Here is a 72089-nt window from a genome sequence, read left to right as displayed (position 1 = left end):
ATGAAAGTTTAAATGAGTGCATATTGTAATAGGGATAGGTTGGGGCAAAACAGCTTTTAGAACCAAATATAGTAGGGGAAAAAATGTTTTTTTAAAGCCAGTGTTTGTTGTACCTGCATGTATATGCATTTTGGTGCTTTAAACTTCTAATTAAATTTAACCTAACACTTTGTATGTATAAATTTAATTCATCTTTGTGTATATGTATATATCTGTCTTAGTGTCTGTGCATTCATGCATATATACACACATATAAAATCTATCTATCTATCTATCTATCTATCTATCTATCTATCTATCTATCTATCTATCTATCTATCTATCTATCTCCAGGAATACATGCACACAAGGAAGAAAGCAACTGACCATTGCTTTCCTAGTACAGAAAGCTTGAAGCAGGAGGTTTTTCCTCACGTGGTGTTTATCTTCATTAATCAGTGCTGTCTTATCATATCGCTACCAATGCCTTGTCTTACAATTTAGTTTCTTTGCCTAAAAAACAAGTGTTTGTAGGGCAGAAATGCAAGAATATTTACTTTAAATTAAAGTCAGTCTGCAGTTTTCACTACAATGGAAGGACAAACGTATTTATGTAGTATATGCACATTTCCCCACTTGTTGGCATTGCAAATGGATGAGTCAGAGGAATACTCACAATAATTTGTGATAGCTTTCCCTTGATTCTGTATTAATGGTATACTTCACTAAAAGTGAGCCCATCCACCCATTTTGTTTTAATGTTATGTATTGTGGTGTAGAATATTAGAATGCATGTATGCATGCATGCATGCATTCCATTTGTATTTTGCTGGATCTATCAAGGGCTCCTGGGGTACACAATTTGCAGCCTTTAGGCCACCTGAATCTTCTCCCTAAATCTTGAATGAAGCCCCCTACAAGCTGTTCCAATCATTGCCATTAACTTCCTGTGTTTAATGTAAGAGAAGGGGACATTTATTAATTATGTGGGAAGGAATCATATGAACTGTTTTTAGTTAACTGTAAATTCAACTAAATTTGGTTAGTTCAGTTCCATGATTGCAGTATTTGACAATTGTCTGGATGTGCTGTGGCCACACTAGCCAGTTTTAATATTCTATAAAATTGTTTTTTTCATGCGGTCTCATGTCCATGGAAGGTTTGTGTTTGCACATTGATAGGGTTAGATAAAAGTGCATATGTCTTGACTGGCCCAAACTTTCCACCATCTCAAATTTCTGATGAAAGAGAAACAGCATACTTTTCAGGTTAGCAGTGACAAAGAGCAGACCGGGAACCCAGCAGCCCAGTTCTAACATTTCTGTGAAGGTAGATGGGCAGAAGATGGAGCTGTAAGTCTTGCTTGTTCTACCCCTTGCTTTCTCCAATCTTCTTTCCCTGACTAAAGGAAAGCTATACTTCTTTACCTGAATGTAAGCACAGGTCTCTGCACAATCTGAAACTAGCTTGGTTAGAGCCCTGGATTGTTCAGAGAGCTTTACCTACATTCAGGAGAACCTGAGTACAGCTTCCCTTCAAGCTATACATGAAGTGAACTCTGAGCAGGGTTATAGTAAAGTTCCTTGCTGCAAACAGTGCTTCTCTTAATTTATTCTTCTTATGTTTGGGTGATGAAAGACCACATTCTTCATTGTAAGTAACTATTTTCTTCCTGATTATTTACCTCCAATTATTTTTTTTGTAAGAAAGTTTAACAAATGTGACAGTTTCCTGTATGAACTGATCTGATACATACTGCATATGAATAGAACCCAGTTTTTGTCAGCTCCTGCAATTACTGAATAAGCCAAGACACTTCTCAATTCTATATATATACAGTCTCTCTCTGTGTATATGTGTGTATATATATATGAAACTGTGTCTGTATTTAAAAGGATAATTTCATACTGGTTTTTTTTAATCCATCACATTAATGCAGACATAGGGTACAAGTGAATTTATATGGAATTAATGTAGAATAAAAGTAGAAAGCTTCAGCCAATATTAAATTTTATAATATAATTTTTTATTCCAAATGATACAAGGTGGTTATTTATAGTTCTGGAAAAGATCATGCCCAAAAGTTGAAGAGATATTTTCCCAACAAGATCATGCCCAGAGAACAAGAGACATTTCCCCAAAATATTTGCCTATTTCTCTCCTTTTCCCAACTGATGCCAGTTGCTAAAAAAAAAAAAAAGAACATGTTTTTGCAGCTTTGCTGGGAATTCTGTGGTGAAGTTCTGACATGTCTGCTTGTCATGACTGGGGAAAGCAATCATAGTACACTTTGTTCTAGCTGAAACTTTGATTAAAGTGGAACACCAAGATACAGATTTCTCAAATACTGCAATCTTAACTCTAAATATACAAGCTTAAATGTGTTATGGACTATAGTTATATACACTATTGAATCATAATGTTACTTATTCAATTGTTATGAAATTCAGGTTTAGAGGAAGGAAAGGGATCGTAGGGTCTTCAAACTGGTTAAAAACAAAAAGAAAAACAGCTCTCAGTCTCTGCTGATATGAATGGTAAAATATGCAATAAAGTCTTTAGAATGGAAAAAAGACAGAGAAAGCTATACTCCCAGCAGGCAAAATATTGTTGACATTTTTAATAATAATGAAACACAAGACCTTACCAGGGCAAATCTAAAATACATATTGCATGTCAAAAATTGGTTGCATTTAATTTGATTAGGATATTTTGGTAGGTTTTCCTTTTCATACGGAATACATTGAGAGTTATTAAAACCAAATGATTGCAAAGAATTTGAAAGAAAAAGTTGGAGCAGAAGCAGTGAGATCTTGCTTTCTAAACTGGGAATTGAATTATATTATAATGTTGTACTTTATGGATGTTTAAACTTCACATTCAATTTAATATACCGAGAAATTTAATAGGCAATATTGCCAGGTTAAAAAATATCAAATTAACATATAATTCCAAAGTCGTTTAATTTTCCCAATTTCTTTTAGTAGCTAGTATGGGCATAGATTCATATCTATCTCTTTCACTTAATTTATTGTCTTCCTGTTTCCATTTATGTTTTAAATATACAGTATGTAAAATCTTACATAGTTTCTTTAGATGCTTGACATTTTCATTTGGTCTCTTGATACTGAAGTCAGCCATAGGCAAGTGTTCAAAAGTTTAAAAGGCGACAGCCTCTGAAATTAGAAAGATTTCAAAGAATCTTATTCAGGCAGGCAGCATTCTGGATGCAGAAGAGCTAAGAGGACAACTGGGAGAATGGAGAAAAGAGGAAAGGGAAGCTTTTGTTCATTTGACTTATGCAAATCAGAAGGCTAATATCCATAAACTTGATCCAGATTGGCTGCATTAAATTCAATAGAACAAAATTGCTGAAAGTGTTATGATAACAAATTTGGTTTCTAGGATAGCCAAGAGGGCTACCATCATGACAAAAGATAAGGCTTCATGTATCTCTTTTTCTTCAAGAAGCCATTTAACAAAACGTCATCCATCACACAACCTCAAGGCTTCAAACTTTTGGTGCATTTAAAGCACTTGTGAGAAGTAAGTGTTCTATCAGAAATCAAAGAAAGAAGCAAAGAGAATAAGTTGTTAACTTCCAGCTGTTGTGCATGTGAGGCCCCATCCTCCTTTCCTATATACAGCTCAAAGATGTAGGTTCACTCAGTAATCTGAACCTGACATGACCAGTGGTAACCAGAATTTATAACTTACAATAAACCGTTGTTTCAAATTCTGGTTTCTACAAATATATATACATAGTCTGTGTGTATGTGTGTGCATTCCAGCCTTTATTTGTACAACTCAAAGATGTTTACGTAATACTCCCTTCTCCTACCTTCCTTATAACAACAACCTTGTGAGTTTGGTTGGTCTGAGAGAGCCCACAGCCACCCAGCTGACTTCCATGCCTAAGGGAGGACTTATGGTCTTCCAGTTTCTAATCCAGCTCCTTAACCATTATACCAAAGTGTATTGGGGGGACTGGACAACAAATAGACCTAACACTTTAGTTAAAAAGGAGACTAGTCATTCTTGATGTATGAAATAAAGCTCTAATAGCAATTTAAGCATATAAAAACACACTCAGTTTTTCATATAAAGGATCTTATTACATATAGAGAAAGACAATGTGATAAAATGAATTCTGATACAGATGAAGTATGTGTTTTGATGTGGAAAAGCTAAGATACTTTTCTTTTAATTGACAATACTGAATGTTCACCTTTCCAACAACAACAGCAACATTGTGTACTTTATAGTGTACAGTTAAGACTTCCTTGAGTCAAGCTCACCTTGTATTCATGCAGCATTCTTGGTTACATTATAGAAATGGGCTGCCCTTGCCTTTTTCCACAATGTTTTTCAACTTCCCATCTAAACCCTGAGGTTCCCAGCTATTATCCATAGCTGTTCCTGCTTAGCTTCTGAGATTTGCCAGGTCAGATAGACACTGCCACTTACTGAGGTTTAGTGTTTGGCTTTTTAAAATCCTTTTGATTTAACTTAGCTTTACACAGCATGAAGATAATATGTACTTTCTAGCTGATTCCATTCAGTATTGTCAACTTCTGCATTCAGAGACAGATAAATACATATGTCAGTAGATCACAAAATCTGAACTATTCATTCATTTCAAAGAGCATGAAATTATCAGGTTACCTTAACTTAAAATTTGGCATCTTTAAAATATCTTATTTTGAGCTTTGTGCTGATTTGTTTCCAACATTATAAAGCTATAAATTTGGATTTTGCTACTTTGTGAACAATATGTTATTAAATATATTATGGTATATGATATAAGCTGTGTTGATTTTAATGTATTATTGTATCTCTGTGCCATGGGTTCTTTTTTAAATTGTACCCAATTAGATTGACCCAGCCGCAAGAGACACACAAAAGCACTGGACCTTGGACAGGTCTATATGGGTTGGGGAGATGTTTTATTTTGTAAAAACAAACAGATAAAAGTGATATGTGCTTCCTATATTCTATTCTATTGCTATCTCTATAGTATTACTGTGATAATTAGTATTACTATGACAATTACTATACTATTACCTATTACTCTATTACAATTACCTATATAATATGCTTTATACTATTACTAGTATGTATCAACATTTCTTAAGCCTGTTGTCTTAAGCCCCCTCTCTCTCTGAGATTTCTTTTTCTGTTAACAGCCAGCCTGTAGAGCTCTTGCACCTTTTTTACATTGTGCTTTGTCTTGCTGGGCTGCAATACTTCTTTTCCTCTCTTTTGGACCTTCCGCTCCTTCTGAGGGAAAACAGTTTCTTTCATTTGGCTGCTGTACAGTATTCTGTTTGCTGGTGGCTGCAGAGCTCCAAAACACCCACCTCCTCTGACACCTGTGTCAGCGTTGCAGCTTTATTGGCAACTCTGCTGTGCTGATGCTGGGAGAAAGGCTCAAATGGAAGGGAAAGAAGGCAGCCCAGGTGCCTGCAGTTTTGTTCAAGTAGCCTGCTCTTCCACACTGTGAAATGCATATTCTTCTCCTAGCTGAAATAGGAGGCAAGGTATTAATTTTCTTCTTCACCCACCCAGCATACTAGAACTGATTTGATTCGGTGAAATATGTCCAGGAGGTTGCATGGAGGGGGGCAGGGAAAGGATACTTGATGCTAGCAGGCTTCAGTAACAGCATATGGTAAAATAAAGGCCCAAGCCTACTAACTGAATTTGAATACAATTATTTCCAAAATAAAAGTGGGCAATCCAGAGCAACTCTGAGCTAATTTCATGTGGCTGTCAGCCTTATTTCATAATTTTTATGCAAGGGATCAGTTCAAACCTCTGGTGAGAGCTATCTGTCCTATCCTGCAGCCAGATGCTTGAGTGAAAGAGGCAAAGGCTAATGGGTGTCCCCATTCAGTTTTTGTTCTGGTACCAACCACGGCATATTTTAGCCCTAGCACTTTGCAGCCCTCAACAGGTTACTCTTGAAACAATGCAGCCTTCAGCAGAAAATGACTGTCTACCAATCCTAACACATTGTATTGTCTGTTCTAAGTCTGTAAAGACTGATCATCTGATTATTGACAAAACCTGCTTTTAGGCCAAGGAAAAGGTTAAAAAAAGAGTTTATTTTGCTCCTGGAACTTTTGCATTTGATTTCAAGGATCATATGTTGTGTGCAGGCTTAGTCTACTAAACCAATATGGTTTCTGGCCATAGCCATTTTGATAGAAATAATCTCATTCAATTCAATTTTATTACAGCCCTAAGACCAGATACATTAAAAATATCTAATAATAGAAATATTATATCTCTATCTCTATCTATCTATCTATCTATCTATCTATCTATCTATCTATCTATCTATATCAGAAAAACAATAAGTATAATAGGAACTAAAAATAAGAAGAAAGATACTAAAATTAACAATGCTATGGACATATATTTCTTTCCTCTTGTAGAACTAGAAGAGGACTGGGAAACATCCGTGCATAAAGCGATCCAGACAATGACTCTTTTCTTACTGGGCACAGAATAAGTCCTTTCATTAAAAAGGAGGGAGGGGGAGAATTTCATTGAGGGTAAAGGGTCCATTGCTTTCTGTGTCGGAACTCAGATATGACTTTACAATAACCTGCTAGCTTTGCCTTCTGTGCTTGTAGCATTATATGCATTAGCAGTCAGCCAAATCACCGCTGACAAAACCTAGTTATATGAGTGGCTCTTGATCTGCTGCAGGCAACTGGTAGCAGTCAGTTTTAAGTTCTTGGTGCAGCTACCTGTCATGCAAATGGCAGGTTGTTTGTTTTGTATCTGAAGAATAGGTTGCTTGAAGCAAAGGGGAAGCTAATGCTTATGTGAAGAACCATACAAATGTCTCTGGAGATTAAAGTGTTTCTGCTTTATGAACTAGTTTCGTATTACGCCTTTTTTCTGAGGCCTTATCTAATTCTTCAGAGAGAGCAGAGTGATGGTACTATTCATTTTCTTACAGTATATGAGTGGGAGCAAACAAAAGCTTTACACAAAAACCTGAAGGCAATGGTTCACAGTCAACTTGCAATAAAAGCAAATGGTTTTAAAAGTAATCACTGTCATTGCCAATCTACCAACAACTGTGTTTTGTGAGGTGAACATATACCATGATGAGCTGGTCATTGCCTCACCTGGCAATCAGATTCGAGAAGCATAGTTGAAGTTTGCCAGGTGGCAGCATCTGACCACAGTGCTTTGCAGTTCCTCCTTTCCTCACACATTAGACTATCCTTCTAAGACTGCAGAATTTGGGTTCTAGTGCTTTATGTAATGTATACATTTAAGATTCCTATAAGCCCCATTTTATTTATAAATAAATAATACAATAATACAAAATTAAAATAGTGAGAATTAAAATAGAAATAAATAACCAAACCTCCAAAGACAATAATCTTCCTAGTCATTGACACATGGAAAAAAACAGTACCAAGAGTAACAATCTTTTATGGCAAGGAAGGGATCCGCTATACTATCTATCTCCACAGGCTTCTGGAATGGACAGGTCTTGGGAGTTTTACTGTATGTCAGCAAGGTTGATGCTGACTTCAGATGGATTACTATGACAAAGGAAAGGATACCTATAGAAAAGGTACAACCTTGGGGTCCCTAATGATAGCAATTGCTCAAGAATGTGGCTTGAAAAATGCCTTCTTTACTAGATCGTATTAGGCAGCAGAAACCACTGGAAGAAGACAGTTTCACATATATCCTGGTACAGAGCCAAGTAGGACTTTAAAAGTAACAACCAACACTTGGAATTGCTTCTGGTAGCCAACTGGCAAACCATGCAGATCTTGCAATGATAGCATTACTTGGGCAAACCAGAAGGTACTGAGGTTGCTGCCTTCTAGACCAAATTGTTCTACATGGGGCTGCCCATAAAGACTAGCTTGTAGTTGCAAGCTAGTCTTTAGGGGCAGTCCCATGTAGAACAATTTGCAGTAGTCCTTTTAAGAGATGACCAAGGCATGAGTAATCACATGAAGGGTCTCCTGCTCCAGGCATGTCATAAGTGGCACATGAAATGTATTTATTTAGGAGGCAGTCTGATTCCAAATTACTCTGGATATTTACCCTTTAAGAGCAAGACCAATAAAGGTAAGAAACAAGTCATAGATGTCTAGAAGAGAAAGAAAGCAGCCAACCAACCAACCAAACAAAAAACCAGACCAATCCCCCCTCCCTTGGAAAAAGGCCTTGGAGGAAAATCAGTAATTTTCTTTAAAAAGTTCATACTTGGTTTCAAATCTCAACATCTGGGTTATAAGACAAAAGTTTTTCTGATTGTACTTTTGCAACAGGTAGGTTCAAGGGGAAGTCTAAAAGATACTAGAGATAATGTTAAGCAGTGGCTCAGGTAAAAAGGTGGTCCTTTCTCTCCAAAGCAGCCAATGAACTGCTGAAGTTAGGTCACAGCAAGATGAAACACTTTAGCCCAAATAGACAGGAGCACTTGAGCTGATATAGGCAAAAAAGTGTATTTTGGAACCAGAGGCAGCATTAGGCTGTTTTCAGCATGAGTGGAAGACTGATAGAGAGTAACATCATCTGATTTTTTTATTTTTTAATTTTTTTATTTATCATATTTTTATTACCGCCCATTTCCCCCACTCAGGGGAGATGGGCGGTAATAAATAATTTTGCCCTCCAGAAATTGTTGCCAGCCAGTTCTGATGATGGAAGAAGAGATACTGTAAATTCAGATCAGCTTATTTCCACAGAGATTCAATTTGACTATATGCTTCTCATAAAAATGTGTTTTTATCTGTGCATATTCTTTGAGTGGCTTATTTATTTTTCCTCCATGCTATGACCCCTTATATCACCCCAGACTTCTGAAAGAATTTTGAAAACGCTTTGATTGATGCAGGGACCGTCAACAGGGACTGGTATACAAGGACTCTCTTTTAACTAAAGAATATTTAAAAACTACAGATGAATATGGACCTCAAAAATGCTAACTGCATACACCTCAGATTTTATTGAGAAACGATACAACAGAAGTATCTACCTGAGAAATGGCAGTGAAGGAGGAAGTAGCAGTTGCTGGGGAAATAGAATTTGGTAATAGAATTTAACACTTCTGAAGGAATAGGAACAAATGGGACTAGTGAGGAGCAGCATGAAAAAGGGGCAAAGGTCAGGCTTTATGAAGGTTATGTCAAGTGGGAAAGAGGAAGGACAAGAAATAAAAAGCAAAGGAACAGTGGGTTGAAAAGCCAGCGTATGTGTAAAGAAATATTAATAGAGTGGGAGTGGGAAGAGGAAGGAAGACTGGTGTATCTTTCCATCTCACTTCCTGGTTCTCAAGGACTGGCAGTAGGAGACCCCCCCAAAGTTCTTGGAAGAATAGGAAAGAAGGAAGGGATTTTGTGCTGGCTCAATTTAGCCAATTCCTTGAATTCCTAAAGCCATAATTATGAGATTATGAAAAGTCAGGTTCTGAAAATGAGGACTGATATACTATTAGTCTATCTGATCTGAATCTAAACAATTAGCTGAAGCTGGCCAGCTCTTCCAGATAGCTGTGAAATCAAACTCAGCAGGGGCTGCTCTTGGTACTCAGGAAGGTTGTTCTTCTGAGGGCTAAGGAAGTAACATGTTGGAAGGTCTAAGATCAGTTCCTGGAAAGCCAAACAGTCTCCACAGCACTGAACCTCAAGTCCAACTCAGTGGAGGACCTTCATAGGGCTTTGCCCACTTTGTGGTTACACCACTTCAATTTCAAGCCCAAACTGTTAAGGAGATTTGTCTCAGATGACTGAAAGAAGTTGTGTGGGATAAGCACAGGCTTTCACAGCTTTGCAGATTCCCCTTGGGTACCACCAGCTGGAAATGGCAGTAAGAGCAAAAAAATGAGATATTTTTTGTTGTTGTTCTCTTTCTAGCTAGTCACAAATAAGTTTGTTTTTTTCTTTTCAGCACAAGAAGCATTTTATAGACAAGAAACAATAAGTAAACATAAATGGTTATTGGGTTGTACTAGAATGTTCTCAAGGGGAGTAGAAAATAAAGAGAAAAGTTGATAACAGAAGGATGTACTTGGCAATGGTTTTCTTATGTACAATTGTCAGAAAGTTTTAAAGTAGATAAAAGATTTTATGTTTTGAACAATGTAAGACTGAATCTGAAATAAAACTATGTTCAAATGGTGAATCCCTTCCTCTTACATTCAAGATGATCAGCATCAGTGAGATTTGTAATCCAATCAATATTTAAGTATTTATGAACATTGCTATATGCTTCCTTCACCTTCCCACTATGGAAGATTTATCCTTGTAGGCACTATGGACGTTAAACATGAGCAAAAAGTCACATTTGCAAAGGGAAGGTGGAGAGAGGACTCCTCATAAACTTTGCCTTCTAATAACCCCATGTCCCCTCCAATACCTTTAGTGTTGCAAAGGCTCTTCTTGTTTTTTTAAAAAATTAATTAATTAATTTATCAAATTAGTTAGTCTAAAATGATGCATTATTGGGATTTCAAGGGTGAGAGTTTCTCTGAACAAGCTGAAAGGGAGATTTCAGACTGAACTGGGGGCTACCATTCAAGTTGTATTTTCCTGCCCCAACAGTTTTGTCACATGGTCCAAACAGCAGTAGGCAGCAGGGTTGCCTTCTTGTATTTTACTGTAACTTCTATGGTGTTGTTGTTTATTCGTTTAGTCGCTTCCGACTGTTCGTGACTTCATGGACCAGCCCACACCAGAGCTTCCTGTCGGTCATCAACACCCCCAGCTCCCCCAGGGACAAGTCTGTCACCTCTAGAATATCATCCATCCATCTTGCCCTTGGCCCCTCTTCCTTTTGCCCTCCACTCTCCCTAGCATCAGCATCTATGGTATCATTTTCTTTTCTTTTGGGGGAAGAGGTATGGATATCTAATCATAGATTTCTGGGTCTTTGGGCTGAAAGGCACAAGTAAACAAATAAAAGTATCAGTAGTAAAAACCTTGTTTGATATGCCACTGAAGCAGCTGCCAAATGAGAAAGAGTGAATAACAGTAACAATTCTTGGGATTTCAGCTTCCCATGCTATTTTCATATACTTAATTGCATGCAAATATTTGGAATGATGTTAGCTGCTTCTGCAATGTTTAGCAGCTACTATAAAAGACCTTATGGCCAATAGGACCAGCCAAGCTGTATATAATAAAATTAGCACCAACCTTTGCCAGTATCTCTATTTCATCGTAAGAGCTATAGAGTGGCTTAAAAAAAAAGTAAGCAATCTCATAAGCAACTTCATTCATAGGAAATAAATTCTGTTGACATGGATGGTTATTCCTTGTGCTTCTGGCTATTCCAGCTGGGAGACTGTACCTCTGTGACTTTAACTAAAGGCCTTGGGGATTTCATGAAACAGCTGAAATCAGAAGCCATAATCTTTAATAATCTTAGACAGATATGAACACTATTTAGGCATTCAAAAATAACTGATGCATGGGGGATAGACCTATTCAAATTGGTTTGCCCCAGGTATCTAATAGATGCATTTGGTTTCCAGAGGGCAATTTATGAAATCTGGATGGGCAATTCTGACGAGGGCTTAATCACTGCTGGAATATGGGGTGGCTGCAGCCTTAAACAAGATGAATCTCAGTGGCCTGTCTTTGTCTGTTGATCAAAGGGGCTAATTCTTTTACTGGAAGCTCCATGAGAAGAAGCAGTTGAGCATCACTGGTAAAAGATGAAAACCAAATCTGATCAGACAAGGGTAAAAAAATTAGGTTCATGTCTGCACTGTCTTGATATGAGCAGACAGCCCTTTCAGGAAAGTATAGGCAGAAGAACATTTGTTGCGCTGCTGAGAGGAGTTTGCTAGATATCATATTTTATCAACATATAACTCCTCAGATTCACTTGAACTTTGGCAAGTTGTGTTCAGGTGTCTGAGACTACATCTCACAGTCTTATCTGGGATGAGTTTGAACCTATTGATCCCATGGAAAGTAAAAGGGTTCTCCATGATGCTAGTTCAGCCATTTGTAGTCTGGATCCCTCCCCGTCCTGGCTGGTGAAGGCCTCCAGGGAGGTAACAGCTGAGTTATGCTAGTGATTACTGCATATTTGGGCAGGTTATTGAGAAGTTCATCTGCAATTATTAAAAAAAAAACTGGAGGAAATTAATTATCTCGACTCTTTTCAATCAGATTTCAGACCTATGCATATTATTTAAACCACATAGATCCCTGTTGTTGATTACTTGTGGTAAGACTGGGATAGTGGAAGTGAGATTCCCCTTGTCTTTCTGGTTCTCTCAGTGGCATTTGGTACCATAATTCTTGGAATGCCTCCCCTGAGGTTAGAAGTGGGGGACTGTCAACCTTCCCAGGTAGACCAGACAGGAAACACAACCAAATGAGCTGATTGTACTTTATTGTCAGGCTATATTAACAGAATCTTGCAAGTCTGAAAGTACACATCTCCTGCCATCTCTTTTACAGCCTGATAAGTTAGGGAGGTTCCTTTCTGAGTTTCTTTCTCTTTCTGTTATACATCTGTGGCCTATGCCCTCACTGTTTTGCGGTGGTTTACTTCCTGAAGAGGAACTTACAGTCAATAGTAGTACAATCTTGCTGCAGGGCCCTCTGGGATGGCATATAGCAGAGGTTAACACCCTCACTTCTCCTAATTAACATTTATATAAAGCCAACTGTGGACATAAGCCATCAGCCCAAGGTTAGGTATCATCAGTGTCCTCATACTCAGCTATACTCAGTTGTATATATTGTTCTTGGGCTGAGGAGAAGATATAATTAAAGTTCTGCCCCAGCATCTGGTGGCTGTTAGGGACTAGATGGAGAAGAGCACACTCAGGCTTAGGCCCAACAAAACAGAGTGGCTGTGGAACCAGAGATGTTTGGTTCTGAATGGGGTTTCATCACCCTGGGTGGTACTGGTTCATAATCTGGAACTCTTCATGGACTCTTGACTAGTGTTCAAGGAGCAGGGGCAGCTGTAGCTAGGAGGGGCTTTGTGCAATTACATCTTTTGATCCAGTTATGATCTTATCTGGATTGGAAAGTTCTACTTACATTTCCTCATGCTTTTAATCAACTCTCATTTGGACTTTACTTGGGGCTGCCCTTGGAGATCATCTGGAAACTTCAACTGGCCCAGAATGCAGTGGCCCCATTAATGATAGATACCACTAGGTATTGTCATGTAACACTTCTACTGGGGGAGCTGCATTGGCAACCAGTTAATTTTCTTTTCTTTTTAAATGATTTTTATTGAAGAAATTAATAAATTACTTAAAGTAAAAACCATAAAAGGAAGTAAACATAATAAAGAAAAATAGTAAATCGTGAAAAAAGAAAATAGAAAAAGAAATAGACAAAAAAGAAAAAAAGGAAACGAAAGATTATGAAGAAGCAGCTTCTGATCTTCTTTACAGCCATTATAAATACATTTATATTTTGTCCTCTCTCTCTCTCAAGTTACATCATAATTCCCTTCTTTCCAAAAGCTACCCTTTCTAATCTTCAAATCCATAAATCACAAGTTAATTTTTCTCTTTTTTCAGCAAAAAATCCGTAAGTGTTTTCCAGTCACTGATAAATGTAGTTATTGATCTTTTTCTAATCAAACAAGTTAATTTTGCCATCTCTGCTAGTTCTGTCATCATCACTAACCATTCCTCCATTGTGGGTAATAAACAAGTATTTCCATTTTTTGACATATAATAGTCTCACAACAGTAATCATATATAAACATAGTCTTCTGTGGCTGTTTTCTAATTGGCTGTCCATTAATCCTGGCAAAAAAAGTTATGGTTTTAATTGAATGTTGATCTTTCAAATTCTTTGTATCATTATATGTATTTGAACCCAGAAACCCTTCTTAGTCACAGCCCCCTCTACGTAGCTAATTTTTCAGAAAGCCTTTAAAGACTGGTTATTCCAAAAGGCCTTGAATGTGGAATCCTTGTTAATGTTGATATGCTCACTACAATATATATTTGACTGATTATTCCTCTGAATATTGAGTGAATGCAAATAATTATCCACTTATTTTCACTGTATTTTTGATGTACTATTTTGCATCTTCTAGCTGACATGTATTTGTAAACCACTCAGAGTATTTATGGATTGCAGCGGTATATAAACCTTAGTAAAGTCAGGACAAATCAAAACAAATCAGAATTGCTGGGATCATCCTCAAAAATTCATTTAGAGAACAACAACCAGAAAAAGACAAATGAATTCTTTTTCTCATTTCACTTTTTATGCAATGATTTCTGAATGAACTAATGAAAGATTCATTAATGTTACACAAGGCAGCTTGCCCTCCTACTAATAAAGAGATTTGTACTTTTAGAGACCATGCTGTTTAGTTGATAAGAAGAAAATGAGATGGTAATACAAAAGGGATTTTAACCTAATTACAATGGCGGCTAAATAATAATTTAAAGGTCTTAGATAATAGTAATAATAAAAAAATTAATTAACCATTAAACCAGGCAGCCATTACCTTCTTGCCCTATAGATGGTATACTGTATATTTAATTAAATTGTCTTCATGAAGGCTTGGAATGAGAACTGCCACTCCCTACTGTGGGCCAAGCCCCACTGTTTTGCTGTGAATAAAAGTCATTGGTATAAACATAGGAATTAACTGCTTCACATATCTATGTATTGCTCTTTGTATATGTTTGTAAAAATCAAAACTGCTACAATAATAGAAGAAATCTTTAAGATGTTGAACCACCTCCTCCCTCCCTCCCTTCCCAGCTCATGAAGACAAAAAACACAATGTACAGTAGAAAATAAAAAGTACCAAGGAAGTATGCATCAGAAACAGAATGAAAAAATAACAAAGATGAACAAAGATTTGAGTATCAGCTGGTTAAAATATTATGTTTAGGTAGAAACTTTTTAGGTATATTTGGAATGAGTGTCCAAGCAGAAGTCTTTCTGAAAACCTGTTCTATAGGGCAAGGAGATTTTACTATAGCATATGATTTATAATTTCTAAATTAGGTTCTGATGTTTGCATATTTTTCACAGGGGCAATTCATCTTCAGCTGTGCAACCAATTTTTCTTGGGAAAAAAATGTGAGGATTTCTAGAAATGTCATAAGAATTTTTCTTTCTGATGATTTAAATGTCATTGTTGAACTTTCACACTTGCTTAGAAAGATTTATCTTGCTAGCTGTTTCAATTGTTGTTTTAAGTGTTATCGCTGTTCCAAGCCCTTAGGATGGGGTTGCTGAAAAATCTAAAATTCCAAATGGATATTGGGTAAATGCAAATAATGTATACTTTAAAAAAATTAAAACAGCAGCTGCATAGGTCACCAAGAAGTAGTAAGATCTAGCAGAAGGGTTAATTAGCAATGGCAAGGGCTCCACATATAAAAAGTGGAGGTTTAATTTCTCTGTAAAATATGCTAAGGGTTACTCTGAATGCGGATCTAATTAGACCTCTGCCCAATATTTCATGAGAGCCAATTTGGTCTAGTTGTTTTAAGATGCTGGACTAGGAATGGGGGACCCTGAGCTCTAGTCCTGTCTTAGGCACAGAAGCTGGCTGGTGTTCGGGCCAGTCACTTTCTCTCAGTCCTAGGAAGAAGGAATGGCAAATCCCTTCTGAAAAATGTTGCCAAAAAGCCTGCATGGATTTGCCCATGGTAGTTGCCAAGACTCAAGACTGACTCAAAGGCACAGATATATAAACACACATGGAAATATCTTTTGTAACAAGGAGTTTGTTGATCTTCTTGGGCATTTAGTCTTTGTATATAAGGTATGTTTCCCTCAAGTCTGCTTTATTTCTAAACAAAGCTCTTAACTGACTGGATTCAATTTGGTCATTCAGAACTGTTCCACCAAAGTTGCTATTCCTAAACTATGTAGTCCCTGCATTGGAAAGGCAATGGCTTTTGGCAAGGCTGGAAACTTTGTTCCGTATCTGTAAAACAGCTTCAAGGGATGGTGTTTGACAAAGCTTTGCCAGGAGGTAATGGGTTGAGGTGAGGCCATGATGCCCTCCCACCTGTGGGGCCATGATGCCCAGGCTCCCTCATGCTAGAAGATTATTGGTTCTAAACAAACAAATCTCTGATTCTTGTTTTGAGGCCTGTTGTTTTCAGGTTTAAATTGGGCAGAGGAGTATGATAGCATTCATAGTGGCCTATACCCTATGTTTTTGTTTTCTGTCAAACTTTGGGATCGTTACAAGATTCTTCAGCCTCTGGAAATTCTAATGAACATGGCATAGGTGCTGTAAATACAAAAAGATTGTCTGTATTCTAATCCCAGTGTTAAAAGGGCATATTATGGATTATATTTAAAAACATTGCCATTCTGCTTAAAAATCAGCAGTTTGGAAAAGGCTTTTTCCTGCAAATTGCAAATATTCAATTAAGCTCCAGAACTGATGTGCTATTCTAATGTCACCACTAAGAATCTCAAGATTTTAGCTATTGATGTCTTGGCTTCATTCCATTTTGAAAGTTATATTTTTTTAGCTCTGTTTCTGGGGTTTTAAATTTAAATTAGTATACAATACTAATCTTAGTTTTCTGCCCAAAATTTGCACAATTATGAATTTATTATGAATTACTTCATCTATATGGATGCAAAGTAGATACTCGGTGTGCATTAGATTCTTGGCACTATTAAACATTCAATATTCTGTTAAGTTTCTTTCACTCTGGAGGAATAATTCATGACCAACTGTATCTCTCTCTCTCTCTCTCTCACACACACACATACCCTTTATATCTTAATGAGTACATTAAGTGAGGGGATTGTAGTGTAGTATAGTAGTTAAGATATTGGAATTAGTTCTGGAAGACCAAACTGCAATCCTCCTGACCACAGATCTCAATTGGTGACTTCCGACCAGTCACTCTCAGTTCAATGCACCTCACAGGTTTGCTGTTGGGGGATAAAATTAAGGGGGCACACCTATGTACAGTATGCTACCTCGGGCTTCCAAAGGGTAACAGAAGACAACTAAATGCAATAAATAAGAGAATATACATCATGTTTAATATGAACTGTTTCCATATTTTTAATGAGTAATATTTGAAACCACATTCACCAATCTAGCCTTTTGCTGCCTTTTGAACTGTTGAATTGTTCCAAAGTTTCTGCTCATTTTTGAAATATCCCACTCTGCCTAGAAAGACATACACTTTTTCTACAATTGTGCAATTTAATTCAGGATTTGATGGATTCAAAGCACATGCCTATTTAAATAACCAAACAGGTATACTGTGTTGGCAGATTGCTAGGAAAGCCTTTGGCCCAGGAGAGATCAGAAAAGTGACACACCAGGTATTTCTATAAAAATAATTTTATTTGCAGAAAGCAAAACATATTTAAAAGCTTCTGCATTCTTACAGACTCTCAGTGAGAGCTGCTTAACTCTCTACATGCCTATACAGAAGGGAAAACTGAAACTAAAACAAGTCCAGGCAAGTTCTTCCCCCCAGGTGCAAAAATTAACAACTGAAAAGGGTTAAATTCAACCTCTTCACCCGGCCAAAATGATTAGTTACCATAGTAACCTTAATCTGTAGTAGAAAACATTAACATACTATTCTTGTGAAGATGATTCTGTTTATAACAATTTGAAACAAATACCAAGCAACAGCCAAAACTTGATAGTAAGAAGATAGATCCAGCCTCTTCACTGTTATCAGACTGAAAATAAAATGAAAGCAAAATGGAGAATTAAGTGAGACAGCAAACTAAGTGAGGCAGTAGTCCCCTGCAGTAATGTTGATTGACCAAAGACTGAAATTAAATGGTGTTTATGGAGATTCAAAAGTTCAGCTCAGATTTTTGCAGTATTGGAAGGTTTTTTGGGTGGCCTTCATAACCAACTGTGCGGCTGTGTATTTTCCAATTTACATCATTCCTTATTGAAATCAGAAGTTATCTGTGGAAGTGGGAATTTAGAACAGATGGGACAGTCATAAAATCAAAGGAACAGAAATTGCTCATCCATATGCTGTTTTTCCTCTTGCCTTTTGAAACTACAGTCTCTGCAAATCCAATTACTCAGTGATAAATCCCATTAATTCTGAAATATTTAGAATGTGAAAGATGGTAAAAATGTGACAGAGAGTAAAAGAGAAAAACAATGTATATCAGATATGCAGTTAACCTTTAGAGGGTAGACAACAATTGTTCTCCTAAGAATATCGGTTTTGCTACTAGATTCTGGTTGTATGGTGAGTGGATTCTGAGCATATCATTCCTTCTGGTCCTCCAAAAACACATGGAGGCTGGGCATGCTATGTACAGTCCTGTTTCCCAGTTCCACTGCATCTTTACATTAAGGGCTGTAGCTTTTTTTCTCTTTAACTCTACAGATTATTAATGATCTTTAAAGCTCTAAAAAGCTTAGTTTATTTCATATAAGACTAAACTGGGATCTGATGCATTTCTAAAGAGAAAGTGTCTTCTCTGTCTTTTTAAAAATAATTTTATTAAAAAATTTAAAAAGGAAGATAAAAACTAATACAAATTAATATAAAGTAAGGAAGAAAAAAGAAAAACAAAGAAGTCAAAGAGAAAGCTAAAAGTGCAAGAAAAAAGAAAAAAATAGAAAAGAAAGAAAAGAAAGAAAAAAGATACAAAGAAGTGGCTTCCAATATTCTTTATAGCAGTTATAAGTACAATTATAAATTTACCTCTTTCCCTAAAGTTATAACATATCTCTCTTCTTTCTATAATCTGTCCCGTCTAATCATCAAAACCATAAATCATAGATTAATTTTTTTTTTCTGCAAAAAGTCCTTAAGAGGTTTCTAGTCAGCAATAAATGTAGATACTGTCTTTTCTCTAATCAAAGAAGTCAATTTGGCCATCTCAGCGAGTTCCATCATGTTCACCAACCACTTCTCCATTGTAGGTATTGCCAAATCTTTCCATCTTTGTGTATACAATAATGTTTCTGCAGTTATCATATACAAAAACAGAATTCCATGACTTTTTTCCAACTGTTTCCCATCAGTCCCAAAAGAAAGACCTCTGGTTTCAATTGTATATTAATATTTAAAATCCTCTGAATCAACATATGTATTTGAATCCAAAATTTTCTAGCTTTTTTACACATCCACCAAGCATGATAAAATATCCCTTTTTGTTGTTCACATTTCCAGCAAGAATTTGAAGTGCCTTTATACATTCTAGACAATTTCTCTGGTGATATATACCAACGGTACATAATTTTATAAGACTTTTCTTTAAGATTATAACATAGTGTAAATTTCAAATCCTTTCAACCACATATTTTCCCATTGTTCCATCTGTATAACCAAAAATTTTAGCTCACATTATCATACATTCTTGTTTTTCTGTTTCAAATTTCAATAGATGTTTATACATTTTAGTAATTACCTGTTCATCACTTGTGCATAATTTATTGTAAACCGCCCAGAGTCACTCTTTGAGTGAGATGGGCAGTGATGAAATTTGAAATATAAATATAAATAAATAATTCCATTTCAAACTCAGTCTTATCATGTTTGAAATCATAAAATCTTTTGTCTACTTTAAATCTTTCTAATAACTGTAAATAAGAACTTCATTGGCAACTATGTCCCCCTGCCACCAGTTCTCCTATGGATTTTATTTTACATTCCCCTTGACAAAATTCTAGTATCTCATGATAAGTTAGCTATTTGTGTTTGCTTGTCTATAAAATGCTTGTCTATAAAATGCTTCTTGTGCTGAGAGCCAAAAAGGTGTTTTCAGGCACAATCTGGGTTCGTATCTATTCCATATTCTCAATATGGCAAGTCTAACATAATGATTTTTAAAATCCATATTAACCTTGACTTTATTGTACCACAAATATCCATGCCACTCAAATCTCAGGTCATTCTTTCTAACTCCAAAAGCCTTCTATTTCTCAGCAGCACCTACTCATTCATCCAAACTAAACAGCAAACTGCATAATACAATTTCAAATCAGGTAAACCCAATCCTCCTCTTTTCTTTGCATCCTGTAACACCTTATATTTAACTCATTTTTAACTCTGCCAGACAAATTTAGATATATCCTTCTGCCATTGTTTAAATGGTGCATCAGTTGTCAAAACAGGTATTGTCTGAAACAAAAATATCAGTCGACTTAAGATCTCCCCAATGGCTGCACCTAAACTGTAGTACTCCCTGTACCTTTTAAAATAGTTTTTCACTGGTTGCTGTAGACCTTATTAGGAAAGCCCTTGTCCCCCTGGGAATATCTATTTTATTGGATGCCTTATTTTAGCTGCTGTATTGGCCTGAATTTGCTATGGAGTCCTTTCCTTTTCCCTGTAATCATTATTATAAGATCCTGCTGATTTAGACTCTGAATTGTGGGTTATACATTTTTATATAAAGAAATATATAAATATATGAATCACAATGTAAAAATCTTAACCATTGTGCTGTGGCAACAGTGCTGGTAAAAGGAAGTATAGAACTTATTAGTGTGCATTATTAGGATTGGCTCTATTGAAAGAGAAATTCTTCATGTGTGAAATCTCCAATGAACTGCTGAGCTTAGCCTGCAACCAACTGAAGTGGTCTAGCCCAAATGGACAGGACTTCTTGAGGCAGTATTATAAGGAAAAGTATACTTTGGTAGTGAAGCAGAGAAATGTACTTTGAAGTTGCTCTGAATGTGATTGGCATATTAATAGAGGGCAAGGCAATCTTCAAGGGGCTTCCCTTGAAGAGTATCCAGAAGCTTCAGCTGGTGCAAAATGCAGTGGCATGGGCAGCTATGTGTGTCTGAGGGTGGACACATGTTAAACCTCTGCTCTGTGAGCTGCATATGGGTTGCCAGTTTGCTTCTGGGTCCAATTCAAAGCCCTATATGGCATGAGGCCAGGTTATTGCCTCTTCCCAATTACATCTACCAGTCCCATTAGGTCTGGCAGGAGAGGCTTGCTGTGGGCCCCGTCCATGAAAGTGTTCCATCTGACAGGAGCTAGGAGGCGAGCCTTTTCTGCCATGGAACCTGCCCTCTGGAAGATCATCCCTCCTGAGGTGAGGTGAGCCCCAACCCTTATGGCCTTCCAGAAAACCCCAAAGCATGTTTTTTTCAGCAAGCCTGGGGATCCCCTGATAATAGACAGCCTGTACCCTGGTTGTATTGCATGTAACATCTTACCTTGTTTTATCTATTCTTATTGTTTTAATGGGTTTGTAAAATGTTTTAATTCCTGGTTTTATTGTATGCCATCCAGAGTTACTTTGGGTGAGATGGGCAGCCGTATAAATTTAACAAACAAATTTCTGCTTGTTCTGGTGATAGGCAACTGGGCAATGCAGATAAGAAGTGTAATAGTATCTGAAAGGGAACATCAGGACTGTCCAGGTCTACTTGTACACTCATATCCAAAAGTATGACTCTATTTTAAAATTCCCCTTTTTATGCAGTTGTCCATAAGTCAAATTCTGTGTTATCAATTTCCACAGTTGCTTTTAAACACACACAGAAACAGGGCCTGCAAAAGTATGGTGCCGTCTGACTTCTGCCTATGACATCTGATCAAGATGTGTGTCTTCAGAAAGCAACTTCATAATATTCAGAACTCTGCATGGTGATGTCAGAAGAGGGTGGGAACTCTGCAGCCTAATTCCACATGGCTGTTGGAATTTCAAAAGCCCTTTGAGTGCAAACATTCCAGATCTTTGGAAGATGCAATCTCTCTCTTCCTTAGCAGTATCCCTAGCACAGAATAGGAAAAGGGAGAGAAAGGATTATCAAAGGGAGAGAGTAATAGAGAAAGAGAGAAAAGTAAAGAGCCCAGGGGCACTGGCCAGGGAAAGAATATTAAAAGAAGTCCAGGTGACAGCTGTGGCCCCACAATCAAAGTCCCACTGCTTTTTATATGTGTCACATACAACACATGATAAAAGGGACGGGGCTTAATCTTCTTGTTGTGGTTACCAGATTAACTTTTTTGGTTCCTCCGTGTGGATACTTCTGGGAGGGCCTGTTCACTTTGGCCTCTGGCTTCACTCATGACATGCAGCTTCCTGTAGATTACTCAAAGAGGAATGTGACAACTGCTACTACCTATCAGTTTCCAGCCCTCAGATATGTAATCTTCAATAGTTTAATTAACTGGATGTCTTTCCACCTCTTATAAGACATGTCATTGAAAGCAATACATTAACAAAGATAAAACAGCTGACGAAGTGAATGCTATCAATAAGAAAAGCAAATTCAACATGCTCAGTAAAGATGAATGCAACAAAAACAGAAAACAAAACAAAACAAAAACAACAGCAAACCCAAACCAAAAGTAACTGAGTGGGAGTGAGAAATTTATCTTACCAGGCCAATCAGTTCCTCTGAGGAGGTATTGGGTGGCTTAATTTGTTGTTTTTGTTGTTGTTAGCAGATAATTAGTATAAATAATAGTGACTGTATTTAAATATTGTGGGTGTGAAGAAGAATAGCATAGATGATAGCAAGCAGATGGATCATTTAATTTATTTTCCAATTACAGCTGACATGTTGTTATAGAAATATGCAAATGATGTGTTATTTTTATGATCTGTTTACAGCTGTGTTTATTGTTATAATAAATAAATATATTAGTTTATTAGGTTGATATGTAAAGGCCTTATATGAAGCAAACAGTATGCTTTTTCTTCACACCTTTGTTTCCTCCTACACTTGTAAAACTTTATGTTCATATAAAACAAAAAATTGATTTGGAGATTTGTAATTGTTGGTAATTTCTTAAGTATGAAGAAAAGGAAATAAATGGCACAATCCACAGCCTGCTGTCCCTTTTTTCTGCAGAAGAAAAATAGGTTTGTTTATTTATTTATTTTATTTATCAAATTTTTATCACTGCCCATCTCCCCCCACAAGGAGGGACTCTGGGTGGTGATAAGTTGGCATTGGTCCAGTCCAGCAGGATTACAGTCATGTAATAATAATAATAATAGTAATAATAATAATAATAATAATAATACAACCTGCAAATTCTGAAATCAGTCTAACTAAAAGCATGCAGCATTATTTAATTCTGATATCAGTATGGTATATGGCAATCAGTAAACTAAAATTCAGGATTTAGAGATAAAAGAATTAATGAAATACAGATTTGCTAAATATAGTTTGTCAAAAGGAAACTCAGCTACCTCAGTTCAGAATTCCAGGTGTCCTCCAACATTTGCTTTCAACTAACTAGGCTTCCAACAACTTTGACATTGTTAAAGACAACAGCTCGTGTTACACATACTTTATCAGCAACCTCTGCAATGTTCCCTTGCTCTTGTTTCAGGAATTTCTTTTAAAAAAAATCACTAGAAACAAAATAAAAATTTCTATCTATCAAATTAGCTACGCTGCAAATTTATTTGTTAAGAAAAAGGAATATAATTTCTAACTAAATTATGTATATAAAATTCATTAAAAAATCACATTTGTGATTATGGTCATGAAATAGCACAAATATATGTGGCATGTATTTATTTAAAGCATATTATAAAGAATGTTTTCTTTCCATATATTTCCACAGCATTTCTGTTATAAAGGTAAAATTTCCAAGAATGGAGGGAACAATGCTTGGTTCAGGTTTTTATATGAGTTTGTTTATTTATTGAATTCAATTTAGACACTGCCCAACTGACTGTGGGTGGTTCACAATAGGAACATAAAAACAAGTGTAAACCCAAAACAAGCTGGCATCCAGGCACAATGTACAAACAGAAGACACCCAAAGGGCCTTATTCATCTCACCCCAAGGGCTAGAAGAAGAATGAGGTCTTCAAGGCTTTATGGGTTGCCATCAGGGTTGGAGCCACACAGATTTCAGGGAGGATCTCATTCCAAAGGGCAGGCACCATGATGGAGAAGGCATCACTGCCTACCCCACTGCATTCTGAACTAGTTGAAGCTCCTGAGTGATTTTCATGGACAGCCTCATGTAGAGCTCATTGCAATAGTTGAGCCTTGAGGAGATCAGAGCATGTTATCTACAGTATGTCTTAAACCTTGATGCAGCAAGTCTTCTTTTTTCAGAATGTTGCACTGCATTTTAACATTAAAGCATACAGTACATGCAAAAATGTGTATATTAGCTAAGTGTGTGCAAAAACACACCTTATAATACAGGAGAAATTGACTGGAAAGGAAGTCACATTAAGAAAAGAATATCCACAATCCATATATTATTAAAATAGGTATTAAATTTTTTTTAACCTGTTTCTTTTACTTTCTCAAAATTTACAAAGTTATGCAGAAACAGTCCAAAATTAATTCATAGTTAGGAAGATGAGAAACAGAGTGAAATGGAAATTAGGGATTAGCTCATCCCTAACAAGCATATATAACACATATTTTAAAACAGATCCTTCATAGAAGCTTTAATTTTATCAGTGATAGCAGTGGTTTTTTAATTCCCAAACATAAGGAAACATTTGGATACAATATTCTTGTTTACTACATGATATTTTGTAGTTAAAGTTTCGTGTCTGAGAATTGTGGCTGATAATTCTATGAAAAAATATGAGTGTGGCCTTTTCCGTTATTATGATTCATTTATTCCCTTTGTCGAAGGACAAAATACAACAGCTTTCTACATTGTTCTGAATGACTGGTAAGTTCAAAAGTATGTTAATGTTTACTCCATTAGAGTGTGCAGAAATCTTGCTCCATGGCTATGAAATCATTTTGTGTGGGCTGATGCTGCCATTTTCTAGGTCAGAACTGATTTCAAAGTGGATTTTGAACAGATACTGTTAAGGGAATATAAAGCATTTTCATTTACAAAGTACTTTTGAAACCTGCTATGAATAAATATTTTTAGTTTTGGTATGATATGCCAGTAACAGAAATGTTGAGCACCAAGCAAGAGTTCAGGTCGGGCAGAAGTTATTGACATAATGCATGGAAGAAATAGTTGAGTGGCATTGATGTATACATAATGCTGCGTTTGGTGGCTTGCAGAATTTGTCAGTTATTTATTTACAAAAGCAAGTGGAAATCTCATAAAGGGTAAGACTATGTATCCCAGTTAGACTAAGGATCACATATAGAAGAAACAACATTGTCTTAGAAAACATTGAAAATTTTATTTTACATACAATCCAACATACATCTGTCTGAAATTAAGTTTTAATGAATCCAGTGAGATTTATTTTAAAATAGAGAGTCCATTTTTAAAGAGACACCTGATTCTGTTGCTGCTTGAATATATACTGTATATTAAGTTCTTTTGGGGTGGGTTTGCAGTTTTTGTCCCTCTGACTATGTAAGTTGATGATTTGGTGTTGGGCTTTGTTGTTTTTGCTTTGCTTTTATATTTTATAAGCTGCTGTGACTGGTATGTTCCTTCTTTTCTGGTGAAAAGAACCTCTGAAATGAAAAAAAAGTTACTACAATTCTTGCAAAAGTGCACTTTGCTAGGTTTATCTTGCAAGAACAAGAATACTAAAAGAAAAAAAAATGAATCCATGCAATCTAAAGAGGCAAAGAATTGAACTCTCGCTTAGATAATGCTGGATATTCGAACTGTTATGCCTGTGAATGGCTATGTTCCACAATTATCAGACAACTCTGTCTCCTTGCATTGGTGACAATCTAATCTGAGGGGGGAACTTTCTTTTTTTAAAATTTATCCTCAAACATTAGTACTGTGCCAACGCCCTGAATATTTGTAAATGTGTGGCTTGGTATATGTGAAAAGGATGTCTGGACTATATTTGACTACAAGCTGAGTATTAGTCAGCATCTTATGCAGACACAAATTGGTGAATTAATTTTAGGAGGCATTACCACTTCAGCTGCTGGTATCTTCCTCATCCTCATTTTGGGGGGGTTATTTTTGGGTTATTTTCTTGCATTTATAGAAGGGTAATCAAGGGTGCAAATGGAAACTCTTTGCCTCTTAGGGCCCTCTCACTCCCATACCCACCTTTAATCATCCCATCAAATGGGCCAAATATTTGGCCAACTCCTTCTGACAACGTCATCACCCTCTGGAAGGCTAGGAAGCAAAATTTTGCCTCCCTATCCATTGATCTAAAGTATGGGATACAGCTAATTTCCAAATCCAAGGTATTCCAGTTCTTTCTCTTTAAAAAGGATATAGGCATGAATTAAAAGACAAAGCAATGAAAATTGTTGCTGGTGTGTAAAACCATTTGTAAGAAGAAAGGTTGAAGTACCTGAATGTGCCCATCTGGAAGATGGGAAGAGTGAGGAGGAACATGATAACAATCTCCTACTATCCAAAGGGCTCTCACATAGATTACAGCATAATGGAATAGCTTTGCTTTGGAAGAAGCAGAGAGTTCAACCACACCATACATAACTTATGTTAGAATCTGTGTTTTAGTCTGTGTAGCTTCTTTGTAAAAATAAATAAATAAAAGGGAGACTAGAGGGGAAGGACAAAGTTATATCCAGAAGAGACAGTTGCTTTCAGTCCTCTGACAACCAACACACACATTTCTTCATTTAATTCTTTAGCTATAATCTTTGCCTTCATTCTGACTGAAAGATGTTCGCCAAGGCAGTAATGGAAGGTTTCCTCCCCTACTTTTTTTGCTTGCATCTTCAGCTGAAATGGGAAATAAAATGGGACAAACAAACTCTTTCACCCCGTTTGATCTGCTTAAGTGAACAGATTTCCATATGAGAAATGCAGCAAATGAGGGAGTAGGTATATTTCAATGGGGCAAATGACTGACGTCATATTTGAAGGTGCCCATGGAAATCAACCTTTTCTGTTTACTCCAGCAGAGTAGAATCCTATTTCCACAAAGTTATCAGACACCAACAGAAAGAAGAGGTAACTTTGACAATTTTCACTTTTTTTCCCATCAGAATTACCTCTCTTTCCATAGTTCCTTAACTCCCTGAAGTAGACTGAAGGAATAGGATCAAGAAGGAGAATTGATTAAATTTGCATTCATTCACTTCTGAATACTGGATTAAAAGCTTTCTGCAGAAGGGTAAAGCCCTTACATCTACAAGAGGCAAATTGTAGGTTCAACCTATTATGTTTTAATCAAAATATTTAATAAGATCCTGGAAATTAGTTGAAGGATTTTGACAGAAGTCAAATGTTAGGTACAGTAATAGCTATGTACCCTGAGCCTACCCTTTGTAATATCTTGGTAGTCCAGGTTCATCAGTTTCCTAGCCCTGAAATTAAACTCAAGTGAACAATGTTAAAAAGAAACTAATAATGAACAGACACATTGCAAGAAACCACTACTATAGAATTGCATATATAGTTAATTTTTAAAGAGAAGAGGCAATTGTTTGAGACAAATACCATTTGCTATAGCTGACAAAAGTTAAATCAGCAGTTTTCCAGAGGAAAACAGTTCTATTTGTTGTCACTATTGGTTAAATTTAAAATAGGTTTCCTAAAGAGGAAATTATCCAAAGCAATGTATTAATCATGCCCACCTGTCATTTACTAAGACAGGAGCAACTTGCAAGTGCACTCTCTTTCCATTAAATGTAATGATAGAAGTGGTCCTCTATGGTCAATGAAACCAGAGTGTGTAAAACAAGAATTCTAGGCTGCTGAATATGAAAATACTGAACCACTCTGGGGTTTGTAATTGCTTATTGTATTAGTTTAGCTGCTTGTGCAAGATGCACTGTGAATTGCAACCCTAATTTCATTAAGAATTTTAAAAAGATGAATTGGCAAATACAGAAAGAGAGCTTTTATGATTACTACAGGTGCAGAATTGTCAGAGGGCTATGTGATTGGTAGAAGAACCTCTGCATTCACAAAACACTTTAACCTAAAAAAAAATCAAAGACCCCACATGTTTATTATATGTCATATCAGCAGATTGTCTCTGAACAACACTTTTTTTTTCCCTTGCCACCTTCACAAATGCTTCAGTGGCTGTCCACAGAACAAAGCAATTTTTATGCAAATGTCAGTTTCAAAAAGAATTCGAGAGAGTAAATACAAAAATACACTGTAACATAGTTATCATTGTTTCAGAGTAGAATGCTTGTCAACTCCAAAGTAAATGTTTACTAAGATTTCAGCAGAAATTATTGTTCAATTTGGTATCCCCAAATGGGATTAAGGGTTTTTTTTTTTAAGGAAAGTATATGGTATTTTATAGGGACGCGGTGGCGCTGCTGGTTAAACCGCTAAGCTGCTGAGTTTGCTGATCGGAAGGTCAGTGGTTCAAATCTGCGTGACGGGGTGAGCTCCTGTTGCTAGTCCCAGCTCCAGCCAACCTAGCAGTTTGAAAACATGCAAATGTGAGTAGATTAATAGGTACCGCTTCGGCAGGCAGGTAACGGCGTTCCGTTTAGTCATGCCAGCCACATGACCACGGAACTGTCTACGGACAAACGCTGGCTCTTCGGCTTTGAAACGGAGATGAGCACCGCCCCCTAGAGTCGGACACGACTCGACTTAATGTCAAGGGAACCTTTTACCTTTACCTTATATGGTATTTTGGCAAAAGGAAATGCCAACTGCAGGAAAGCAAGTCATGAATATTTGTAAAAGAAAATATACTGAATGCTCATAAAACTTAAAAGAATAAATATCAGTAGTATGCAGCTAACCCTGATATTTTTCCCTGACTGAAAGGTCTTAACATGTACCCCGGTTGATTTTTCATGCATTCACAAACACACACACACACACACACACACACACATTCCTTTATAATTTCCTCCACTATTGTGTAGGGCTATTTTAATCATGTAAGAACTATAGAATTAGTATTATTCTAGACAAACTGGAAGGGTTAGAGTTGTACTTAATCTTGTTTGCAGCTGAAATAGCAGTATTATATTAGATGTAATCTTCACTCAAGAAGAAAAATGGTAGACTTTTTTCCTACATCAATTAATCTATAACACCTTGATTAAGATCCATTTTACTCCAGCTGACATAGAATATCAAAGCATCTAATTGTCCCAGTTTCTCTGACATTGTAATAGTTTTGTAAAAGGCATTCTGGGAAAATCCCAGAGTCTGATGTATGGTGCAAGTACACTCCCACCTGGTAGCCCCAGAAACTTTCCACTCGCACTATCTTGCCAGATATCTGCCAAGCAGATCTCTCTCCCTCCCATGGTCCACCAGGAGAACCCCACTTGTCCACATGCTGTAGCGAAGGTTTGGCCAGATGTTGCTTGGTCTTTGCCTCACATATAACTAATGGGTCTTCCTGGGATTGAATTATTGGGGAAAGAAAGGAGTAGCCAACAGGCTATATTAAAGAAATGCTGGCCAGAAAATACCAGGTATGTGGCCTACATTTGGGGTTTGGTTAACTGATTGTAGAGGAATGAAGTCAAGATACTTTCTTATCTAGAATATAACATTTTGTTATCAAAACCTGATAAAGTGTTCCAGTCAAGGGCCATTTAAATCCAGAATAGAATTTTATTTAAAAAAAATGCTTTAGAATTCCAACCCAGGATCCTTTTTTTTTTAATCCAAAGCAGTAAAAATCATTAATTGTTCAAGGCAAGGGTTTTTTTAAAAAAAATCTTGAACAGTATTTTATTTCTAGCAACTGCTGCAGTGCTGAAATTAAATACTTCTGTTATGCAGGCAAGGTCCTTGATCATCTAAAACAGGTATTTGATTTTCAAAACTTTATGTCTGCACTATGCCTAAACAGAAATCCAAGCATAAATGCCTTCTGGGTGAGGTTGTATGGTGGACTAGATGTCCCTGAAGGAATAGAGAAAGTATCTTTGCGGTGAAGATCGGTGGCCAGACAGTGAATTCTGCCTGGAACAGTCCCTCTGGACAAGGAGAGACTGTGAGATCACCCACCTCTACTCTGGGCAGCTACTCCTCATAAGGAGACCACAGGAACTGAGGTTTTTGTGGTCAACTCACGAGTCGAGAGGCTGGGGGTTGAAGGATTTCAATCAAGCTTACAGCCGTAATGCAGCCTATATGGATATAAGGTTTGCAAAATCCTCACTTTCTTTATCACTATTGGATGTAATCAATTTACAGTTGAAGAGTGGCAGGATAAGAGATATCCACTTGGTGAGTCAACATTCTTTCTGGATTAAAGAAGGAGGAAAAATGGAAAGGCTTTAATTTTTCAGCAAAATGCTTAAAAGAATTGGATGTAAGAAAGTTTACAACAGATAAAGGGAACAGTAATTTTGAAAGATTAAATTTTGGTGAAAATGCTTTTGAAAATATTGGAATTAAACAAATGGACCTGACCTTTGTGGGAATGTTATTTGTTTAGCATTAAAGAGCACAGACAATTGGTAGATTTTACAAAATGAAGATAAAGGTAATATGAGCCAGATTGTGACAGTGACTGTAATTTTGGAGTGCCATTTGAGATGAAAATATTAAGGACACAGAAAGACAAAACAGAAAAAAAAGAAGGAAACCTGCCTTTTACTTTCCTTCTTGTAACTGAGACATTTCACTTTTGGATTACAGTATTAGAATGGAAACTACCAGAAAAGTGGAAAAAACAGGAAAAGGGAGTAGAGGATCATTAGAGCAACCTGCAGAAAGAGGAATTACATCACAGTTGCTTCAGAAAATGTTTGAGGAATTAGGCAAAAAGTTGTCTGAGTCACTTAATACTAAATTGACAGCTTTTGAAGAGAGAATGGATGAAAGACTTGTAAAGATGAAAGAAGAGATGAAAGAAGAAGTTAAGAAGATGGAAAACTCTTACATCTCCAGTCACTTATATTACAAACAAATTAATGACAAAGTGGAAATTTTGGAAAGTAAGTCAGAAGTTATAAATAGAGAGGTGGAAGGAGATTTAGATAATCTGGCATTATCTAAATTGAGTTGAGAGAGAAGGGGTTTTGTTTGGGATTCAGCATGATTTAGCTTCTGGTGTGAGTCATGGCTGACTGAAGATGTCACCACAAACAAGTGGAGACAACTGCTGTGAAGAATGAAAGACAAGCAAGTAGACCACTCCTTCGAATCTCTCTGGAGAATAATAGCAATGAAATGCTGTTACAGAAAGAAGAAATGGTGGAGGATTGTAAAAAGAAATTAAAAGAGGTTTTTTTTAATAATTTAGATAAAGATACTGATGTAAGAATGGTTTGGGATGCAAGTAAAGCTTTCATTAGAGGTTATTTCATACAACATAACAATGAGCTCCAAAAGAAGAGACGAGAAAACACAAGCTATTTTGGATGAGATAAAAAGAAAGAAGAAGAATTAAAGAAATTTCCAGAGAAGTATTTCTGAACAAATTAAACTTCTACAGAGACAATTATCTATGTTAACAGTAAAAGAAATGGAAATAAAAATGAACTATGCAAAGTAAAAAAAACTTTGAGTTTGCAAACAAACCAGGGAAATGGTTGGCATATAAATTATGAAAAGGAAAAGGAAAGAAATTGATAGTGAAATTACAAGAGGGAGATACAGTATTAATAATATGGCTATGCAAAAGGCATTTCATCAGTATTATTCCAAATTATATAAAGGACAAGACATTTCTCTGGAGAAAATAGATGAATACTTAAACAATATCTACCAAGATTTTACAGAGAAACAGAAATGGATTATGAATGGACCTATAAAAATATGGGAAGTTTGCAAAGCTATAAAAAAATTTACAACAGAAAAGGTGACTGGACCAGAGGGATTACTGGGATCTTATTATAAATGTTTTGATAATGAACTTTCACAACCTTTACAAAATACAATGAACTCTATTTTACAAAGAAAAGATACCAGAGAGGTGGAAAGAGGCTAATATAGCATTAATGCCTAAACAGGGACAAGATTTGACTTTAACAAGAAACTATTCACTGATATCATTATTGAATAATGTCTATACGTTGTTTACAATGATTTTGGCTGAGAAGTTGAAAATAATTTTGCAAGAATTTGTATATGAGTATCAATGTAGATTTTTACCTAAAAGACAATTAAAGAACAATATTAGAAATGTGTTGGACATTTTGGAATACTCCAAGTAATATAATGAAAAAAAGCCAAGTTGATTTTCTTATATGAAGAAAAGGCCTTTGACAGTTAGATCTGGGCCTTCCTGTTCAAAGTTGTAGAAGATATTAACTCTGGAGAGAATTTTACTAAATGGGTAAGATCAATTTATATGCCCCAGAAAGCACAATAATTGTTAATGGAGATCTAACAAAACCTTGTGAGATACAAAAAGGAACAAGACAGGGATGCCTGCTGTCTCCTCTCTTGTTTATTTTAGTTCTTGAAATATAAGACAAGATGAGAATATTGTGGGAGTAAAGATTTAAAAAAGAAACTTAAAAGTTAAGGGCATTTGCATTTGACTTGGTGTTGGTTTTGGAGGATCCTCCAGTTGTATCACACAACTTCCCAATACCAGTCAGTTAGCTTGATGGGTTGCACAATGCAGTGGGAGTCTTTTCCCATTGCATTGTGCAATCACCCTCTAGTTCCAGTCACACGTGTGGCAGGAGGGAGGCTCCTGCTGTGCCACTGCCCCTTGCATGATGCAGGGGAAAATCTCTCTTCCCAGCATGTCCCTCAGCTAATAGGTACCAGGGGTGACTGCATGATCTAATGGTAGGAGCCCCCTGTTGAAGGTAGGACCCCCCTCTCACTGCACAGTACAAATCCAACACCTATCAGCACAACCTACTGCAACAGCTGATAGGTGTTGGATTTGTACTGTGCAGTGAGAGGGAAACTCACCATGGAACCCCCTATGATTGTTTCCCTCCCACCACAGCATGCAGCCTTCATTCTGTTCCATAACTGCCAGCTTAACAATAGATCCACTGCACCAGATAAGAGTTATGGGGGTGGTGGGGAGAAGTAGCATGACGCAGTGGGATGGAGTCAATTGATAGGTGAGGAGTGTGCCATGAAGCAGGAGTCCCATTCTCTCACACCCCTTCCCCTGTGCTGGTAAGCTGTTAGGCAGGATACTATTAAACATAAGTCTAGTGTTCTTCTGAAAGATTTTATTTTCGCCATTTTTTTCAGCCATCAAAGTCAATGGTCCAATAAACAGAAGAGCGTAGGGAAGATAAAAATACTGAAAGAACTCTTGGGATTGTATTGTGATCAATTTTACTGGCTTGAAGTGAAAAATATTGATCTTTCTAAGAATTTTAAATGCCAAAATGTATCTTAGATTGGATCCTCATCACATGTGGGATCTAAGGCAATTGTAGCTATTTATTCTTTATCCCAAAGCCTGTCTCCTGAGGGAATGAGGCTCCATTAAAAAATAAAAAAGTTCCACAACTGATATATCTTGAAGTGTAAGAATTAGAGATTCCCATTGAATCATAGTAAATGTTCCACTGTGTTTGCAAAGGCACATTGATATGGGACTAACTCGTACTAAGTGGTCAGTAAAACCTCTGTTTATGCCTATTGTACACCTTTACTTAAAACACGGTGTTGAAATATGCATATACAGTGCAATGGGGCACATTCCATTGCAATAGCATTATTGTTATGCTATTGGCTACATTGTAAAATTCTACCCTAAACCATTAATGAGGCATCACTAAGAACTGAAACAGATAATGTGTTATAGTTGGATCATTAGGTTGTGAACAGACAAGTTGGTGTTATCTGGATATCAGCCAATTTAGTCCTACTTTATGCAATAGTAACATTTTTTTTTTCTTTTTAATAGGAATCACAGAATTGTCAAGGTAGAAGAGCCTGGAGAACACCTAGCTGAATGCCTTCCATAGCCTGTAGTTGTCTAAGCAAGCAGCAAAAGATTAGGGTCTCTTATCAAAAGATTGTTCTATAAATTGCAAGAAACAAGGAGAACTAAGACAAATACATCTCTGGGATAAGGAACACGTTTATATAATAATAGGAATGATTTAAAAGGGTGGGTTTTTCAGGATTATGCAAATGAAGTGGGGAAAATGAAGAAGAGAAGGTTTCAGTAATGCTGTTTTGATGAAAAATTCTTCATAATATAGTGATCAGATTAACTTTGAAAATGTTGATTTATCCTCCTCCTCTCTCTCTCCTTTTTTTACCTTCAAATGTACAGTTTTGCAAGATTAGAATGGTGTTTCTTAGATACAGTTAAAGGCATTTCTCTGAGCATTACATGGTCAGAAATAAGTCTTCTTTCAGGCTACTTCAAGACAACTGATTCTGAGAAGAGTTAGTCCTATCCTTTTAACTTCCTTTTTTTTTAATGATTGAAAGGCAGTTTACTGACTGATGTGGCAAAAGGTGTCCCCTCCACCCCCACCATTAATACATATAATATATATTCAGTAGAAGGAAAGATAAAAAGGAAGTGATGTGTTATCTTTACTATACATGTGTATTCCAGATACAACAATATTTCCCTAACACAAAGGCCAGTTGGAGCTCAATTTACACTTAACAGAATAATCCTAACCCATTTTTCCACGTACTTTGAAAACTCGATATGCATGGACGCCTATATTCCACATTAGATGAAAGCATTCTCTAAATTAATTTGCATGCTGATGTCCTATCTGTTCAGTAGAATACATTTGCAACAGTTGCTTTCATAACGAAATAAGCAGAATACATTGTATAGAGGGTAAAAATCTCTTTGCTTGTTTAATTATTAAGAAACCAGGGATGCTTTCAGCTGGGATAACATTATGCAGTTATTCCCTTCAAGCTATATACCTTTTTTGGGAGGTGGAGTAAAGCTATATACCTTTTTTGGGAGGTCCATCTCTTCCATCAATTTGTTCTTTTGTCCTATCACTGAAAACAGAAGGAACAGTTGGAAGAGATACACTGTCTATTGTTTGGTAGTGCTAGATAGAATTGATTGGTAGCATAAATCTGGAAGCACCCAATGTTTCACTGCCTGAGGCTATTTCTGATGCTTGGAAGCTGTGCAAAGGGATTTGACTATAAGCTAAAGTATTGCTATACTAAATTAAATTAGGATCAGAATGATGATAAACTATATCACAGTAGGTTTATATGTACTTCATGCTTCACTATTATTATTATTATTATTATTATTATTATTGTATGAGGAAGGGCAAATGCTTTGTTCATAAATATTTCCCCAGAAATCCAGTAAATAAAATACATTTTTATTTTCCCTGATAATTTTAACTCTTTTACTGATTTCTAAATTTTAATATAAACAGTTGTAATGCTGTATGGTAGAAAGGTAGGATAATAGATTTTCAACTCAATCCTGGAAGATCTCATATTGAGATATCAGAGTTTGCATCCAAAGAGATCAAAGAAAGTTGTGTAAGCCTAAATGTTTTTGTCCTTCAACATTGACTGTAGCCATTGTGTGTCCATATGAATGCCTAAGGTGAAAATATGATAATACAATGCATGGCCAGTCAAATTGTAGCTATGTCCTGGCATTACTGGGAACAATGAAATAATTTGGAAAGGACTACCTGTGCTCTATGATTCTTGAAAAAATCTATATAACAAAATTAGGAATATTCTCTCATTATTTGGATAGCCACTCTCTAGGTCACATTAACAAGATGATTCCCAGGTTGCAAGTACCTCAGGCACCTCCTCTAACTCTGCCATGTAGTGTCTATGCCAGAGCAAAAAAGTCAAGTGATTTTATCCATGAAGTGTTGCCCCAAGAGCTGAGCCTGGCCTTTAGGCAGTTCTTCCTGTCCCAACAGAAAGCTAGGACACAGTTTTTTGTTTCAGTGTGGGTGGAAAAGTTTGCTTCTAAGCCCAATTTAATAAACTGGTCATAACCTATAAAACCCTTTATGATTTTGGTTCTTGATACCTTTGAGGCCATTTTCTCTGAGCAGAATCTTGTTGACCAGTACAAGTTGGCTAAAAGAGAATGCCGTAGATATCCTGAGGTTAGGATGTGGAAACTTGAAGGTGGGTCTTTTAGACCATTGCCTTATCACACTGGAATAGCTTGACCTGCAGATTAGGAAGGCTTTTTTTATGGGGGAGAGGTTGTCTTTGAGTCAGTTTTGACTTCTGGTGACTGCCTGGACTAGTCCCTGCAGGTTTCTTGGCAAGATTTTGGAAATGGTTTGCCATTGCCTCCTTTCTAGGGCTGAGAGAGAGTGACTCACCCAGCTGGAGCTCACAGTCTCCTGGTTTCTAGCCTGGTGCCTTAACCACTACACCAGACTGGCTCTCTAGGAAGGCTGCTACCATGATAAAAGTAAGGAAGCCACTGAGATGATTCTTTTTTGAAGAGCTTTTGGGATAGATTGTGCCAAGGAAATGGGGATAGCAGTCCAAGTTGTACCAGGTGTTAATACTAGGTTACTGCTGTGTGATGCCCAAGATGTTTTTTATGATCTGCTGGATATATGTTTTATTGTATTGGAATTCTCTTCTTGTAATCCTCCTCAAGAACCTTTGGAAGTAGCATACATCATTGAATAAGTAAATAGGGTTGGACAGATTGCTGTGTTTGGATTATGTGTAGTACTATAATTTTATTATTATAGAAAAAAAATTACTCTTAGAACTCAAGGTAGCTATAGTGACAGAGTTTGTCACTTAATAAATAAAAGAGAAAACAAGCCCCATTCATCATGATTTCCAAAATATATGTTCTACAAACTTATCTGAGATTTTAAGTTTGAAGTTCAGGTTTTTCATTTTGTCTCAATATCAGATTCACAGAGACTTATGGTGGGGACATGGTGGACTGAACCGCTGTGCCTGCGGGCTTAGCGGGTAGAGCTGACAATCTGGCTGACAATGCAGCTATTTTGGGGGGGCTCAGGCAGGTTTTCCTGAGGCCCAGGAGTGTTCTACAGATAAAGGAGAACACCCAGAATCACCTGTAATGATTGCCTATTCCAATAAAAGGAGTCTCATCAGTAATTACTAGAGAAAACTAATTTATTGAATGAATAGTATGCAAAGTACGAAGAAAGCTGAGAATGAGCAAAAGCGCGCCAAATACAAACTTAAAAAGCCTTGCTCCCGTTGCGAACCCTCCCCTCAGGCTAGCATAGCAACCACCCACCCCAGATGCTACCAACCGTTAGAATCGGCCTGAGAAAGTAACCTTGAACAGCAGAGATAACCCAAACATACATTCCAGAAGATCACAAGTCAGCACAAAGGAAATTTACCAGCGTGGCCAGGCAGGCACGCAACTGCAGATATGACATGTGAAACGTTACGAGGAACCATAAACATCGGAACGGGAACATGACATACCGCCCCCCCACAAAGGCATCTGCCTTCCAGATACCTGCTTGTAGCCAGAAGATTCCAAACAGCATTTCGTGTTCGACTGGTAAGAGTTAGCAGGGAGGCGGGGACGTCATCATTTTCCAAGCCGCACTGTAGCCTTAAGGGAACATTAAGACTGGCCACCCAATTTCTAAACCACCAAATTTATATATTTTTTAAAAGTATGTGTACCCTAAGAGAGGCTTTCTACAATGAGGAGAAGCTGGTTCTCCTGGTGCTTATCATTATTTTTGGGATTACTTCTTAAAAATTCTTTTTTAAGTTTGGACTTTGTTCTCCTTCCAAATATTAAGGAGGATTGGGAATAAATACTGTAATTGTCTTCCTGTTATTATTTTTGTACTAAATTTGAAGATATTAGCATTTTCCTACACTCTATAACCATTAAGTCCAATTCATATGTAAATACAGTAGAAATCTCTTTAATGGAAGAAGTGTACAGAATGGCAAAAAAGTTGTGAATGAAAGTTCCCGCGCTTTCCCTAACTTAAACAGTCCAGTGAGTGCAAGATTCCCACTCCCTCACTCTGGTATGCAGCCCCCCCTTTTATGACTTCATGCCAGTCTCTTGACTCCCTGCAGGTGTCTTCAATGGCCCAGCCAGTTGACCGTAGGTATGAGAGATAGTCCAAAAGTGATGTATTCTCACTCCTGAATGTTCCCCTTTACACTCTACTGACTCGCAAGTCTTGACACATGTTGACTTCATTCATGCATGTGAGTACAATCAGATATTCTGGGAACATTTGATCAGGGAGCATGACAAATCAGCTGATGTGAACTCTCAGCTTTCTGCTTCTACTTTTCCTTGGGAACTGTCTGCTTATCTCACTTTCTCTTTGTGTAAATACATTTCGGAACTTTCCCATATCTTTGGCTTTTGCTGGTTAAGCACCTAGGGGCACCATAATCTACTGCATGAGACATGGAAGATCTTAAACATATTTTTTCTGACTTCCACAAGATTTTAAGCAGATTCTTTCTGACTCCTATCAAGCTTTTATTTATTTATTAAATTTATGTCACTGCCCATCTCCCCCGATGGGGGACTCTGGGCAGTTTACAATAGAATGCAAGACATTTTTATGCAAGACATTCAGGACATTGTGGAAAATATGAGATCTGAAATGAGTCATCTGGTTGGGGATGTAGTGGATGAAATTGAGGAAGTTAACAGTGATAGAAATGTCTCTTCTAAGAGTGAGATTGGGATTTCTATTGAGATGCTGGATGAAGATTGGATAGTGGAGTTGGAGAAATTTAGGAGAAAGAGGAATCTGCAAGCATCAAGTGAAATTGATTTTCTGGTGGAATGCCATGAAAAAGAAGGTATCATTATGTATGGGAGGTTTTCTGAAGAGAAGTTGGAATCTTTGAGGGGGGCAGTTGGGCTGTTTGATTTTCCTAAGAAAAATGCTCTGTGCACCTTGTGGGGATATGTAAATGCTCTGGTTTATTTTGAAGTGGGATAAGGATTAACAAATGTTTATCTGGATTGCTTTTAGGGTTTGGCTGATGTTATTTGTCTTTAAAGATTTGGATTAAGATTATTAGGGTAAAAATGCTTTGGTTTGGGGTTTATTATTAAGATTATTAAAATTGTTGTACTATTAAGTATAATGGCAGACAATTTATATGTATTTTAGTTCGATTTTATTATAGTAGACAGAAGTGTATAGAATGGTAATAGGAACACACTTATTTGTGTTATCTTTTTTGGGGGGAAGTTGTTTAGGAGGTTCATATGATTTTTTTTCTTTATTTCAATATAAGGGAAGGAAGTAACTGTACTTAATGATTTTTATAATGTGCCAAAGTGGAATGATTTATAGAAATAATGTGGTTTTAGTTTAATATAGAGTAAGTGATTGATTATGGGAATTCTTTTGTATAACTTTGCTGTTAAAAGTCAGAAGTCACCTCTTTCTGTAACTTTGAAAAAAAAAATTCTCTTGTTTTTTCACATTTTTTTAGTTTTTCTTTTTTTTTCTTTATAGTTTTTTTTTTTTGGTAGCTTTTACCTTTGTTTTGAAACTTAATAAAATTCTTACAAAAAAACTAGGGTTCACAGAAAGAAAGGGGGAAAAAAGCAGCTACAGCTTGGCATCCAACTGTGTTGATACAAATGCCATGCATGTTAATGAGATTTTAAATTACATTTACAGCAATTACAGTAAATCAGTTTAAAACCTCTGGCTGTTTCTGATAAAGTAGCCTACCCAGACCTTTGTTGGAAAATGAATTAGTGCACTATGGAAAGGACATTAAGCTCAAGTATGCAATTTAAAAGAGAAGACAGGGTAATCAGATTATTGCTTTTTGGGAATCCAGGATATCTGAGCAGGGGATACATTTGTCCAACCGCATGTAAAACAATTTTAAAAGGTTAAATGTCTTTTATACTTAATACTTATCCAGCCACTCCTGTTTTCACTTTTAGTACTTCAGCACAAACATTTTCAGCTAGCATAAAGACCATAGATGCACAAATAACTATTTTGATCAATGAACAGCTTGTAACAAGATAATAAAAAACCCAGCCATAGAGGTATAGTCAAAAAAAAAGCCAATAAAATTAATTGTAAGTGAAATCTAAAACTAGATACTGAGTCTATAATGCAATAGATTAATGATATTGAAATAAACTGTACCATAAGATCTAATTTTTAAAATATTGATACTAAGTTACAATTAATGGTTCATTCATACCTGTCCAAGGATAGATGGAGCAAATATAAAGATATTACTCATGTAGACCAGTTGTTTGCACACATTCACAGCTACTGTGCAAAATTTTACCACTCTATAAGGAATAAGGCTTTTCTTAGCTGATAGGAAGAAATTAACATAAGTTTCCTTAGGGTGGCTTGGAGCATATAGCAACAATGTAAAAATGAGCCATCTTTCGGTATTCTTACAGAAAAGGCAGTGGAACAGCACATGGAGAATAAATGTAACTGAACCATCACTACAAGGGCAGGGTTGACTAAATCTGCCATATAAAAGTGCTGAAGACAAGTTATTGTAACTGGCTCTGAAGAAAAAATTGTGCTGATATAGGGAGAACAGTGAGTGGTTGAATTTTCTAGGTTGATTAAACCATACTTGGCTAGATTCTAGGTTGAGTTGCATTATGTAAAATGGCTGTTATGCTTTGGGGTATTTTCTTTTCCAAAATCTTAAATGGCCCTGAGATGAAGGAGAATCATGCAAAGATGGCAAGTTTCAGGGTAGGCCCCCAGTTCATTGAAAGCTGCATCTTTCTTATTCAGAATCTCCATAGACATGTTGCCAAACGATAAGGAAGTTCAAGCCAAGTTTAAACAGCAGATTCAAAGGATGTCATGTTTGAAATGCTGAAATCTCATGTTGATTGATGGGCCCTATTCTGGCCTCACTTTTCTCAGTCAATCTGAGAATACATTAATCAATCTGGAAATATTCCTCCACTTTGGGAAATAACAATAATTGTCTTAATTTTCAAGAAAGAACATAGAGGTGATCCTGCCAACTATCAATTGTGCAAAATCATCTATATTCAAAATAAATGTGTTTTTAATATTAGGCTGTTTATGCTGCAATGAACATAGTGTTTTTCCTTGGAATTTTTATTTTAATACATGTTAAAATCTTTTACTGGGTTTTACCTAAATTATTATTTTTTTCTTTTTGTCCTTTTATAAATATACTTCAAGATATGTGGAGATTTATGGAAATTATCTCTTTAGCCCCCACCCAAGAGAAAGTTTTAGAAATATAATGTCTATTATTTGTTCAGTAACTTTAAAGACTATCAGTACCCAGTGATATTGGAATCATGTCATAACCATATCTAATTCACCTTCTGCAACTCAATATTTTTCCCATATTAGTGATTGAAAATGTAAGCTTAGGCTCAGCTCACATAAAATAGGAAATAATACTTTAAAATGAAATTACATGACCCTAAGTCTGTATTCTTCCACTTTGTTCTCCATTACATGAATTTGGAAATTCTTGTTTAGTGGCATGACTGAACCCATAGGATAAAAATGAAGTTGGTTTTGGTTTGTTGTTGATTTTGGTCAGCCTAAGCAATTTTGTTGCATCCATTACTTACATGATCCAGGGTTTCATGATTTTCTTTAAAAAGTCAGTATTTGGTAATGTTTGATACATGTTGAATCCCTGATTTCATCCTATTTGTTTGTAATGCTTGTTCCTGAGCTGCAGAAATTGATTCTTCTGTCTCCTTCTTGATGGTGTCAGCTTGTAACCATTGCCAGTTCCTGGCCTTGTCTATTTTATTTTCAGTTTCTTTTATATACTAGCCACATGATTCACTTCTCCAATTTTCTAAAAGGTTTTCCAACAATTCATTTTTATAGTTATTTTTTTACTTCTGCTACTTCCAAGATGTTTTCTTTGTAAACTGCAATGGCCATTTTCTTTTTGCCTTGATGGAATAATTGAATCCATGTTTATCTTCTTCAGCTGTTTTACTTGCCATAAACAATGGCCTCCAATTGTTCATGTTAAGCATAGTTGATTAAAAAAAACTATATGTTGTTTTGTTATTCTTGATATTATTATTATCATCCTAAATCAGTCCACTGCAGGATGACTTTTCTTTGAAGATAATGGATCATAATTTACCACACTGACCCAGTGGGGTGGTTGGTAGACAGATATTTATCAACTTCCAAGTCTACAGCTGAGATAAAGTAACTGGCCCAAAGCCACCTAGCTGGCTTCTTTGCCTAAGGGAGGACTAGTACATGGGTATCCCTATTTCTAGTGAAGCACCGTAACCACCAGACCACACTGGTTATCCTCCTCCCCCTCCTCCCTACCCTCTCACGTTCTCTCTCTCTCTCTCTCTCTCTCTCTCTATATATATATATATATATATATATATATATATATATATATATTCTGTGACAGCTGTGAGGGATGAACTTAAGTTTTGTACATTGAAAGCCAATGTCTATTCAGTTTTAGCAGAATGCTATACTTCCAGTTGGGCAGATTATCTTCCACTTCATGTGGAGCTTCAGGAACAGTGAGGAAGAAAGGGGACATCTGCCAACTAACCAGGTCAGCCATATTATCTCTGACAATCGATGGGGTGACAGATTTCCCAGTCAGGCACCCCTGGCATTACTCTGTAGCCTTTGAACTATGATCAGACGTAGTGTGTACTGTAGTTAAAAGTAGGGAAAGTTTTACTGTCCAAAAGATAATATCAGTTGACGAGAAGCTGCTACAGTTTCTTATGTGTATACACAAAAGCTAATTAAACTATCAGTACTACTCCAAACAAGACTAGCCTAGACTTATCCAGTTGAAAAAAAACCCCTGAACCACACTTAATATATGTTGAAATATTATCTAAGACAGGATAGGCAACTTGATCTGAATAATTATTCCCATATGTGGTCCAACCAGCATGGTCAACTAATTGCAAACTGTAGTCCAAAGCATACAGATTTCCTACACCTGAATGTTCTAAGAGATTAGCTTATGTAACGTCTTTTACGGAAGTCTCTGTGACCCTTCTAAACTACATCTTATTCCTAAAAGCTTGAAATATGTTGACCCTACAAAGTCAACATATTGAACTGAACTCCCTACAGCTTCTACTGTCATATAAAAGCAAATCTAATATTCAATTCAAAACTGATTTGCCAAACAAAATGTGTTTTTCCCAGCTGTGCTTTTGCTTTCATATTAGTGGTGGCCTAGATTACATTTGCAACGCAAAAGCAAGTGTTGCAAACTTAGCTAAACCTGGAAAACTAAGCAGGGTCAGACTTGGATAGTATTTGGACTGAAAGACCACTAGGAAATACCAAAGCCATAGTCTAGACTGGAAAGTTAAAAATAAAATCCTAGAAAATGGCAGTGACAAAGCTCTCTATTTTATTTTTCATTATTTTTCCTTTAATTTTATACAGTAGATACATTAAATGAAGTCACTCACAGCTATTACCAGTTTTAGTGTGCATATCTGAAAGAACATCCCATAATATGTACATAGAGTAGATACTATAAGGAGTTTCTGAAAATGTCTCAGGTATAAGATTTCCTTGTGATATCTTAGCTGGGATAAATCAGGGCATGTACTGCATTTTATTTGTTTGACTCTTCATGTAAAAAGCTATCAGCACTGAAGATGTTGCCTAGTCTGGCAATGAAACATCTACAAGAAAACAACAAGCCTCAGAGAGCACCAAGGACTCCACAAAGCTATCAACCCCATAAATGAATGTTTAATTCCTTAACTTATGAACTGTGCCATTTTGTATATCTGGATAGAAATTCAAGGAGTTTGTATAAAGATGCTCTGTGAGTTCAGTATGATGAAGGAACATATCCAATCTTTTAAATTTTTTCTTTCCTATATTTACATCAGGAAATAATCAGACTGGAATATGTAATGTGAAGAACATGTGGCTCCCACTCTTTTGCTACGTCTGGCATAGAACGTCTCACATGGTCAGTTTTTCCATTATTTGGACAGAACCACTACTCTGATTATTCCACTTTGGAAATTACAAAGTATCTATAGTCTGCTAGTGATTCCATCTGTTGCATTAAGTAAACTTGGAGTAGAAAAGCATTAAACATTTTTCTGGTAACCACACAACAACTCAAGGTAAAAGCATTTACACTCATATCACCCTCCTCAGAAACAGATGGTTTCATAATAAAAGAATTCTATTAAGAAAAAAGAATAACAGAGGCCTCAGATGGATGTTTTCATCCCTTAAAGGAACACGTGAAATAATTGTGTAACCTGGATTTGCCATCCAATGCCTATCAGGATCCTGAATGAGATTGTCAATGTACACCTGTTTTCTATACAATACATCAATACACTTTTGGAGACTTCTGAAGCTGTCCTCCTCAGTATATTGCTCTGAAAGCCCTGGCTATGTAAAACTAGTATTTATTATAGAACAACAAAGACACAACAATTTAGAAATGTGGTACCTTGTTTGTTAATAAACTTTTTCTTGTATGTACTACTTTTGTTACTGTTCATTCTACTTGATAGTGCTTCCTATTTCTGGTGATCATATGCTACATTTACCATCATTTCATACCTGATACCCTTCAGATCTTTTGGACTATAAGGAGACATATATTCGCAATCATTTATAGGCCTAAAATATTGCTTTGTTCTACCAAAAAAAGAGAAGTCTTCTTACATTTTTCCCCTTAGATTTACAATACATGGATTTAGAATCAGAGCAAATCTTGCTTCTTTAATTCTGTGTGGCTGTTAGTTACTGGTCCTCAATCCTACAAAATAAAGAAATTACAAGAATAAAAAGAATAAGAATAGATGATAATGGATGAAGCTTTATCATTATGGTAGTTTATAAATTGATCCAATAGGGTATATAACATTTAAAGACTCTCAAGCACAAGATAGAGCCTGGATTATTCAAAGAAATGATAAATCCATTGCGGTAAGAGATGAGAACAACTATGGTGAATACTGTTAGATTAAGATGTTTTATTATTACAAAATCAAACAACACTGAAAGCATTGTGAAACTGGTTGAAATGGATATGTCCTTTGTTTGAATTACTCACAGATTTTTGCATGAGCTTAAATAACTCATTTACTGTTTACTAAATACTAGTGTGTGAGGTAGAAAATTTAATTTTTCAAGGATAAAATTCAAGGAATTTTTCCATTTTTTGAAGAAGTGGTTAATCTCTTTGGTGCCATCAGAAGGGAAATGTTTCATTTCATGTCATAATAAAACATTATATTAAATATACATTGCTTTGTTGTTGTTTATTCGTTTAGTCGCTAACGACTCTTCGTGACTTCATGGACCAGCCCACGCCAGAGCTTCCTTTCGGTCGTCAACATGGTCCAGCTCTCGCAGCCATATGTTACTACGGGGAACACCATTGCTTTAACTATGCGGACCTTTGTTGTCAGTATAATGTCTCTGCTCTTAACTATTTTATTGAGATTTGTCATTGCTCTTCTCCCAAGGATTAAGCATCTTCTGATTTCCTGAATGCAGTCAGCATCTGCAGTAGTCTTCGCACCTAGAAATACAAAGTCTTTCACTGCTTCTACATTTTCTCCCTCTATTTGCCAGTAATCAATCAAGCTGGTTGCCATAACCTTGGTTTTTTTGAGGTTTAGCTGCAAGCCAGCTTTTGCACTTCCTTCTTGCACCTTCATCATAAGGCTCCTCAGTTCCTCTTCGCTTAAAGCTATCAAAGTGGTATCATCTGCATATCTGAGATTGTTAATGTTTCTTCCAGCAATTTTAACCCCAGCCTTGTATTCCTCAATCACAGCATGTCGCATGATGTGTTCTGCATACAAGTTGAATAGGTAGGGTGAGAGTATACAGCCCTGCCGTACTCCTTTCTCAATCTTAAACCAGTCCGTTGTTCCATGGTCTGTTCTTACTGTTGCTACTTGGTTGTTATACAGATTCTTCAGGAGGCAGACAAGATGACTTGGAATCCCCATACCACTAAGAACTCGCCATAATTTGTTAAGGCTTTAGAATAGTCAATAAAACAGAAATAGATGTTTTTCTGAAACTCCCTGGCTTTTTCCATTATCCAGCGGATATTGGCAATTTGGTCCCTAGTTCCTCTGCCTTATCTAAACCCAGCTTGTACATCTGGCAATTCTCGCTCCATGAATTGCTGAAGTCTACCTTGCAGGATCTTGAGCATTACCTTACTGGCATGTGAAATGAGTGCCACTGTTCGATAGTTTGAACATTCTTTAGTGTTTCCCTTTTTTGGTATGGGGATATAAGTTGATTTTTTCCAGTCTGATGGCCATTCTTGTGTTTTCCAAATTTGCTGGCATATAGCATGCATTACCTTGACAGCATCATCTTGCAAGATTTTGAACAGTTCAGCTGGGATGCCGTCGTCTCCTGCTGCCTTGTTATTAGCAATGCTTCTTAAGGCCCATTCAACCTCACTCCTCAGGATGTCTGGCTCTAGCTCACTGACCACACCGTCAAAGCTATCCCCGATATTGTTATCCTTCCTATACAGGTATTCTGTATATTCTTGCCACCTTTTCTTGATCTCTTCTTCTTCTGTTAGGTCCTTGCCATCTTTGTTTTTGATCATACCCATTTTTGCCTGGAATTTACCTCCGATGTTTCTAATTTTCTGGAAGAGGTCTCTTGTCCTTCCTATTCTATTGTCTTCTTCCACTTCTGTGCATTGCTTGTTTAAAAATAATTCTTTATCTCTTCTGGCTAACCTCTGGAATTTTGCATTTACTTGGGCATATCTCCCCCTATCACTGTTGCCTTTTGCTTTCCTTCTTTCTTGGGCTACTTCTAGTGTCTCAGCAGACAGCCACTTTGCCTTCTTGGTTTTCTCTTTCTTTGGGATGTATTTTGTTGCTGCCTCCTGAACAACGTTGTGAACTTCTGTCCATAGTTCTTCGGGACCCTATCTACTAAGTCCAGTCCCTTAAATCTATTCTTCACCTCCACTGCATATTCCTTAGGGTATTGTTTGTTGTTTATTCGTTTAGTCGCTTCCGACTCTTCGTGACTTCATGGACCAGCCCACGCCAGAGCTTCCTGTCGGTCGTCAACACCCCCAGCTCCCCCAGGGACGAGTCCGTCACCTCTAGAATATCATCCATCCATCTTGCCCTTGGTCGGCCCCTCTTCCTTTTGCCTTCCACTCTCCCTAGCATCAGCATCTTCTCCAGGGTGTCCTGTCTTCTCATTATGTGGCCAAAGTATTTCAGTTTGGCCTTTAATATCATTCCCTCAAGTGAGCAGTCTGGCTTTATTTCCTGGAGGATGGACTGGTTGGATCTTCTTGCAGTCCAAGGCACTCTCAGAATTTTCCTCCAACACCACAGTTCAAAAGCATCGATCTTCCTTCGCTCAGCCTTCCTTATGGTCCAGCTCTCGCAGCCATATGTTACTACAGGGAACACCATTGCTTTAACTATGCGGGCCTTTGTTGTCAGTGTGATGTCTCTGCTCTTAACTATTTTATCAAGATTGGTCATTGCTCTTCTTCCAAGGATTAAGCGTCTTCTGATTTCCTGACTGCAGTCAGCATCTGCAGTAATCTTTGCACCTAGGAATACAAAGTCTTTCACTGCTTCTACATTTTCTCCCTCTATTTGCCAGTTATCAATCAAGCTGGTTGCCATAATCTTGGTTTTTTTGAGGTTTAGCTGCAAACCAGCTTTTGCACTTTCTTCTTTCACCTTCATCATAAGGCTCCTCAGTTCCTCTTCACTTTCAGCCATCAAAGTGGTATCATCTGCATATCTGAGATTGTTAATGTTTCTTCCAGAGATTTTAACTCCAGCCTTGGATTCCTCAAGCCCAGCTTGTTGCATGATGTGTTCTGCATACAAGTTGAATAGGTAGGGTGAGAGTATACAGCCCTGCCGTACTCCTTTCCCAATCTTAAACCAGTCTGTTCTTCCGTGGTCTGTTCTTACTGTTGCTACTTGGTCGTTATACAGATTCTTCAGGAGGCAGACAAGATGACTTGGTATCCCCATACCACTAAGAACTTGCCACAATTTGTTATGGTCCACACAGTCAAAGGCTTTAGAATAGTCAATAAAACAGAAATAGATGTTTTTCTAAAACTCCCTGGCTTTTTCCATTATCCAGCGGATATTGGCAATTTGGTCTCTAGTTCCTCTGCCTTTTCTAAACCCAGCTTGTACGTCTGGCAATTCTCGCTCCATGAACTGCTGAAGTCTGCCTTGCAGGATCTTGAGCATTACCTTACTGGCATGTGAAATGAGTGCCACTGTTTGATAGTTTGAACATTCTTTAGTGTTTCCCTTTTTTGGTATGGGGATATAAGTTGATTTTTTCCAGTCTGATGGCCATTCTTGTGTTTTCCAAATTTGCTGGCATATAGCATGCATTACCTTGACAGCATCATCTTGCAAGATTTTGAACAGTTCAGCTGGGATGCCGTCGTCTCCTGTTGCCTTGTTATTAGCAATGCTTCTTAAGGCCCACTCAACCTCACTCTTCAGGATGTCTGGCTGTAGCTCACCGACCACACTGTCAAAGCTATCCCCGATATTGTTATCCTTCCTATACAGGTTTTCTGTATATTCTTGCCACCTTTTCTTGATCTCTTCTTCCTCTGTTAGGTCCTTGCCATCTTTGTTTTTGATCATGCCCATTTTTGCCTGGAATTTACCTCCAATGTTTCTAATTTTCTGGAAGAGGTCTCTTGTCCTTCCTATTCTATTGTCTTCTTCCACTTCCGCACATTGCTTGTTTAAAAATAATTCCTTATCTCTTCTGGCTAACCTCTGGAATTTTGCATTTAATTGGGCATATCTCCCCCTATCACTGTTGCCTTTTGCTTTCCTTCTTTCTTGGGCTACTTCTAGTGTCTCAGCAGACAGCCATTTTGCCTTCTTGGTTTTCTCTTTCTTTGGGATGTATTTTGTTGCCGCCTCCTGAACAATGCTGCCAACTTCTGTCCAGAGTTCTTCTGGGACCCTATCTACTAAGTCCAGTCCCTTAAATCTATTCTTCACCTCCACTGCATATTCCTTAGGAATATTAGTGAGCTCATATCTAGCTGATCTGTGGGTCTTCCCTAATCTCTTGAGTCTGATCCTAAATTGTGCAAGAAGAAGTTCGTGATCTGAACTACAGTCAGCTCCAGGCCTTGTTTTTACCGACTGTACAGATGTCCGCCACCTTTGTTTGCAAAGGATGTAATCAATCTGATTTCGGTGTTGTCCATCTGGTGAAGTCCATGTATAAAGCCGTCTCTTAGGTTGTTGGAAGAGAATGTTTGTTATGCAGAGTGAATTGTCTTGGCAAAATTCTATCAGCCTGTGTCCTGCTTCGTTTTGTTCTCCCAGGCCATACTTACCTGTAATTCGAGGTGTCATTTGACTGCCCACCTTAGCATTCCAGTCTCCTGTGATGAAAATAACATCTCTTTTAGGTGTGTTGTCCAGTAGGTGCTGCAGATCCTCATAGAACTGCTCTACTTCAGCTTCTTCAGCGTTTGTGGTTGGGACGTATATTTGGATCACTGTGATGTTAGATGGCTTGCCCTGAATTCGAATTGAGATCATTCTATCATTTTTTGGGTTGTATCCAAGCACTGCTTTAGCCACTTTACTATTAATTATGAAGGCTACTCCATTTCTTCTGTGGTCCTCTTGTCCGCAGTAGTAGATCTGGTGGTCATTTGATGTGAAGTGGCCCATTCCAGTCCATTTCAGTTCACTGACGCCCAGAATGTCTATCTTTAATCTTGACATCTCACCAATAACCACATCCAATTTGCCCTGGCTCATAGATCTTACATTCCAGGTTCCGATGGTGTGTTGATCCTTAGAACATCGGATTCGCCGTTCACCACCAGCACCGTCGGCCGCTAGCCGTCCTTTCGGCTTTGAGCTAGCTGCGTCATCACGTCTGGGGCTAGTTGAGCTCATCCTCTGTTCCTCCCCAGTAGCATTTTGACCATCTTCCGACCTGGGGGTCTCATCTTCCGATGGTATACCGACATATCTCTGGTTGTACTGATCCATTTAGTTTTCACGGCAAGAATACTGAGGTGGGTTGCCATTACCTTCCCCAGGGATCGCATTTAGTCTGACCTCTCTGTCATGACCTTCCCGTCTTGGGTGGCCCTTCACGGTTTAGCTCATGGCATCATTGAGGTGCTCAAGCTCCAGCACCACGACAAGGTAACGATCCTTTGCTGAAGCCTTAGTGTATTAGTGAGCTCATATCTAGCTGATCTGTGGGTCTTCCCTAATCTTTTTAGTCTGATCCTAAATTGTGCAAGAAGAAGTTCGTGATCTGAACTACAGTCAGCTCCAGGCCTTGTTTTTACCGACTGTACAGATGTCCGCCACCTTTGGCTGCAAAGGATGTAGTCAATATGATTTTGGTGTTGTCCATCTGGTGAAGTCCATGTATAAAGCCGTCTCTTAGGTTGTTGGAAGAGAGTTTGTTATGCAGAGTGAGTTGTCTTGGCAAAATTCTATCAGCCTGTGTCCTGCTTTGTTTTGTTCTCCCAGGCCATGCTTACCTGTAATTCCAGGTATCATTTGACTGCCCACCTTAGCATTCCAGTCTCCCGTGATGAAAATAACATCTCTTTTAGGCATGTCGTCCAGTAGGTGCTGCAGATCCTCATAGAACTGCTCTACTTCAGCTTCTTCAGCATCTGTGGTTGGGGCGTATATTTGGATCACTGTGATGTTAGATGGCTTGCCCTGAATTCGAATTGAGATCATCCTATTGTTTTTTGGATTGCATCCAAGCACTGCTTTAGCCACTTTACTATTAATTATGAAGGCTACTCCATTTCTTCTGTGGTCCTCTTGTCCACAGTAGTAGATCTGGTGGTCATTTGATGTGAAATGGCCCATTCGAGTCCATTTCAGTTCACTGATGCCCAAAATGTCTATCTTTAATCTTCACATCTCACCAGTAACCACATCCAATTTGCCCTGGCTCATAGATCTTACATTCCAGGTTCCAATGGTGTGTTGATCCTTAGAACATCGGATTCGCCGTTCACCACCAGCACCGTCGGCCACTAGCCGTCCTTTTGGCTTTGAGCTAGCTGCGTCATCATGTCTGGGGCTAGTTGAACTCATCCTCTGTTCCTCCCCAGTAGCATTTTGACCATCTTCCGACCTGGGGGTCTCATCTTCTGATGGTATACCGACATATCTCTGGTTGTACTGATCGATTTCGTTTTCACGGCAAGAATACTGGGGTGGGTTGCCATTACCTTCCCCAGGGATCGCATTTAGTCTGACCTCTCTGTCATGACCTTCCCGTCTTGGGTGGCCCTTCACAGTTTAGCTCATGGCATCATTGAGGTGCTCAAGCTCCAGCACCATGACAAGGCAACAATCCTTTGCTGAAGATACATTGCTTAGTATTGCTAAATCTTCAAGTCAAGTCAGGAGGTGGACAAACTTAGCTCTGAAGAGAGTCTGCTCAAGAGTTTAGAAGTGGCACCTGAGACAGCATTTCCTTGTAGGCGCAACAAGAAATGTCTTGTGGGTTAGTTAAGTTCCAAAAAAAATGTCTTCTGCAGATCATAATAATTGGACAAAATCGTAATGAGGCAGTCTGTTAGACAGCTAGATCTTTTATGGCTTCAAAGGTCAGAATCCTGAATGGAGTATGGAAATAATTGACAACTGGTACAGATTTTTCAATATTGCTGTAATATGATACCAGTAGTTATGAACATTTGGTGTTAGCAATAAGAAGCTAGCATTTATTAATTACTTTTGTATATTGTTCTAAATAATTTAGTTATTATATACATATGGTATGATATGAATTTAAAAATACTTTATAGCTGATAATGATGACATTAAAACAGTTGCTGGGCAACTGAACCATGTTTCACAGCATTGCTAATTAGCATCAGTCTGGGAAATTTCCTGGACTGACAAGGAATCAGCAGAAAAAGAACACATGTAGGGTATTTAAAAAGTTGAAAGAGAAATAGACATTCTATGGATGAAAACTTAATATTCAGTCACTATTGTATCTCTGCTTCTGAGACATTACTTTCTCTCCATCAATCAATATGCTTGGACTCCATTCTTTTCTCTGAGGTTATTTCCTTTTGCTTTGTTCATTTATTTCTTCTCCGAGCCAATAATAAGTCCAATAACAGCAAGAAAGAGATGACAGTGTTTCTGCCTGTCTTTAAATCTTTGCCTCCATAATTACTCAGACTTGTGAGGCTACTGCCCTTAAGTTTAAATTCAGAATCAGCAGAAAAACAGCCATTTCCCATTTGCAGCCAGCCACAAAAAGTGATTGGTATAGGTATAAAAATCACTTTCTGCTTTATGATGTGTAGATTAATGAAAGTATTAAACCATTCTAAATGATAGATAAGGAAATTATTTCCACTGTAGCTTGAAAGAAATAAAACCTCTCTGTCTTAAATTAAAGAGGTTTAAAACTTCACTAGCTCATCAAAAGTACATGGGCACCAAAAGGAGCACATTTATTACTGTTCATGGATTACTTTAATTTTTTAACATTCATCATTTTTCTGCTTCATTACTGTTACAGTTTCCCATAAGCTTCAAGAAACACACTAATTTCAGAACAGAAGAAGAGTAAATATGAGTCAGGCTAATACATTTTTATGAGGAGAAAGACAATTTACCTGTTTAATTAGCATTTTGCACTATTAATTTCATTTCACTGACATTGTTGTCTTCATTGTGAGTGTCACTTTTATGCAGAGACTGTAATTTATGACTTCCTACACTAAGACAGAGGCAGAATAGGACACGTTTGTATATAAAGATAGAGAAATAACCATAGCATTGTGCACGTTCCCATTTGATCATTAATATTTCATCTCTGTTCTTCTACAAATAAAGGATAAATGCAAACATAAGGGAGAAAAGAAAAGGAAGCAACAAGCAACTTCCAAAAGCGGCAGCAATGATAATACAACAGGCATCAGCAAAGAAGGTGATCAGGTTTTAAAGAAAGGTTTCTCTCAACCCACATGCCCGCATCAGTAACAAACTGAAATATATTAAGTAATAATTCTGGCTGTACTTGCACAGGCAACATGTCTGCTGGGACCGTCAGAGAAGAGAAGTGGTTGTGCAGGCATGCTTATGTAGAAACAACAGTGGAACGTCTTTGAAGCAGCTGTGCCAGTTATTCTACAGGACCCAGCTGATCTAATGTTTTGGGGAGGGATGTTTGGTTTGCCTTAGTGTACTTAGTGTACTTACTTACTTTGCTACTGGGGAGGAACAGAGGATGAGCTCAACTAGCCCCAGACGTGATGACGCAGCTAGCTCAAAGCCGAAAGGACGGCTAGCGGCCGACGGTGCTGGTGGTGAACGGCGAATCCGATGTTCTAAGGATCAACACACCATTGGAACCTGGAATGTAAGATCTATGAGCCAGGGCAAATTGGATGTGGTTATTGGTGAGATGTCAAGATTAAAGATAGACATTTTGGGCGTCAGTGAACTGAAATGGACTGGAATGGGCCACTTCACATCAAATGACCACCAGATCTACTACTGCGGACAAGAGGACCACAGAAGAAATGGAGTAGCCTTCATAATTAATAGTAAAGTGGCTAAAGCAGTGCTTGGATACAACCCAAAAAACGACAGAATGATCTCAATTCGAATTCAGGGCAAGCCATCTAACATCACAGTGATCCAAATATACGCCCCAACCACAAATGCTGAAGAAGCTGAAGTAGAGCAGTTCTATGAGGATCTGCAGCACCTACTGGACAACACACCTAAAAGAGATGTTATTTTCATCACAGGAGACTGGAATGCTAAGGTGGGCAGTCAAATGACACCTCGAATTACAGGTAAGTATGGCCTAGGAGAACAAAACGAAGCAGGACACAGGCTGATAGAATTTTGCCAAGACAATTCACTCTGCATAACAAACACTCTCTTCCAACAACCTAAGAGACGGCTTTATACATGGACTTCACCAGATGGACAACACCGAAATCAGATTGATTACATCCTTTGCAGCCAAAGGTGGCGGACATCTGTACAGTCGGTAAAAACAAGGCCTGGAGCTGACTGTAGTTCAGATCACGAACTTCTTCTTGCACAATTTAGGATCAGACTAAAGAGATTAGGGAAGACCCACAGATCAGCTAGATATGAGCTCACTAATATTCCTAAGGAATATGCAGCGGAGGTGAAGAATAGATTTAAGGGACTGGACTTAGTAGATAGGGTCCCGGAAGAACTCTGGACAGAAGTTGGCAGCATTGTTCAGGAGGCGGCAACAAAATACATCCCAAAGAAAGAGAAAACCAAGAAGGCAAAATGGCTGTCTGCTGAGACACTAGAAGTAGCCCAAGAAAGAAGGAAAGCAAAAGGCAACAGTGATAGGGGGAGATATGCCCAATTAAATGCAAAATTCCAGAGGTTAGCCAGAAGAGATAAGAAATTATTTTTAAACAAGCAATACCTGGAAGGGGAAGAAGACAATAGAATAGGAAGGACAAGAGACCTCTTCCAGAAAATTAGAAACATTGGAGGTAAATTCCAGGCAAAAATGGATATGATCAAAAACAAAGATGGCAAGGACCTAACAGAAGAAGAAGAGATCAAGAAAAGGTGGCAAGAATATACAGAAAACCTGTATAGGAAGGATAACAATATCGGGGATAGCTTTGACGGTGTGGTCGGTGAGCTAGAGCCAGACATCCTGAAGAGTGAGGTTGAGTGGGCCTTAAGAAGCATTGCTAATAACAAGGCAACAGGAGACGACGGCATCCCAGCTGAACTGTTCAAAATCTTGCAAGATGATGCTGTCAAGGTAATGCATGCTATATGCCAGTAAATTTGGAAAACACAAGAATGGCCATCAGCCTGGAAAAAATCAACTTATATCCCCATACCAAAAAAGGGAAACACTAAAGAATGTTCAAACTACCGAACAGTGGCACTCATTTCACTTGCCAGTAAGGTAATGCTCAAGATCCTGCAAGGTAGACTTCAGCAGTTCATGGAGCGAGAATAGCCAGATGTACAAGCTGGGTTTAGAAAAGGCAGAGGAACTAGAGACCAAATTGCCAATATCCGCTGGATAATGGAAAAAGCCAGGGAGTTTCAGAAAAACATCTATTTCTGTTTTATTGACTATTCTAAAGCCTTTGACTGTGTGGACCATAACAAATTGTGGCAAGTTCTTAGTGGTATGGGGATACCAAGTCATCTTGTATGCCTCCTGAGGAATCTGTATAACGACCAAGTAGCAACAGTAAGAACAGACCACGGAACAACGGACTGGTTTAAGATTGGGAAAGGAGTACGGCAGGGCTGTATACTCTCACCCTACCTATTCAACTTGTATGCAGAACACATCATGCGACAAGCTGGGCTTGAGGAATCCAAGGCTGGAGTTAAAATCTCTGGAAGAAACATTAACAATCTCAGATATGCAGATGATACCACTTTGATGGCTGAAAGTGAAGAGGAACTGCGGAGCCTTATGATGAAGGTGAAAGAAGAAAGTGCAAAAGCTGGCTTGCAGCTAAACCTCAAAAAAACCAAGATTATGGCAACCAGCTTGATTGATAACTGGCAAATAGAGGGAGAAAATGTAGAAGCAGTGAAAGACTTTGTATTCCTAGGTGCAAAGATTACTGCAGATGCTGACTGCAGTCAGGAAATCAGAAGACGCTTAATCCTTGGAAGAAGAGCAATGACCAATCTCGATAAAATAGTTAAGAGCAGAGACATCACACTGACAACAAAGGCCCGCATAGTTAAAGCAATGGTGTTCCCTGTAGTAACATATGGCTGCGAGAGCTGGACCATAAGGAAGGCTGAGCAAAGGAAGATCGATGCTTTTGAACTGTGGTGTTGGAGGAAAATTCTGAGAGTGCCTTGGACTGCAAGAAGATCCAACCAGTCCATCCTCCAGGAAATAAAGCCAGACTGCTCACTTGAGGGAATGATATTAAAGGCAAAACTGAAATACTTTGGCCACATAATGAGAAGACAGGACACCCTGGAGAAGATGCTGATGCTAGGGAGAGTGGAAGGCAAAAGGAAGAGGGGCCGACCAAGGGCAAGATGGATGGATGATATTCTAGAGGTGACGGACTCGTCCCTGGGGGAGCTGGGGGTGTTGACGACCGACAGGAAGCTCTGGCGTGGGCTGGTCCATGAAGTCACGAAGAGTCGGAAGCGACTAAACGAATAAACAACAAGTGTACTTAGCAAAGTGCCCTTTCAATTGCTTTGCACAGCCCTGGAGTTGGGGGATGGATGATGCTATGCAGAACCTTAGGCTTTCTTTTTATGCCAACAAGCTCTGAACTGCTTCTGTCCTGGGAGTGGCATAATACAGTTCTTCCAATTATCTGAGGATTGGAATACAAACAGATGGGGATGGGTGAGGGTGGGAAGTAGGACAAAAAGACCACCTTCCATTGTTTCACTTAACCACACCAAGCAGGCGGGCTACTATGGAATGTCTGTATCCTCATCTTTGAATATATTTAAAACATTATAAGTCATGAAAGAAATTGCTTGCTAAGCAATGGGAAACTGTAGGGTGAATTTTGGGACTTATGGCAACCGAAATAGTTCTCAGAAAAACACACGTGGATGCATTTCTCAGGTGAGAGTGTATACCAATTCCAGAGTTATCCTACTCATTACAAGAACCCAGTCTGAACTAATTCATTAAGCACCATGTTCATGCAGTCAAATTTATGGCCCATTTTATAATGCCATGTGCTCAGCTTCTAGAAAGCCCTCTCCTGTTTTTTTTTCTTTCCAGTACATGGACTGGGAATATTATCTGAATTCCCCTTCTTACTGATTTCTGATTGTAGTCATCTTCCACAGCCCTAGTCGAACATCACCTTTCAGCCAGCATGAGGCCTGAAGTGTGTGTTTAACATCTATTGAGTAAATGAGAGACAAAGCATGAGAATGTTTATTGTGGTGTTTAGTGCTGTGCAGGAAAGCTTTATCTGAGTTTTTTTTAAAAAGGAAATGTAAGTAGTAGTGACTTTTTTTTGCAGAGATGTTTATTTCATCTGAAGCAAATCTCTTTTGCATCAATAAAGGCATTTTGATGGGCCATTATTGACCCTTACAAATGCTACTCAGGGCATAATGTTAAGGTAATTTATCTTTTCAAGTTAGTTTCTTCTGCCCAATACACATTCAAGACTTTGCTTGGCTGACATTTTGGAATATGATGAATGCATAAAGTCAAGGAAAGTGACAATATGCATTAATAGGTATATTTTTAAAAAGGCTTTGAATGGAGAATACCCTATATATTTACACATCCCAGATTAGAAGAAACATGATTAAATATTAGGGTTTTGTAAATGCCACTACAGAATGAAGCTATTGCCATCAACCACACAGTCAATCCATGGAAAAATGCCTGCTCATTTAGCTGGGCTAAGATTAAGTTATTGGCAGCCCTCTGTCTAACAAAGGCAGCATAACTGTCAAATTATTTTCCTGTGAAATCATTAGCTTTGGCTTTCTTCATAATAGGAATATTTCTGATAAACCCACCAGATACCCTGTAAATGAGATGCGAGGTCTAGAGATTCTTGAAAACCAACAATAGAAATTCCAGTCAAAACACTGTAGCTGTTAATCTCACACATTATATTGTCCCTAAAATTAGCTGTAATAAGCCCTTAGTCAAAAAAGTTGAAGATAAGGATCAATGGTAGAAACTGCATATACATTTGTACGTTTGATCTTTTCTAATACAGGTATCCAGGGTCAGAGAGAGGAATGCTATAATCCACGTGGTGACATAATAATGCAACAGCCACTCCTATATATACCTGCATGAATATTGCAAAACAGCTATGAAAGTTTGTGGAATTTGTTTCATGGCATTGCAACACATTTCATCATTTTGATGTCATTGTGGTGATTTTTCTATTTCTTAATAGCAAATTTCCAATGTTACTGCCTTTACAAACTATTCCCATGAAACAAATTAAATGGCAATCTATTCCAGTATTTTGAGGGTGGGAGACTAAACCCAAATTCAGCATTGACTGGCGACTTTCTTTCACCACCCCCAATATCATGGTTAAGACTTGACATTTTATTGGTTTCAAGGAGAAAATTCTAAATTTTAAAGCCCTGCCTTTTGACAGTTTTAACTGTAGTTCCTGTGAGACGGACTTAAAGAAAGCCAAAGTGGTATTGCTCTCATGCATATTTTTCTATTCCAGCCTACAGGGCTTTAAGAAAAAGACTTTAAGAAAAAGAATTAAAAAGAGCAGGAGGAACCATCAGCCATCTTGTACAGTGCTAAACTAAGCCTTCGTAAAAGCCTCTTCCAGCTTTTGCAGTTATCAGACCAGCTGTGGAGGGATGAAAAGGAAAACAACACAATTGTTTTGCTCTTACAGGTAAGGGGGCCACATGGCTTCATGAAGGAGCTCTGAGGGTGGGGGGCTTCACTCAATCCTTCATTGAAGCAAAACCTTTTTCAAAGTTTTGAATGGCCTGGTCAGAAACTGCTGGCCACAAAATGTCAGAATGCACAGTACAGACTGGATTATTCAGAACAAAGCACAGCATACACAGCTCCTAGACAATTCTGGCTGATCTTTAAAGAGTTAAATCTGGTTGGATCTATTAGTGCTTGAATGGGAGACCACAAAAAATCTCAGAACTATAGACTAGGCTGAGAAGGGGAAAATATATATTGCATTAAGGCAATAGAAAACCAGTTCCACATTGTTGCCAAGAAAACAACATGTCCATGTTCAGGTCAAACTCAGCGTTATCATTTTGTGTGATTTTTCAAGAGTTCATTAAGTTCTATTAAGTCAAAAGCCTATATTATTATTCAGTACAGTATTTCATTTACAAGACTTGCTTCAAAGTTAAAACTGAGCTCTTCGGTTGAGAACTATTGTATTTTTAAGTGTCTAAATGCTCTAAGCAAGGGCCTTATTTAGAACAATATTTTAGTTCCAGAAACTGCTTGAATGCTATAATGCAAGGCCTTTCTTATACAACACAATATTTTATTTTCAGAATCTTAGTGTTCCACTATGACCTTTCAAAGATGCAAACAAAAACAATTTGAAACTTTTATTTTCCTCATATTCTTCAGATAACAGATTAATAGAATCATGTCCCTTTAGAAAAGGAAGCATGTAAGCCATTTGTGAAACATGTCCCTTGACTTCTTGGTGGGATTCATAATGCAAAAATGTGTAAAGGTATTGTTAAACAGGACAAATACAGAAAATAAAATAAAAACATGGACAAATACAGCAGACAAATAAATAAATAAATGTCTGATTTTCTTGACCTCTGGTCAAGAATCTACTAATAGAAAGAATGATGTATGCTGAACTACTTTTTCAGTTTTATGGTTTTTGTAAATGAAATTTTCAGTAAACCAGGAGGTAGAATGTTTCCAGGCAGTGAATGGAGAAATATGGATGTGGAAGCAAAAAAGCAAGTGATTTGTGTAATGTATTAGGAAAAGAACCCTATCCAAATGCAATTAGTATAACATTCTAATAATTAAAATAAAACAATATATCAATCAATATATCAATGGATCAATAGCAGTTCTGACTAGGAGAAGTTTCTCCCAACACTTGCTCAACTTTGAAAATTGTGAAGGGTCAGTCAGGACTTACTTTCTGAATATGATCACAGTTAATCTTACAAATGCTGAAAATATTAGGCTATTGAAAAACGTTTCTCTGCTTCAGGACTCAGCCTAGAGTATTGTGTGGCTTTGGTCTCAGACAATATCTCTTTAATGACTATAAGTACAATGGATCTAATGAATCTACACAAAAAATGAAATGTTGGGAAACTTTATGCTATTGGTGGTGCATGCGACTAGCATGCTGAGTAGCAAAATGAGACGGTAAAAGAAAAGAACTTGTTGAGAAAATATTTCACTTTATAATGAGACAGCGTAAAAGGTCCTCACACATGTAGTAACTTGATTAGTGAAGATCTCTCTCACACTTGAAAGCATCTTTCAAGTCCAATGTGTGGACTTCAGCTCCCAGGACTGGGAATGGCATGGCTGGCTAGGGAATTCTGGGAGTTGAAGTTCACATATCTTAAAGTTGCTAAGGTTGAGAAACACTGCCCTACACATACAGTCCCAGAGTAGCCAAGGATGAACAAGTTTTTTCTAGGTACTCTGTGTTGTTTTTAGTTTTTTGCTATATAGAGGAATGACAAATGGGAAGAAAACAGTAGACTGTGGCTAAGTTCCTCCAACTCAGTTCATAGTGGAACTGACCTCAGTTAGACCACTGAAGCTTCCAGGATAGGGTGGCAGGAGGAATGAAAACTTTGAAGTATTCCTTGCAGAAATTGGGATAATGTAAAAATTTAGCATTGACACTGAGGATTATATATTGCTATCACAGTATTATTTGCCTTGGGAAGCAGCCGCAGAACCTTGCAGGATAGAAAAGAAACTTTGTAAAACTTCAAGTGAACTGGTCAATGACAATTTCAGCTTCAATTCAAATTAGCTGTAACTCATTATTTTGATATTTTCTTGCTTTGGGATAAAGACTTATTCTGCAATGGCAAATACTACTTCTGACCCAGTTACTCATGTCCCTTTGGGATATGCAAGACCAAATATGTACTGGGGGTAGGATAAGCAAAACAAAAACAAATAGCACATTACAAGAACCATGTTTCTACTTCTGATTCCAACATGCTAACAGGTATGATATTGTATGTAGAAGAGACCTTAAAATAGCCATAATCCTATTTTTAATATTAATCCAGACTGAGCAGCATGCCTTGCAAAATTGAAAAAAAAAATATTTCATTTGTCTTAGACATGAGTAAAGCCATACACATTGTAAAGATACATGAGATACATTTAATTTAACCCAATTAAATTACTGATATCCCATCCTTCCTTCAAGGAACTCGTATCAGCATTTATGTTATTCTTTTATTCTCACTAAACATTCTCAGAAACATTAGTATGAGAGAGAGAGTAACTTATCAAAATTTGTGGAGAGACAATTTCAAAGTGAGTCTCCCTGGACTTATTCCAGTAGTTAATCTTTATCCCTTACCATCTCTTTGCGTTTCCATTTTTTTTTAGGATGAAAATTGAGTTATTAGCTGCTAATGAATAATGTAACTATATCTTTCTAATTGGTTAGTCTTCTGTGACAACCACCAATGGCCAATGTTAGATATACGTAAATCATTCACTTACCTGCTCTATTTAGGCATTTGAAAAGCAGAGGGAGGTCCACACTTGCACTTGCAATTTCTTCTCCATTCTTCTCCAGTGCAACTCATCCTAGCCTAAACTGTGATTAAAGGCAGCATAAAATGTTTCTTCTTCCTCCTCATCTTTAAAAAAGAGACTTTTATACTAGCTTTACGAATGCTAGGTCCAACAATCCTAGGCATCTATGGTGGGCAATCCAATGTCACAACACAAGCTCCACATTTTGTACAGTATTTCTGTTATGACATCACATGCAAGTAGAGTAGAGCAGATATTGTGTCATGGTGTCACAAAGCATTTTTGACATTTTGGTTTCACTGTGCTTAGGAATAGATGCTTTTGCCAATAATGCTAATTAAACATTGTAACTCTTCAGTAGCATTGTAGCATAGTGATTATGCTATTAAAGATCACTTACTCAGGAAACCTTGTCACTTTTCTGGAACTACATCTGGATTAGATGTATTCTCTGTCTGATCTCTCAGTGTTTTTATGATTGATAACATCCATTTCACTGAAAATATTAATTGCAAATATACTTCCTGCAAATATTGATGTTGACGTTTTAATTCAAAAATACATTATAACTTTACTGTATTCACTTGCACAAATGAAAGCTCTTTCAGTTGTTTCAGCAAAAAATGACTGAAAACAATCCATTCTAGAGTTACAGTTTATTTATTGTGATGAGTCTATGACATTTGTGTATAGAAAAAAAAACAGCACTGGCAAAACTGCAGACAACATGATTTTTAGAGGTTAATGTGTACAATTAAGTAACTGGCAGCTAATGGCCTTTGACCATAAGAATCTGACCTATGCAAGAAAATACATTTGCCATAAGCAAGAGTTGACTCATTTTTGTTGATCCTGAAGAGTTCATTTATCTTGTTGCAATGCATAACCCTGTTACCAATGCAAATTAAGCCTTTCAGCTGATTTTGTGCTGTGTATATTCATACAGTGTATGCCAAAGCTATCAAGATGTCAGCATTGCAGTTGTGACATTTTTTTTGCAAGTGCCTTCATAGGACCAGAGTGATGGACTTATCTATAAGAAAGAGATAACACATACAGCATACATCGGGATCTACTGTTCATTCTCATTTGTGGCAGAGTAAGAAGCTAAAAGATAATGACTTTCACCTAGTTCTACAAAGAACAGAGAAACATATTTTGTTCCCATAAACCATTCAGCTATCTTCCAAGACTAAGGTTATATAAGGTTGGGGTACCTACGCAGCATGTGCAAATATGGTATTTGGGTCTAATACAGGAAGAATAAAACTGAAACTGCTCCTAGCACCAAGGTGACTTGTGAGTTTAAGATCTGGAAAGTATTTAAGGATTCCTAACAAATACTAATGTTAATCACACACATATACATGCACATGTAAAATGGGTGTCTGTCTCCATACAGATGAGATAAAAAGCTAAAAACAGTAAGAGATTTGCACTGGGATGTAATCAAGGTAGATAATGCAAGGATCAGTTTTTGCTTGGTTAGTCCAGCCAGAAGGAGAAGAGTAGGTGCAGGTGATAAACAACTCCCTGAGAATTACCATTTTATGACTGAATCTGTGGATTCTTTTGCCTGCCCACTTGATTTCTTTTTGTGTTTTTAAACAATTAGAATTTTTCCTTGGCCTGCCTCTTTCTGCATTCTGCTAATTAACCAGAAGAAATGAACATGATGACAAAGAAGGCTGTATGAAATTTTTCTGCCATTCTCTCCTTGACAGGTCACTTAGGCACTGGAGGGGATTAAGGTAATTGCAGTCAGGAAGTGATTGTTAAAATCTTGCTTTTGATATTCAAACTCTTGTTCCACTTCATTGTTCTTTTCATTTTCATTTTTCCCTTATTCTTCTGGCAATTTCTATGTTTTGAAAGTCAGCTTTGAACAATTAGTGCTTTTAACAGGCAATCTTTCAAAATCTCTAATATGAAGAAGAAAAATGTGATGGAACATAGAGTAAGACAAACAAGGTGAAGCTAAAGTTTATTGGTGAAAAAAAGGGAGGGAGGGAGGGAGGGAAGGAAGGAAGGAAGGAAGGAAGGAAGGAAGGAAGGAAGATTACTCTATGTTAGAGTGAAATAGAATAGATGAGCCTGATCCTGATTTTTTGACTCATAAATATATTTTTACTAATCATATATGCAATGAAACTGTTCATCATTTAGCATTTGTGTTCATTGTTAAAATGGTTATTTTCTATTTAGTTATTGAATTATTTGGAATGCAGAGGCTGTTTAGGTCAATGGAATTAAAATCCCAAGAAATTCTGTCTCAAGAAAAAAGCAGGGAGAGAAATTTAGTTAATATGGGAATTGAAACCATAACAGCCAGTTTCATTACAAACATGGAGTCAGTGCAGAAAAGAACACAGAGGCAGAGGATTTCAACTGAGGCAGATTTCAAGAACAAAACAGCAAAACTGAAATCAGGATTAAAACATATGAAGTCTCTGTGTGGCTGAGCTTGATTCCTAATGATTTTATGGAATGTCTATGTTTTGTTGACAACAGGATGAAATGGATGGAAGCTTAATTGTCAAAGAAACTACATAAGCTGTAACAAATTGTTTTATTACCTGAACCTGCCAAAGTAGGAAATAATGTAGACAAAATTTAGATTAATCTATTTTTGTACAGTATTTTCATAGTTAAAGTGATGTTATGATTAATTGCTAAAACAGTTTGGAAATCTGCTATTCTTACTTATAAATATTATAATAATTATGCTAATAAAAGCATAACTATAACTCCTAATAAACTCCTAATAAAAGCAAAGTAAACTAAGTTAATTCATAAGCAACAACCCCAAAATGCAGATAATACACTTATATAGATCAAGCAAATGCACACAACATTGCAGCTATTTATTTATTATATTTACAGTCTGTACGTTGAGTCATGGCAACTGGATTTCTTTCTTTTTGGTAGAAACGTTTTGCTGCTTGTCAAACAGCTTCTTCAGTATGGGCAAAGGTTGGTGAGGGGACCCCATATATGTCTTCCAGGGTGGCTGCATTGTCCCTACACCTGAATGGCTTGTTAATTGTGCCATGGAGGTGTAGATTGCCTTTGGGATGTCTTACTCCTAGATCCTTTGTTCATCCCCAAGGGGATCATTTAGACTTGCCTTCCTGGTAAACTAGTGAAGTGGTTTTAATCTTCCTGGGGACTGATGAAAGAGCAGCATGAAAAACAGGGGACAAGTTGTGTCTGAGGCATCCCCCTCTATTGAGGGAAGGATTTTCCACTTTGGCATGAATGGATTCCTTAACCCCTCTCTCAAACCAGCTATCTTCTCTGTCCAAAATACAAACATTGTTGTCCTCAAATGAGTGTCCTTTTTCTTTTAGATGAAGGTAAACTGCTGATTCTGGTCATGTGATGTTGCTCCTCCTGTGTTGGGCCATCCTCTTGTATAAAGGCTGTTTGGTTTCCCCAATGTAAAGCTCAGAACACTCCTCACTGCGCTGGATTGCATATACTACGTTGCTCCTCTTATGTTTTGGCATTGTATCTTTAGGGTGTACAAGCCTCTGTCTTACTGTGTTAGTGGGTCTGAAATATACCGGTATGTTTTCCAAATATCCATTTTATCCTTTCCGACACGCTGGCCATGTAAGGAATGACCAGGTTCTTCCATTGACTTTGGGTCTCAGCCCTGTCTGCTGTTGTTTTAGGTCTAGGGGTAGACTTAGATTTAATGAAGGCCCAATTTGGATACCCACAGGCCTTCAGGGCTGTCCTCAGGTGCTGGTTTTCTCTCTTTTTGGCATCCATGGAGGTTGGGATGGTTTCTGCCCTGTGGCGTAATGTCCTGATGACTCCTAGTTTGTGCTGCAGTGAATGGTGGGAGTCAAACATCAGGTATTGGTCTCTGTGTGTGGGTTTCCTGTAAATCTCTATTTCTAGCTTGCCACTAGAACCTCACAGTCTAGGAATGCCAGTCTGTTGTCCTTGGTGTCTTCCCTAGTGAACCTAATGTTTGTGTCTATGGTGTTTATATGGTCTGTGAAAGCCTGTACCTCCTGAGCTTTAATTTTAACCCAGGTGTCATCCACATACCTGAACCAGGCTTAGTCTTTCTCCCAGCAGCAATTATACAAACCTAAGGGCGAGGTGAAAATGAAGGCCTTTATAGAATTAGTACTTTAGTATTCTAGGTATCTCTTTCCCAGCATATCCTATTTAGCTTTTGTGTTACAGCTTTTCTGGGTCTTACACTAAAGGCAGGGGCTGTTGCCTTTACTATTTATTTACTTGATTTATATCCACCTTTCTACTCTGGCAAGTTATCAAAGCAACTAACACAATTTTTATTGCTCTGTAAATTATGCAGGGAACTTTCTGTCTTACAACGTTTACCACTTAATAATGGGCTTGGTAAATTGTGGTGCAAGCTCTAAGACAAGGAGACTTCTCCTTTCCTTGGAATATGTTTTTCATCACTATTTTCTGGAACCAATTTGGAAGAAGTGGGCTCTACATCTTTAAAGACTTTTTAATGATATTAGAAAGATGAAGTTGTGGTGAGAAATGAACTAGGTTGTCTTTTGTTTGTTTGCAAGTTTTAATGGTTTTTTCTTGGAAGTTTTAGCATTTTTGACAAATAACACATAACTTGTTTATGTGTTTGATGGAAAATGTATTATGTGTTCTGGTATGCCTGCATATATTTTATATGTTTGGTTTTATTATTTTATTTCATTTATAAAATTTGTCACCGCCCATCTCCCAGAGGGACTCTGGGAGGTTTACAACAAAATAATCAGAAAAACAATAAATATATAATACAATTACCATATAGAAAAATATACTATATAAAAACAATTACAAATAACTAATAAATATAGATAAAAATAAAGTCCAGGCAGCTATGTTATAATTCAGTCCTTGTGTGGGAGGAGCACTTTAGGGCACTAGCCATCCCCAGGCATGACTGTTCTCCTCCCCACCCCAAGCCAGCTGGCAGAGACAGGTCTTCAGATTTCTCTGGAAGGCCAGGAGCAATGGGGCTAACCTCATCTCTGGGGCAGGACGTTCCAGAGGGAGGGAGCTACTGCAGAGAAGGACTGCCTCTTGGACCTGCCAGATGGAATTATTTTATTGACGGGGTCTGCAACATGCCCTCTCTGCATGATTGGGTGGGATGGGTTGATGTAATGGGGGTGAGGCAGTCCCTCAGGTAGCCTGGCCCCATGCCATGTAGGGCTTTAAAGGTGATAACCAACACCTTGAATTGGACCCAGAAGCAAACTGGTACCCAATGCAGCTCATGTAGTAAAAGTGTTATATGAGCTCTGTGAGGTTTGAATCTGAGTCAGATTCCAAAAACGAAACTTATACTGAACTCTCTGAAGAAAACAAAACTGATCTGGTAGGAATCGGTGAAATAGATACCCAAAATGACTTAGCAGAGTGGGAGAAAGCGCAAATGCTGATTGGGCAAGCTGCCAGAGACAACTGATCCTTCGAGCTTGTCTCAGCTGAAGAGTCCTTACTGGAGTCAGAAGCCTCGTCTGTAGCCATTGTGGAATCAGAGCCAGCTTCTTCTATCGTTGTGGGACTGCCTCTCTCGCAAGTTGCTCTGATCAAGTCCAGCCTTGCCGGTCCAGCAGATCGCAGCTTCACTTTCAGCTCCCAGCCTTACCTTGTTGCTTCAGCCACGTGCTATCCTGCCTTCAGCATCAAGCCTCATTGTGCAGATCCAGTCAAGTCCAGCCAGAGTTCCAGCTCCACGTCTTGTCTTGCCACTCCAGTCCAGTCCAGCCCAGCCTTGCTTCTAGTTCCCAGTCTAGTCTCGCCACCTAAGTTATGTCCAGTCTTACCTCTAATCCCAAGTCCAGCCTTGTAGTTCCAGTCCAGCCTAGCTCCATGTCTAGTTCCTCACCTCATTCTTCTGTTCCAGTCAAGTCCTGCCTTGTTTTCGGATCCAAGCCTTGCCTCACCACTCCAGTCCAGTCTAGTAGCACTCCGAGTCCCATTTCTTGCCTTGCTGCTTTGGTCGAGTCCTGTATCACCTCCAGGACCAAGTCCTGCCTTACAGAATCAGTCAACCCTTGCCCAGCTTCCCTGCCCAAATTGAGCCCTGCATCTCCAGTCTCCTTCTTGCCACACACAATTGCCTCCCTGGATCTTGCTGCCTCATTGAGGGGTCTAGCCGAGTTCTGCCTAGCTGTGTTGCCCCAGTCTCCATCGGATCCTGATCTTGCAGCCTTGCCTAGTTTTCCTCCTCTGCCTGGGCGGACCTGATCGATTCTGTTGCTTACTTATTGAGGACTTTATTATTGTAAATAGTAAATTGTAATAAAAGAGTTTTAAGTAATCCTGCCTGGCCGACTCATAGTCTGAACAGGACATGCTCTTCTAGGGGCACCAAAGATAGCCCGGGCAGCTGCATTCTGGACCAGCTGTAGCATCCGGATACTCTTCAAGGATAGCCCCATATAGTTTATTATTTATTATTTATTATTTAGTTTTCCATTTTGTAGTGGCAAAGGCCACATAAATAATATTCATAGAATAAATGAGAGTTCATATCTGAATTGTACCATTAGTTATATCAGCAACTGATAAAAAATAAAACAGTAAGTAGGTAACAAATAGTTTTTTAAATACAGGTAGTCCTCCTTTAGTGACCACAATTGGGACAGACAACTCAGTTTTTAAGTGAAGCAGTCACTAAGTGAAACCACAACTGTGCCTACAATCTTATTTCAGCTTTCTTTTGTTTTACAGATCTGCAAAGGTCATAAATGTGAAGATTGGTTGCAGAGTTCCATCACTGTTGTAACTGCAAACAGTGGAACAAGGCAGTTGCTACATGAGGACTACCTGTAAAGGAATGGAAGTACTATTTTCTTTCTTATTGGACAATTACCTTAGATTCCAAACCCATTCTTCACTATTTATTTTAAGGTTTGGAATATGTTAAAGTAAAATTAGTGGTTAGACTCCTTTAAATTAAGGGATGGGGCAAACATTTTGATTTTTCCCTTTGCACATCTGTTGTCCTTTTTATATTGTTTTTATATATTTTTTCTGACATTGGGCAGCCTAGAAATTTGAAGAACAAATTAATGAATTAATGAATGGTGTTGTCTATGGATGTTTATTGTTGTTATAAATATAAATGGTAGAACTTTAATATAATTTTAATATCACCATAGTTATATTGAAAATAGTATCCATTCTGAATAGATTTTACATTTGGATTCTTTGTCTTTAAAGTAAGTATTGATAAATTGAAGTACACAGGTGCATTTCCCTCCCTGTTTTCTGAAAATTCATCTCACTGCTGGTATTTTACTTCCACGCTCTCTACAATGTGTAAAATAAATTATGGTGGGGTCTTTATATTTCAGTCTGTATGCAGGAGGTCATTAGATTTCATAATGAAAAATATCACAGATGAACTGATTTTTTGTTCCTGAAAAATCACTGTGGGTGTTGGGATAATGAGTGAACATTGGCTGCATATGGAGAGCAAGGCTGTGACCAGAATGGACTTGCAGCAGCTATTTTTTCACTCTTGGAAGGAAAGTTTACAGGAATATCATTAGAGAATTGCAAAAATCATTGGCATCAGTAATGGAATCAGGAGGACATAGTACCCTGGACTGATTAACTTGTGGGAAGCTAGAAGCGTTTCTGAAAAGGAAAATATGTATTCCTTAAAACAGAACTATGGCAAATATTTCAATTTGTAAACTGAAAAGGATGGGAAAATGGAAACCAGGGTAAGTAGACTATGACTATGGACTTAAAATCTATTTGGAGGGAAGGGGGAACACATAATACTGAAATAAGCAGGATGGGCCTGAAAATTTTATGGAAAGATGGAAATGGGAAAGATTGCATAGTTATAGACCACCTGGTTGGACATTAGAGAGAGAGGCATAAGTCAGATATGTAAACCCCTATGTATAAGTGTATGAGGTAAACATAACAATAATACCACTGGTTTCCCTTTTAGCTGTACTTTTAGCTTGCTATTTCACTTTATAATCAATAAATGAGCTCATTTTTATAAGGTGCATCAATCCATCAGTGCATCAAGGCTGCAATGAGGGCAATCTTCAAACTCAGATTTCAATGGTGACTTGCTTTTGGAGTTCTTGATAAACCCTAAAGTCACTTTAGAATAATATCAGAAGTTTCTTTTTCTCAATTCTGTGCTTGGTTCAGTTGATTTGGCCTGTATTTCTACAGCCTATTAAGAGATGTAGTTCAAATCCAATCTCATTCTGCAGAATGAGGGATGGCAGTTGTCCAGGCCCCACAACATAGAGGGGACCATCAAAAATATAATTTAATATTTGAAATGATTGCATTGATTTTTTTTCCAAAGTGGCAAAACTATTTATTGTACTAGCATTGGGCCAGAATTATTCCAAAGGAGGCAGTAAGAAAAAAGGGGAATTGAATGAACAATGTAACCCTTTCTGAGTCTTATAACCCCCCCCCCCATCTTTCAGGTGAACCTGAATGATACAGTTAAAACTTTATAATATAATGAAGCCCAGTTACATTTGAAGAAACAACGGTGACAGTCCTAGGTAGAGTTATGCAAGCTTGAGTCCATCATTTTTAGTGAACTGGAGTGTACCTTCTATCATCTGTTGTATTATGAGCTTTTGTAATATTCAGTGCAAGCAATTCTTACAAATGAGAATTTCTAAGGCTATGATCCTAGGCAGATTAACCTTTCAGAAAGCACTATTGAATATAGTGGGATCAGCTTCTGAGGAGAGTTTGATAATGAAGCAGAATGACTTTTTTGTTGTTAGGTACAACTTTTTCTCAGCTTCCTGATTTATGTTGAAGTAGGGGAAAGAGGGCATACCTGTTTTCATTAATTTTTCATTTTAAAAAAACACCCAAAAATTACAATGAGAAAAATAAGATGAAACCTTCCTTCCTTCCTTCATTTGAAAAACCACCCATCTCAACAAGTGATTCCAGCTGGTGAACAATAACAAAAAGAATAAAAACAATTACATCATAAATACAAAAAATAAATACAAAAATTAAAATACATAGCCTCCAAGAAAAACAACATAGTCAACAGCACTAATACAACCAGGAGATGGGTCCTTTCATACAGCTACAGCTTGATCCTGGAATTGCTTTTATGCTACTTTGGTTTCCACCAAGATTATTTATTTATTTATAGTAAATGCTTCTTAAAACTAGTTGTCTAAACTTTGCACAATAATATAGGTAAAGGTAAAGGTTTCCCTTGACGTAAAGTCCAGTCGAATCCGACTCTAGGGGGCGGTGCTCATCTCTGTTTCTAAGCCTTGGAGCCGGCGTTGTCCCTAGGGACACTTCCGGGTCATGTGGCCAGCATGACGACTCGGAACGCCGTTACCTTCCCGCCGAAGCGGTACCAATTCATCTACTCACATTTGCATGTTTTCGAACTGCTTGGTGAGCAGGAGCTGGGACGAGCAACGGGAGCTCACCCCGCCGCGCGGTTTCGAACCGCCGACCTTCCGATCGGCAGCTCAGCGGTTTAACCCGCAGCGCCACCGCGTCCCAATAATATAAACCACAGTAAATGATCTCAGTTTAGTTCATCATAAAAATCCATGGTTCTTTTCCAAAATATCAAATAAAATATTTTAGAAAATACAAACTTAGAAAAAAGATCAGGAGGTAACTCTAGTCTCAGAAACTAAGGTAAAAGATACTTAAAAATTAAAATATTTACAGGAGAGACTATGGAAAATGTGTGATTTTATTTCTCAGCAAAGCTAGCATGAATTCAAAACAATTCTAACTTACCATAAATTGGTGTATTATTTTTATTGTTGTTGACACTAATGGCATTTATGCAACAACTATATAGAGAGGTTGGGGAAAGTCATTGTCATACATGTTTCCTAAAATCATTTATACTAAGTGGTAGAGTTTGATGTTAGTTCACTTATCACACACTAGAAGATGGACAATTATACTTAGCATTGGAATGGTTTGTACAGAGATTATTCTTTTCTCTTTATAAAACTCTTCCCATTACTAATTACTAATTGTATTTCAAACTCTTGGTTTAGAAGTCTACAGATACCATAGGAATTGAGATGATTAACAAATGTATGTTGATATGAACAATGCATGTGAAGATGTCAACTGTTAGCATCCATAACCTATTTATAGGAATTTATTTTGAGATATTAGGCTCTGGCATTGTAGGTTTCAAATCACTACTAAATTCCAAATCCCAAATCTTCAGGATTAGATGTTCCTGCTCTTACCAGCTGCAGGCAGGTTCTTTCCCAGAGTTATCCAACTGCCCCCCAAATCAAATGTGATTAAATACACGATTTTCTTAAATAATTAAATTACATTACATTAACAAATTATTTACCCTAAACCAAATAATTTTTTAAAAAAATCAAAACTAAAGAAGAAAAATAAATCTGAAATAAAGTTTGCAAGGTTAATATTCTAAATAACTTTCCTTAATGTTCATATAAAGGAAAGCAAAACTAAGTATTAAAAAAATATCTGTCTTGTCTTTCATCCCTCTGCAAACTATCATCAACTGAAAATAGAACTGAACTGAAGTTAGTATTATTAAACAATTTATTTGATTTCCTCCCAGGTGTACTTTTGTTTTGTTGTTATTTTGCTTGCCACTGTATGATCATCACTGCACATTTTAGGGCACTCTATTGCCTAACAGAATTATTGTGCAGATGGTCAATAGTTTGCTTGAGCAGGCAGCCAACCATGTAAACAAGGATTCAGATTCATATTATTACCCTGCTATTTCAGTAATAAAACAAAACCCTTGGAGAAATAGCTTGCCAATATTGCCAGTCATCAAACATAAGCTCAATTTATGATCTAAAGTAAACTTCATTGTTTGATATTTCCTTTCATGGTAGGAAAAGGTGTTTTAGGCTGGGAATAAGTCCTCCTAAGCTCAATATGACATTTTTCTCTTTTTCTTTTCTCCATCTATATATTACATCACATTATTCAAAAGTCACGGTCACCTTCAGACACACACACACACTTCTGAAGAATGCTTGACAAATGCTGGTAATTTAGAGTCCATTCCAACTTTATCCCAAACCCTAAAAATTGTCCAAATATCTCCATAGATATACATGGCTCAAAGCAAAGCTGGGGGTTTTTTTTGGGTGGTGGTGGTGGTAAACTAA

The sequence above is a fragment of the Candoia aspera genome, chromosome 6 (genome assembly GCF_035149785.1).
Source record: "Candoia aspera isolate rCanAsp1 chromosome 6, rCanAsp1.hap2, whole genome shotgun sequence".
In the NCBI taxonomy this organism is placed as follows: Eukaryota; Metazoa; Chordata; class Lepidosauria; order Squamata; family Boidae; genus Candoia; species Candoia aspera.
Note: the sequence above shows the minus strand (reverse complement) of the source record.